This window comes from Rosa chinensis, chromosome 2, assembly GCF_002994745.2.
Source record: "Rosa chinensis cultivar Old Blush chromosome 2, RchiOBHm-V2, whole genome shotgun sequence".
Lineage (NCBI taxonomy): Eukaryota > Viridiplantae > Streptophyta > Magnoliopsida > Rosales > Rosaceae > Rosa > Rosa chinensis.
In genome coordinates, this window is record NC_037089.1 from 57,667,883 (window position 1) to 57,739,971 (window position 72,089).

The 72,089-nt window shown below is 36.9% G+C and overlaps 3 protein-coding genes and 4 long non-coding RNA genes across 20 annotated transcripts in view; 1 reads left to right on the forward strand and 6 right to left on the reverse strand.

Annotated features, from left to right (window-relative positions):
• Window positions 1-509, forward strand: part of LOC121051889 — an 870-nt gene extending 361 nt beyond the window's left edge. The window contains exons 1-2 of the long non-coding RNA XR_005807383.1: window positions 1-33; window positions 204-509. The exon at window positions 1-33 is cut by the window's left edge and continues 361 nt beyond it. This is a non-coding gene — a long non-coding RNA (uncharacterized LOC121051889). The remainder of the gene's footprint in view (window positions 34-203) is intronic.
• Window positions 510-8,482: 7,973 nt separating this feature from the next.
• On the reverse strand, window positions 8,483-10,666 carry LOC112184611 (ATP-dependent DNA helicase PIF1-like). The gene has a single exon (XM_024322867.2). The coding sequence runs from the start codon at window positions 10,664-10,666 to the stop codon at window positions 8,483-8,485; it is 2,184 nt and encodes a 727-aa protein (XP_024178635.2).
• Window positions 10,667-10,884: 218 nt separating this feature from the next.
• On the reverse strand, window positions 10,885-13,414 carry LOC121051982. Its single transcript, XR_005807698.1, has 3 exons — window positions 13,209-13,414; window positions 11,644-12,031; window positions 10,885-11,546 (listed from the first exon to the last, which is right to left on the reverse strand). It is a non-coding gene; the product is annotated as an uncharacterized LOC121051982 (long non-coding RNA).
• A 15,078-nt stretch (window positions 13,415-28,492) lies between these two features.
• Window positions 28,493-29,014, reverse strand: LOC112190438. The gene is made up of 3 exons (XR_002932406.2): window positions 28,941-29,014; window positions 28,724-28,855; window positions 28,493-28,632 (listed from the first exon to the last, which is right to left on the reverse strand). It is a non-coding gene; the product is annotated as an uncharacterized LOC112190438 (long non-coding RNA).
• Window positions 29,015-29,942: 928 nt separating this feature from the next.
• On the reverse strand, window positions 29,943-31,393 carry LOC112190437. 3 transcript variants are annotated; one of them, XR_002932402.1, is made up of 5 exons: window positions 31,127-31,393; window positions 30,560-30,681; window positions 30,349-30,388; window positions 30,183-30,236; window positions 29,943-30,077 (listed from the first exon to the last, which is right to left on the reverse strand). It is a non-coding gene; the product is annotated as an uncharacterized LOC112190437 (long non-coding RNA). The 3 variants fall into 3 exon arrangements; XR_002932404.1 differs by having other exon boundaries at window positions 30,560-30,761; XR_005805696.1 differs by lacking the exon at window positions 31,127-31,393 and having other exon boundaries at window positions 30,560-31,097.
• Window positions 31,394-65,263: 33,870 nt separating this feature from the next.
• Window positions 65,264-67,783, reverse strand: LOC112189728 (protein SRG1). Its single transcript, XM_024329078.2, has 3 exons — window positions 67,089-67,783; window positions 66,636-66,993; window positions 65,264-65,927 (listed from the first exon to the last, which is right to left on the reverse strand). Exons 1-3 carry the CDS (start codon window positions 67,634-67,636, stop codon window positions 65,706-65,708), a joined length of 1,128 nt encoding a protein of 375 aa, XP_024184846.1. The 5' UTR covers window positions 67,637-67,783; the 3' UTR covers window positions 65,264-65,705.
• Window positions 67,784-69,518: 1,735 nt separating this feature from the next.
• The window catches only part of LOC112190820, a 4,317-nt gene continuing 1,746 nt past the window's right edge, over window positions 69,519-72,089 (reverse strand). For 4 of the 12 annotated variants that reach the window (XR_005805590.1, XR_005805591.1, XR_005805589.1 and 1 more), the window contains 4 exons: window positions 71,900-72,089; window positions 71,128-71,348; window positions 70,902-70,974; window positions 70,691-70,758 (listed from right to left, as the gene is read on the reverse strand). The exon at window positions 71,900-72,089 is cut by the window's right edge. Coding sequence is in view for 2 of the 12 variants with exons in the window: in XM_040513703.1 (XP_040369637.1) it covers window positions 70,660-70,758; window positions 70,902-70,974; window positions 71,257-71,348; window positions 71,900-72,007 (372 nt within the window). In the remaining 10 variants the exon portion in view is untranslated. Of the gene's footprint in view, window positions 70,759-70,901; window positions 70,975-71,127; window positions 71,349-71,899 lie in introns of all 12 variants that reach the window. The other 8 variants (XM_040513703.1, XM_040513704.1, XR_005805593.1 and 5 more) reach the window with 6 other exon arrangements.

Genomic DNA, 72,089 nt, shown 5'->3' on the forward strand with positions numbered 1-72,089 from the left:
TTTCAGCACACGAAAAAATTGAAACACGTATAGGTAAGGAAACTCTGATCTTAGTTCTTTTGGGATTATAATTATTAGCGTTCAGGCTTTTTTTTTGGAGTAAGTTTTGGGATGAGTTCTATCAGTTTATGATTAGTGATATGAGTTTTTTTATGTTCTATGCTATTGTGATAGATGCTTGATTAGTTACTCTCCGTTTGAAGTTTTGCTTCTTATTTCATCTAAGCTTAGAAGGAGCGAGCCAAGAGGACAAGTATTGATGTGTGGACTTGCTTTGATTATCAGCCTCAGCAAAAGAGCGTTGAATGTTGGTTTTCCAGAGAGTACAACTTCGAAAAGAAAGGAGCAAAACAAAATAGTAGCAGCTACATTTTTCTTTTCTTATTGTGTTGCTGTATTATGTTTTTTGTTCTTCCCTTGTAAATATTTACTGGGAGAGGTATTGGCGTTCATCCTCCGCTCCCTCCCTGTATCATTATTTCTCGAATAAATTGGATATTTTGATGATTTCTGGGTATCTTGAATTACTATTATTGTTTTAATTTTCAGATAAATGTTTTTTTTAAAAAATATTGTAACAAAAGAAAAGAAAAAGAAATGTTTATAATTTTCGCCTCAACTCACACTGATATTTTTAGTTGATTTGATTGATATGAAGCAGCTGATAGCTGGGTGGGTCCCACTCAAAACTTCACACAGACTTTTTTTTTCCGTACCGAGAGACTAACACCCACCCACCCACCCAAATGCCACAGACAACGAATCTGTGAATGTAGGGTAGGTAATGGCGTACGCATGCAGATTTCAGTGTGTATAGAGCGTTATACACACTCATTGCAATCAGTGTGTAATAGTTTTTTTTTTTTTATAATAATAAGGGATTAGGCGATATTAGTTCCTCGGAGGCAGACAATGTAGGGAACAAGTCCCACCCTCAATCCCGAAGGAGAAGGGTCTGCCACACTCTGGGAACCCACCCCCCATCCCCCTATTTTATTAAAATAGAAAAAGACCAATACAAATCCGTTGGGGGGACCATGCCAAAACCCAACCTATAAAAACAAGGAAGAGACAAGTCCTCTTTCCCTGTGCATAGAAAAACAAACGCCAAAAGAAATAGACAAAATAACAGAATTACAAAACCCATCAACGAAACCTATAGTTAATCATAGAGGACAAATCCTGCCCATAAGGCCTAGCTATAAAGGTAGGCACATCATCCCACCAACTGTAACCCTCGTTTAGCGCACCATGATTAGCAAGAGCATCAGCCACGGTGTTCCCTTCCCGAAAAGTGTGAGAGACCCTAAAATGAATCATACGAGTGAGATACAAAGCAGTTATACCATGCAATCCGCAGCCTCCAGGGGATCAAATTTGGATTCTTAAAATACTGAACAACAAGAATAGAATCTGTTTCAAGCCAGATGTGAGTCCAACTCTTAGCCCAGGCAATCCTCATAGCCTCAATAACTGCCAACACTTCTGCATCAATTGCACACGGAGCTTCCACTTTTTGGGCAAAAGCGCCTCTAAAATGACCCTCATGATCTCTGAAAATCCCCCCAAATCCTGCCATCTCAATGCTGCGAAAAGAACCATCAGTGTTAACCTTCAACCACTGAATTGGGGGAGGAATCCATTGCACTGGAATGTACTTTGGGGCCTTTACAGTAAGGGAAGAAAGGCCAAGAACAGCAAACAAGCCTTGCATGGAGGAAGCATTAGAACATGGCATAAAATGAATGGATGCAGACTCTTTCAAAGAAGTAAGAAACCAATGCTTGAACCTTGCTAAATTAAAAGTAGCCTCTTGGAACCTGATTTGATTCCTCTCTGTCCAAATACACCAAAGAGCATTGCAAAAAGCAAAGTTCCATAGAATTTTTGAAGAACTAGCCAGCCCAATTAACATGTCAGGAGAAATAAGATCAACTAAAGATGCACCTGGCAACAGGCGGATTCCGAAGAAAGAGGCAAGCCAAACCCAAAATTCATGAACTAAGTTGAGATGATGTAAAGACTCACCTTGAGACCGGCAGATAGAACACTGAGAGCAAAGATAGATTCCCCTTCTTACTAACCAATCATCTGTTAAAATCCGCTTATTTAAAACCTTCCAAGCCACCAAGCTTTTTCGTGGTTGCAAAGGTTTATTCCAAATCAACTTGCACCAGTTTACCTTCGGCTTAGGGGGTGAAATAAAATCCAAAGCTACATTTGAAGTTAAAACCCCAGCAACATTATGTGGCCAAATAACCTGGTCCACCCCATTCTCCAGAGGCAATACCACTTTAGAAATTCTTGAAGCAAGGTCTGGGAAGAAAAAATTAAAGGTAGAAGAAATTGCCCATTGCTTGTCCCTAATGAAATCACTGACCTTGACAGGCATAAGGGACCGCACCACTGGCGTGATTCGATGCATGGATGAGATTGGAGTACCCAACCAATTGTCTGAACAAAAAGAAATTCTACTACCATCTCCAACCAACCATTGAACAGATGCATAGAAGGAATCCCATAATTTCTTAAAGCCTGGCCAAACAGAGGAACGCTGATAATACTGCAAAAGACGCAGGTCGGAGGAAAAGAATCGCTCCCTCAGAAAGGCTGCTGAAGGGGAAGAGGAATTGACAATGTTCCAACAATTCTTTAGGAGCAGAGCACGGTTGAAATGAAATAAATTCTTTAATGGTGAAGTGGTAATAATTGGAGTTGAATTTGAATCTGTGCCGGCTGTTTGTAGTAAGTGTGGGATTGTAGGCCATGTTGCTTCCTCTTGTCAGGTTATTCAGGAGGCTAGTATTGATATACCAAATCTCCAAGGACGGTCAGTGGAGCGAACTACTCGTAGGCGCCGTAAAGCTAGATCATGTAAGAGTAAATAGCGTGACTCTGGCCAAGCCCCTATATGTTCGCAATCGGCGCAACCATCTGAGTCAAGGAAAAATATTGCAGTTGATTCTGCTGCAGTCCCAATATATACATCAACGCAGGTTGTAATCCCAAGCTTTGAATCCCTACCCTCTATGCCGGATGCGGGCACCATTGCCCATGTTTCTCAGCACAATGCCTTACAGCAGACTGAACAGATTATTGAGCCGTCTGAGAACCCATTAGGGCTCAGGCAGTAGACGCGCAAGTGCAAAGAGTAGAGGAAGTGTAGGCCTCCTCCTTGCTAAGTGTGCCTCCAGGTTTTCAAAGAGTTTTGCCGGGAACATCACAAGAGTTGGTTCCCTTGGATGAAGTGATTTCTGCCTGTGTCCATGTCGTGGAAGTGGAAGAGGGAGAGTTCACTCCAGTCATCTCCAAGAAAAACAAAAAATTGAAGAAATATGAGGCAGTCTTGAAGCCTAAGGCAGGTAAAGCAACGTCAGTATGTCCTCTCTACAAGGGGGCAAAGCAAAAGCTTTATAAATGAATGTTGTTTTCTGGAATGTCCGGGGCTTCGTAAATGAAGACACGCAGCGGGTATTAAATAATCAGGTACGTAGCTATAAGCCTAAATTAGTTTTTGTTTCGGAACCTTTTGTTGTTCCTGAAGTTCTTCCCAGCTCTCTCTGGAAAATGTTGAATCTTAGTTTATGTGCTACTAATGATCGGGGGTCACAAACCCCAAATATGTGGTTGTTATGTCCTATTGATGTCAGGGCAACTATTCTCTCTGCAACTGACCAGCAGATAACAATTTCTTGCTCTCTAGATGGTATTAATTGTACCATTACAGCAGTTTATGCCAGAACTACAATTCAGGGTCGACGTCATCTATGGCATGATTTGTCGGTTATTCATCAAAATGGAATTCAGGGGCCGTGGTTGATGCTTGGTGATTTTAATTGTGTTCTTGGTGCACATGAAAAACGGGGAGGAAATGTGCCTAATGCTATAGCTTGTCGTGATTTCCAGCAAATGTGTACTTCTTGTGGCATGCTAGATATTGACACCAAAGGAGTTTTCTATACTTGGTCGAATGGCAGAACTGATGTTAGGCTTGATAGAGCTTTTGGAAATTCAGACTGGTTTGAAGCGTGGGCCACCATTGAGTGTTGTGCCCTTACCAAGGCATCTTCTGATCATCACCCTATCATGGTTTCTTGTTCTCGGCTGAATTTTATTCCCCATGCTCCATTCCGATTTCAAGGTATGTGGCTGCAGCATCCGGGTTTTCTTGCTATGGTGAGGGATTTTGGACTAGTCTTGCAATTTATGGTTGCCCAATGTATATTCTAGCAACTAAACTTCGCGCTTTGAAAGCTATGCTAAAGGCCTGGAACATTAATTCCTTTGGTGATATTAATCAAAGAGTTAAAGCTTCTAGGGATACTTTGGATAGTGTGCAGCAAGAAATTTCAGATTTGGGACCTACATAGGACATAATTAGGTGTGAAGAGATGGCCACTCTGAGTTACCAAACAGACTTATCAATGCAGGAATCTTTCCTAAGAAGCAAAGCACGTGTTCGTTGGTTAATTGAAGGGGATAGAAATACGGCTTTCCTGCATACTCTGGTGAAGATACGTCGCGTTCATAAATCTCTAACATCAATCAAAGTTGGTTCTCAAGTCTTTCATGGCCAGGATCAGATTTCTCAACAAGTGGTACACCATTTTAAGGCTTTGTTCAGAAGGGACTCTACTATTACTGACACAGGGTTAGTTAATCGCACAATTCATGCCCTAGTAAATTTGAGTCTAACAACTAGACCCACAGTGGAGGAGATTCATGAGGCGGTTTTGAATTTGGATGGTTCTAGTGCACCAGGTCCTGATGGTTTCGGGGGTATCTTTTTTCAGCAGTGTTGGGAAGTGGTTGCTTTGGATGTAATTGCTGCGGTAAATAGTTTTTTTTGTTAATGGCTTCATTCTTCCACATTTCAATTCCAGCCTCATTATCCTTGTTCCCAAGAAGGACGAGGCTGATAGTATCTCAGATTATCGTCCCATTGCAATAGCAAATTTCACCTTCAAGGTGATGACAAAAATTTTGGCTGACAGGCTCGGTTTGGTTGCTTCTAGAATTGTATCCTCCAATCAAAGTGGCTTTATAAAGGGTCGCTCTATTGCTGATCCTAATATCCTTACTTCTGAATGTGTGAACCTTCTTGACAGGAAAAGTAAATGGGGTAATCTTGCAATCAAATTAGACATCAGCAAGGCTTTTGATATGTTAGATTGGGCTTTTTTACTTCCTGTTCTTCAAGCTTTTGGCTTTGCTCCAACTTTTATTTCTTGGATTCACAGAATTCTTCAGTCTGCTTGGTTGTCAGTTCAAATCAACGGTAACTCATGTGGGTTTTTTCAATGCTCACGGGGAGTTCGCCATGGTGATCCCCTTTCTCCTCTACTTTTTTGTTTAGCAGAAGAGGTATTAAGTCGAGGTTTGTCTAAGATGGTCTCAAAGGGTAAAATCTATCCCATTGCAGCCCCTCGACGAGTTAACCCTCCCTTCCATGTCCTTTTTGCTGATGATGTAATGGTGTTTATGCAAGGTAACCCTCGTAGTCTTCGTGCTCTTATGAAATTTTTGGAAGAATATGCCATTAACTCAGGTCAGGTAGTGAGTAAGAATAAGTCATCTATTTTTTTGGGAAAATATGCTCAGCGCCGCAAAGTTTTTATTCAGCATGTTTCGGGCATCAGAGAAGGATCGTTGCCTTTTACTTATCTGGGGGTCCCTATTTTTAAGGGATGCGCTAACCCGTCCTACTTCAGAGCCATTGCAGACAAAGTACGATGCAACCTTTCTTCTTGGAAGGGTAAGCAACTCTCACAGGCTGCCAGACTTCAATTAATTTCTTCTGTTACTCAGAGTCAGCTCTTGCATAGCTTTCAAGTATATTCTTGGCCGCGGCCTCTTCTTTTGAAGGTGCAACAATGGACACGGAATTTTTTCTGGTCTGGGGATCCTTTAAAGAAAGGTTTAGCGCTTATTGCATGGGATACTTGTAATAGGTTATTTGCTAGTAGTGCATCTTGGAGATTACTTAGGTAAGAATGCTTTAGGTGAATATAATGAGTGTTTCCTAGTAGTTATATATGGATATTAATCAGTGAGTTGTTGCTGGTGTTTTGGTGTTGGAAAAGTACTGCAGACAATATGCTAGTTCTGATATATATATATATTTTTTTGTTTATGTACGTGATTTTGAGCGTGCTGAACTCATGCCTAATTTTTTTTTGGCACAGGTAATTCATAAGAGTTCTGCAGCGGGAATTAAATGCCGTTGAGAAGGACAAGGATGCACTCGTTGAGGACTTTTCTAAGGTGAGTTTCTTCCTCTTTTTCTCTGGGCATTTGATATGTTATTACAGTTCTATGCATTCATGAAATTTTGATTCTTTGCAATTAAAATATGTTCAAGACGACTACAATGACATGGTGGATGGAAGGCAAAACTGGTTAATTAGGACCAACTCTGGAGAGCATAAGTAGGGGGCCTCTTCATTGCCAAGAATAAATGGTTATGATACCTCAAGTTTTGCATCTGCAAATGCAATATTGTACTCGAGTTAGATATGCATTTCAGATAAACATTATATTAAGATGCTGGTGTGTTGTGCTTTAGATGGTTTTATCTTAAACTATGTCGCTATCCTATTAGTATTTGAACTTTTTCCATCTATAATAATGGAAATTGGTACCCAAATTCCGTATTTGCCTGTTTTATCATCCCTTATTCGTCTGGTAGGCACCACTAAATTTGAAAATAATATAAAATTTGAAAATAAAAGGAGACAGAATGAGTTTCGTCCCTTATTTATTTGGTTGGCACCATTTATAGTTAATTTTCCCGCCAACCTGAATGAAAATGGGGGATGAAATATTGTTGAATAGGTGACAGTTTAAATTTCTTCTCCAAATGCATTAGGAGACGGAATTTATCAACCGTCACCTTTAATAATTAGGGACGAGCATTAGGAGACGACTTTAGCTAAAAAATGATTTTGTCCCTAACTTTTTTTTGGGACTAATTCTTAGCTTTTAGAGACAAACTGATTTCGTCCCTGAATGGGTTTTCTCTAGTAGTGGGTGCTACTTTGCCATCAGGTTAATATTATCATCCCTGCTGGGCATGATGCATTGTAATTCTGTAATTGTTTTCATTATTTGTTTAACTGGTATCTGATTAATCTATGTAAAATGATAATTGGTATATTGATAATCATTACAATTCAGAATAGGGTGCGACTATTTCCACCCTACTAAATGCTTTGTTCACCCTACAATCAAATTTTTTCTTTAAAAACCCAAAATTGTCCTTAAATACAATTATTAACAGAAAAAATAATTGTAGTTAAGCACAATTTTATGGATAAATAAAATTTTACCCAACAGACATCCTAATTATCATCTCAGCTTCTATACCAAAAAAAAATATTATCATCTCAGCTTCTTCATTGTCAGTCTACCAAACAATTAGTTAGATGAAATTTTCAAGCTATAGCTGCAAGTGAAAAGAATTGTTGGTTAGCATTATTTTGTTCTATTTCATGTGACTTGTGTTTGATTCTACGTCACAGTAGCTGATGAAGGGAGAAGATAGAGAAGAGGAAAAAAAATAAAAAAGTAAAAAAAAAAAAAATAGAAGGCATGGGGTTGCACCACCATGGTGTGCTTATTTTCTTTTTCTTTTTCTTTTCTAGTTTTACATTTTCAATAGTGATATCTTGTTTTTTCTTTTCTAAATTATTTGAGGGTGAAATTGGAAGTTTCAAGGTAAAAGTTTAATTGTAGGGTGAACAAAGCATTTGGTATGGTGGAAATAGCCTCACCCTTCAGAATATTACAAGATATATAGGAAATCAATTTACCATCTATGATATGGAATAATCTAGATCCTAAGTATTATTACAAAAATAAATTACAGCGATTGACAAAATGTGAAAGGAAACAATTAGCATTTGCACCTAAATCTTTCCATATCACTAGCCTTCCTGCAAGCGCGATGCGCGTGCGGAAGGGCCGCGCTCGCGCGTGCGTATTTTCCTTCCTCTCTTGCTACACATGTTTGAAATGTAACTCATGAGTGCAATATAATTTCTATGTTGCATATTACCTAACTCCTATTTTTCGTGTACATATATTATAAAATATTGTATATGTCTTTAGCAAACCATTAGTAACAAACATAAAACATGCACCGATATATACAAATCTTTACAATCGAAAAGTACGTTTTAAAAAGAAACTTCCACAAAGTGCCTATATATATACATATTTGTTCGATAAAGTAAAGTCCAGATGCTCCAATCAACTCCATCTCAGCCACCCATTTGTCTTCAGTCGTTGCCCAAACTACAAATTTAGAGTACGAAGAACAGAAAATTAATTATTTAAAAAAAATAGAAAAAAAATAACAAAACATAAGATAGTGTGTTTGGTTTTTTACTACAAAGTGAAATTGATCTACTAAGTGAAGTACATACCATGAAGTTAGATAATTCCCTTACTGCAACACATTTGCTCCAATTATTGGATGACGTTAACTTGAAGGAAGCAAAATCTCTTTATAAACAACATTTGTTGTGAACACCCCTTCCTCACCTTCAAATGAGCCTTTTTTGACTAACACTTTGGTGGTAGCCTCTGAAATTCCTCGTGATAAAGCGACATATAACTGCCCATGACTGAATACATGATCTGGAACGTAGATGCCAACATTCGGTATCGTTTGCCCTTGTGATTTATTTATAGTAAGTGCAAAACTCAACTTTACAGGGAATTGTTTTCTTGTCATCTCAAAAGCGAGTCCAGAACTCTCGGCACTCTTTAGAGATATTCTTGGTAAGAATACTCTAGTTCCAGCAAATTGACCAGTTAAAATCTCTGCGTCAATAAGGTTGTTATATGATCCACGGCAAGTCAATCGTGTACCATTGCACAATCCCATCGTAGGGTCAATATTTCTCAAAAGCATAATGGGAGCACCTTTTTTTATAGTTAACTGATGTGGGGGCATACCAGAAGGTGAAATTGAATTTAAGAATTCTTGTTGGTACATATTTATGGTGTCATCCTCAACTGAGTCGAAAGAGTACAGGATCCATTCAGGCCCTGGAAATTGGTTTATAATCATCTCATTAAGCACGTCAACATCATCATTCTTTGGAGTGATTATTGCCCTTTCAACCATGTAGGCTGCATCATTTACATGAGATTCCAAATTAGGAAAAACTTCATTAACTAATCGGTTGATTGACTCTTCACCCTCCCATGGCATGGCCATACACGACGGTAATCGTATCATGTCTTCAACCACATGTGGTTGTTCTCCATTACCAACATTAAGTAAAAACTTTGAGAACTCTGGATCATTGATAGATCTCATATTTTGCCGCAAACGAATAATCCTCACATCTTTCCAAAATGAAGAGTTAACCAGACTGGCTTGGACCATCTGAGACCTTGTACCCTTATGGACAACGGGCAGAACTTGTCGGAAATCTCCCCCAAAAATAATCACTTTGCCCCCAAATGGCAAATCAACACCTATTATGTCTTTAAAAGTCCGATCAAGTGCTTCAAATGAAAATCTATGCATCATTGGTGCCTCATCACAAATAATCGCTGATGATCTTCGTATCAACTCTGCTAAATTAGATTGTTTACTAATAGAGCATGTAGAAGATGCATCAAGATTGAGTGGAATTTTAAACCTGGAGTGTGCCGTTCTCCCACCAGGCATTATTGTTGCTGCAATTCCAGAAGTTGCTGCTGCCAATACAATATGATCATTGCTTCTCAAGGTTGCTAAAAGTGCACGATATAAGTATGTTTTCCCAGTCCCTCCAGGACCATCAACGAAAAATATGGCATTGTCATTGCACTCAATAGCAGATATTATTGCGTTGTATGCAAATGTCTGATCCTCATTCAAGTGTTGAACTGCTTCGCAGTCTTCTTGAGGAATGATAATTGAAACTTCATCCTGTATTAGCCTAGGCATTGACGAATCTTCACCATAATCTTCAGCCATTTCAGGCAAATCATAATCACAAACAGATTTACTATGTTCCACCAGCAATCCGTTTAAGTCTCGTAAAAGTCTGTTTGTGATACGTGCACTGACTGCAGTGCTTGAAGAAGCATAATCTTCAATCATAAATTGGTAAAATTCATCCCATAAACTTCGTACCCCATGAGGTTCGCAATAAACCAAGATAGTGACAAACAATCTCCTTAAAGATGGAGGCATATGTATGCTTGAAGCCTCATGTAAACATTGTCTGATACTATCATCGTCTTCTAACAGACCTCGTTGTTCAGCTGCTTTCTTAAATGTTGGTTGCAAGATGCCATCTACTGTCCTTAAATCCTCGTATGATGTAGGCCCTCTAACATGGTTCAACAGAACACGTAAGTAAAACTTTTCTCCTTCTGAAGGAGATACCGTATATATTCTACCAATTACTTTTTGGTTAGTCCGTCTTTCCTCCCATGTCTTATGTTTGCCAATCCATCTGAATCTTTCAGGAAACTCTCGATATAAGTATTGGCGTGCACCTTCATAATACATGTTCATAGTAAAAAACTCTTTGAGCATCGTCATTGAGTTTCTATCATTTGCGAGAACATCTGTTACCCTTTCATTGGCATTAAAGAAAACACTTTGTCTATATGGAAGATGAATTCGCAATCGTTCCACTGAAGGATACATACGATTCATTACAAATTTGAATATTCTCCACAAAGCCTCTGGTGCACAAACCCATCTTGCATCAACAAAATTCCTTATTTCATCTTCATTACATGCGGGTCGAACTTCAAATGTTACTCTATCTGGACCTTTGTAGACATATTTGTACAAATACTTAACACTCTTAATGCTGCAACAGACTACGATATTGATATGACAATCATATTTTGTGAGTAGCCAAGGGTTGTACGGAATAACCAACTGTTATCTACTTGTCTGCTTTGATTGAAATCAGATTCCGCATTTGGGTGAACATCTCGCCTACGGTAAATGGGATAAGAGTCATTCCCTTGAAATGTGTTGGCTGAAAAGGGCTTAGGATAACCTCGTTTACAACTCCCACGCTTCATACATGGGGCATTACGCTTATGTACTCCACATGGACCATGTATCATGTGCCTCAATACGGCATTGTACAACTCCGGTTCTTTATCTTGACTTGGTATTTCAGCTCGAACAATTTTGTCATAATCATCCGGGTTATTCAACTTATCATCGTCATTTAACATCAGAAGCATATGAACATGTGGGAGACCACGTTTTTGAAATTCGATGACATAAACATGTGCAACAACAGTACGTAAGACCCCTTTTTTGATAACGTCTTCCTTCAGCTCTTCAAATTTGGCACGAAAAATCCGGGTACATAAATCTGGGCGATCTTGTGCCACTTGACCCGGTAATAACTCTGCCTTTATTTCTTCCCAATTCGGGTTGCATGTCATTGTGAGAAAAATATCTGGCTTCCCGTATTTTTGGACCAAAGCCATTGCATCTTGGTATCTCTGGTGCATATCAAGTGGACTACCGATAAATGAGGAAGGTAAAATAGTTCTGCGACCAATGTTACCTGTTTTGGTATTGTAAGTGGGGTTAAACACCTGTTTTTAAGCAAACTAAAGTCAATATAAAAGTTTATAGTTATATAATAATAATAAAGTTCATACCTGCATTATTTTCACCGGCATTTAGCGAGTCTTGGAGTCCATTATAAAGTTCACGTCGTAGGGTATCTTGATTACTGCGAATCCATCTAAGCTTTGTGTCTCAATTTTCACATAATTATCGACAACATATTGTTGTAACAGGCGGCCTCCTTGAAGTAAAATTGATTCATTATGTGGACGAATTTGAAATGATAAAATTTACCAATTAACATGATGTTTAAATTAACGTTAATTTATTCACAATAAGAGGATGAAGAATGGTTTATTAACCTGTAAAATATATGCGTAATAGTCACGACACGTCAATTTTGTACCATTATTATTCCGACTATTCACATCCCATCCATATGTGCCATTGGTACGCCTGAATTAAGCGCACAAAATTACCCTGCAAAAGACAATTGTTAGTATAGGATAAGCAGGGGTCGTTCAGTCCGGGGATTGAGGGTACTTTCACAAATTGCACTAATTGAACAAAACTATCAAAAACTAAAGAAAGAAAAGGAAAATAAAGTTGACACAAAAACTAAATGAAAGGGGGGTTTAGGTTTTGAAAATGCAAGCAATAATAAAGGAAAGAAAATATTGCAATTTTTTAGGGATTCTAAATCAGATGTATGGATGTTAAGAACTTCGTAATCCACCACTAGTTATGATCAGAGAAAGACAATTTAACCTAATCTTCAATTACAAAGGCATGTGAATGAAACCAATCAAGAACTTTAGGATCGCCGCTAAAGCCTTATTTTTCCCAAAATTACTTAGAACCGTGAACGCACTGCATCCTAAGCTTGCTTAGAGCTACTCCAACAGATTCCCTATATTTTGATTTTTCTCTAATTTAGGGAAAAATAAGCCTCTTTTGCTCCAACAGATTCCCTATAACTATCTCTATTTTAGGGAAAGTGAGGAGAGAGAAAATCAAATTCCCTATATTTACAGCAAACTCTAAAATTTTAAAGAAGAATATAGAGATTTTATATATTACTGTAAACTAGGGAATCTGTTGGAGTTGGATTTAAGAAAATATGCTAAAGGTTTGACTTTTGCTTCTCTATAATATAAAAATTATAGGGAAGCTGTTGGAGTTGCTCTTATATGCAATCAAGGTGTAGAACGCTACCCTATCAAATTAACTCATTAAACACACATAAACACATTAAGCTCTTTGGAAAGATTGATTTTAGAGTACCAAACTAGTGAGGAACGCCATCCTAGCATGTATTCTATTTGTTTGATTACCTAACATGTAGGCATTACTACTTTAGTGTTTTAAGATCGTGAACGCACTGCACCTTAAAACTAGCTCCATTTACATGCTCATATTTTAGATGATCAATCTAAGACAAACATATAAAAGAATTTATAAAACAACACCAAACAAAGCATTCACAAAACCTTGTAATCGAAAAAGAGATTCAAAAGCTAAATATCCATCACATAACTAGGGTTTCATACTAGTTCTCAAAAAGAAAATTACTCACTTATAGTTTGGAAATCCAAAAACATATACATATTGAAATTGAAAAGTACAAAAGGAATAAACCGTAGAGGGACGATCTCACTTTGATTATTCTTCAAGAAAGCTTGAGGAGTCTTCAAAGCAGGAGTACGACAGGATGATGGAAGATGATTTGATGGAAGAGATGTGTGAGAGAATGAGAGGAGAGGAAATGGTGAGACAAGGAGATGAAATGGGTGAAGGAATGTGTGTAGGAAAATGGAAAGGAAATGGAGAGACAAAGAAGATGGAATGGATGAAGGAATGTGTGTAGGAAAATGGAAAGGAAATGGAGAGACAAAGAAGATGGAATGGATGAAGGAATGTGTCTTAGAATGAGAGGAGAAGGTGTTTATATAGGGAAGAAAAAGAAGAGTGAAATGATGAGTGGATCGAAGAAAAATAATGAAAGTGGATCTAAGTTCACTTGTAAAATATGGAAAAGATAGAGAAATGATGAAATGAAAGCAAAGCATGGAGGTGCAGCAATATGGAAGCGATGATCTATTAAAGAGATTGTAGAAGAAAAATATATCCAAGGAAAAAGAGAAAAGCATCTAGCTTTCTTCATGTGGGTAGGAAACATGAACATGTGAATATTGAGCTGTTTTTAGGTCAGTTTCTGCCCCTTTATTCCTTCAATTATTTCTCCAATAAGACTTCATTATATACCTTCGACTTCTTCATATGAAATGTTCCACTATGAGTGTAGATCATCCTGACAAATTTTCAGATTTTTATTCCATGCGGTTGGGCTTAAAATGCTGCTGGACCTCTTACAGGTCCAGTTTTCCAGTTTTGCTTCTGTAGAAAATTGGACTGATTGTTTGAAGGCCTTCCAATCATAGTTTACTCTGGCACTCTTCATAAGAAATGATCCTTGGGATTTCTAGAATGAATCTGGAAAGTTTCAACTCATTTGGAGTTCGGATGGTTAGTCGGCCACTCCTCATTTCTTGTCTAGCTCGCTTTCTCATTGGCTCAATTTCTCCAAAACACGCTTTGTCAGGCCAAAATGCTCATTTTGGGGCCAAACAGCTCATTTCATCATCATCTACTCCAATGTACCTAAAAATAGAAATTGAGTTAAAAATCGATTCGTTAAGGAATTAACTAAGCAAAATGTGAGGAATTAACTATTAAAATACCACATTAAAATGCTCCTATCAAATTACCCCACACTTAGCTTTTGCTAGTCCCTTAGCAAAACAAAAATACAAAACAGAACAAAGGCTTGACAAAACAAGTAAATGACTCTACTGCTCCTAACTGTTGTCTCAGAGATATCAAACTCATGGCTTTCAGGTTAAACACTTAATCAAAATCACATAGATAATTCCAAGGTTAATAAACATGTGACACTCATATGACTAAGTAAGATATGGAGAACTTAAGTTATACAGTGAATAATAGCATGTTTCGACAAGTCCAATCCAAACTCACAAGGCATACTCTCGATTTTTCTCTCAGAAATGGCTATGCTTAAAAGCTTCACACTCAAGCATATGCAAGAGAACAAATTGTAAGGTAACAAACAGCTTGCATATTTCATCAATAAAAGCATTTTGTGAAGAATTTTTAAAGACCACATGAAATGACTAAGTGCACAAATGGACCTAAACCATAAGCTCGACTGCGTAACTGACTCCACTAACCAAAGGCTGCCCATCTCAAGGATCAAGTCAGCACTTAAAACAGGTTGTAATGGGGCTAAGCTAGGGTTTTTGAAATGAAGATTAAGGATACAAAAATCCTAAGGACCTAGCAGAGCATATATGGACCACCTTATGTTACCATTTTTCTGGGCAAATTATCATTGTTTTGGGCCCAACTTTCACTCTAACAAATATGGAAATGGACAAAGGCCTAATTTTCAACTTTGAGCCTTCTACAAATTTGAAAGTCCAAAACCACACTTCAACAACTTCCCAAAAGTTTTCATTTCAATTTTTCTTTTTGATTTTTTTTTTCTTGGGCTTTTCCCCACCCCACACTTGTCTTTCATCGTCACCCCTACATACTATGTCATGCTCTACTAAGTCCCTAAGACAAGGGTAGAGATATCCTGTACTAAGCTCATGGTAGGGTAGTGAGGGTGATGAAACAAAGGTTTTCAACGTAGGCTCAAAGGGGTTCATTCTAAGGAGTCCCACGACGGGCACAATTGGGGACACATGCTTGTTTGGCTATGGTGGTTACCCTAATGCCTTCTATCCTATCCAGGATCAGTGCACATTATGGCATACAAGTTTTGACAGTCACAACAGCCGAGTTCTAGTACTCTCTAGTCCATTAGAATCTATGGCACATGATCATTGGATTTCCAAAGAATGATGAGGTTTTGCAAATACAACCACGAAATTCTAGAATTATCAATAAGCACTCGAAAAGAAAGTATTTTAGCTCAACAGCTCACTTAGGGTCAAATGAATCAGAGCATGCTTAATGAACCAAGTTACAATCCTATCTCAAATCTTCATACAAGCATCACAATGTTGATTAACCACATAAATCAATTAAGTCCTATTTCGATTGTGAAAACCTTCAGCCATGAATTCAGAGACATGTTCATCCTAGACGTTAAGAGCATCCTAAGACTCAAACAAACAAAAACACTCTAAAACCAACATTTTTTTTTTTACAATTTAATTTAATTTCAACACTTAGGTACGGGAACTGGGAGTCTCGATGTGCAATGGGACTGAAACAGCTACCATTTTTCAAGACTATGTTTAATCCAATATACCTTAGTGTATCACAACATTTTCTTTTGTTATAAACATTTTTTTTTTTTAAATACTAACTACTAAAAACACAATAAAGCAATAATCCGTCCCCCATACTTAATTCATGCATTGTCCTCAATGTATAAACAAATATAAAGCATGCAAAGCATAAATCAAGCATAGAAGAGAAAGTTAACACAACGAAACCTAAAACAACTTAAAATTCATGAAAATAAAATAGAAGGAAGAGTTCAAGAAAGCAAATCTGCGTTTGATGGTTCCACCACAGCTACAGTTGAAATGGGTTGCCTCCCATGCAGCGCTTAATGTTTTAAGTCTTTCAGCCTAGACTTGTACCTCCATTTACTCCTTTGGAGGAGCGGTGTGCGGGCGAGTGGCAGCCCTCTTGCTAGTTTCAGCCTCCTGAGGAGGGTTCTCATGGTGTGATGCAGTAGCGTCCTTGCGAGGAAACCCAGGAGGATAACTCTGCAAGTTATTGACTTCCTGAGCAAGCTTGTTTATTGCAGTGTGACAGCGGATCAAAGAGAAGTTCATCTCAGAGATGTAATCGATCATGCATGTGACTCTCCAATCTGTCACCATAATACCATCGCGGAGAGAGGAGCGCAAATCATCAATCGAATCCGACAAGCTTTCCAGGGTGGCCACAGGCCGAGGAGCACGAGCAGCTGGTGAGGAAGAAGACTCTCCGGGATGCAGTCTGGGAGAGCAACGAGGCAGAGGAGGGGGACTGCGGGTACGCTCACGGATAGGACGATAGTACCCTGGACGAGTAAGCCCAGCTCTAGTGGCCGCTTGACGACCTTCTTCCTCCAAAGAGAGAACATGGCGTTGATTGACGCCCCTGAGAGGGGTAACCTTGGTTCGAGCCATGAGGAAGTAGAAGGAATTTGAAACTGCACAGGCACACGGTTTAAACAAAGCTTCTCCGGGAAGGAGAAGAGTTATGACAGTTCACAGCCCAAGAAACACGTATGCAAATGAAAAAAAACTCCCCCACGTGTAAATATTCCTTTCTTTTCCGTAATTTACCGTAATTAGATCTGCTTTCGGCTGTAGCTTGTCTGTCACAGCTCCTCGAGATTCGTTTGGTTCCCCCACGTGTCCTTTCTTTTCCTGGATTTATGGCAATTAGACCTGCTTTCGGCTGTAGCTTGTCTGTCACAGCTCTTCGAGATTCGTTTGGATCCCCCACGTGTCCTCCACGCGCCAACAGCTTTTCCGTGTTTTCTGGTGACTTTAATCCAACGCGTAGATTTAATCTCAGAGATCGTCCATCCAACGGTGGAGATCTGCTCACTCGTTCTATAAATAGGTGCATTCTGAGGGAGCGACTGTTCACTCCAAAAGAAAATTCTTCCGAGTTCCAGCCTTTCTCTCTCAACCCTTCAGCCTTTCTTTCGAAACTCAAATCCTTTCTTCATCAATTTCAATTCTTCTCCTCCCGATCTTCTCTTCTATCAGGAAGATTCAATCTCTTCATTCATTCGAAAAATTAGATCACCAACACAACTTCCTCAACTCATCAACATGGAACCACGAACTCTGCAACTAATGGAGTTACAAGCCCAGCAACCAACCGAGGAGGGAGGAAACATCCAAGCAGCCGGGAGTAGTGCCAACACGCCTATCAGGCCGACCAATAACTGGTGGACTCCCACACCAGATCAACTAAGAATCCTCCAGGAGCTTTACTATGACAAGGTCCTTAAATGCCCTACTCCAGAGCAGATTCAAGAGATCTGCCTTAATCTGCAACAATATGGGCAGATCGAGGACAAGAACGTCTTCTTTTGGTTCTAGAACCTCAAGGCTCGTGAGAGGCAGAAGTTGAGGGAATTTCGGAACGTTCGGGTTGGTGGATCTCTCGATCTCAATTTTGGATCCACTAGTTCTACTGATGATGGTAGGTCCATTGATCTAAACTTTGGTTCCACTGGTTCAATTAGTACTGACAGATCCATTGATCTAAATTTTGGGTCACGTGTCGGCTATGGTGTTGATAGATCGATCATAGAACAACGAGGAGAATATCACCAGGAGATTGAAACCCTTCCACTGTTCCCCATGCACGGTGAGAACGTCCTTGGTAACCCGAAGACTACTTCCGAGGAAGGTAGCGCATATGGTTGGTACTCCGGTGGCTGGGACGACAACAATGGTGGTTCTTGCATTTCTCTTGAGCTTAGTCTCAACTCCTCCGGAGCTGCTGACATGGCTTAGTATAGTGCATTATTAAATTTTTTTTTTTAATTTTTAATTTTTAATTTTTAATTTTTTTAATTTATAGGACTCAAAAATGAAAGACAAAAAATATTTATAGGACTCAAAAATGAAAGACAAAAAAATATTTATAGGACTCAAAATGAAAGACAAAAATATAAATCCTAAAATAAAAACAAGGGAAAAGCTGAAAAATAAAAAGAATTAGGGAAAGAGAAAGCAAATCTGATTATATTCTGAATTGGGTTGCCTCCCAAGTAGCGCTTGTATTTTACGTCTTGCAGCCATACGGTACCTACATTAAATAAAGTTAGTAACTATAATTAACAAAGAAATACAAAATAAAAACAAGTATAACTATTAATTACAAACTACAAGTATAATTAACAAGTATATTGTACATAAGACACAAGTTAAGTACACAAGTGAGTATAAAACGTGAAAAGTATTTTTACAAGTTTAAAGTGTGAAACAACAAAATAATTTACACGTATAGTCGCCTAGACACAAACTCTCTTTCAAATCGTTTGGGCAACCTTACTGAAATGGCCAGGTGGGGGAGGACGAACACAAGAGGAAAAATCCATTTTGGCATGAGCTACTTCCACATAGTGGTTTAGGCCCATTTGCAAGCACTTCTGGATTCAAAAACCCGTCATGAACGTTGTCCCCTTCCTAGACACCATTCCACATAGGCTATACTTAATAAGATGAAAAAGTTCATAAGTGTGAAGACAGTTTAACAAGTGTTAATAAAGGCCGCCCTCAACCTTAAGGGACCTGAGCTAGGTACCAATAAGGGGTTTAGGCCAATATTAATAAAAGAGACTTCACCTATTCCTCTCAATTTACAACCTACAATTAAAATTCGGGTTCAATAATATAAATAATATTTAAACTAAGTTTTAAACAATTTATATACAACAAATATATACAATAAATGATACAATTTAGCAAGTGATTTTTCAATCCCCAGCAACGGCACCAAAAATTGGTACGCCTGAATTAAGCGCACAAAATTACCCTGCAAAAGACAATTGTTAGTATAGGATAAGCAGGGATCGTTCAGTCCGGGGATTGAGAGTACTTTCACAAATTGTACTAATTGAACAAAACTATCAAAAACTAAAGAAAGAAAAGGAAAATAAAGTTGACACAAAAACTAAATGAAAGGGGGGTTTAGGTTTTGAAAATGCAAGCAATAATAAAGGAAAGAAAATATTGCAATTTTTTAGGGATTCTAAATCAGATGTATGGATGTTGAGAACTTCGTAATCCACCACTAGTTATGATCAGAGAAAGACAATTTAACCTAATCTTCAATTACAAAGGCATGTGAATGAAACCAATCTAGAACTTTAGGATCGCCGCTAAAGCCTTATTTTTCCCAAAATTACTTAGAACCGTGAACGCACTGCATCCTAAGCTTGCTTATATGCAATCAAGGTGTAGAACGCTACCCTATCAAATTAACTCATTAAGCACACATAAACACATTAAGCTCTTTGGAAATATTGATTTTAGAGTACCAAACTAGTGAGGAACGCCATCCTAGCATGTATTCTATTTCTTTGATTTCACCTAACATGTAGGCATTACTACTTTAGTGTTTTAAGATCGTGAACGCACTGTACCTTAAAACTAGCTCCATTTACATGCTCATATTTTAGATGATCAATCTAAGACATAAACATATAAAAGAATTTATAAAACAAAACCAAACAAAGCATTCACAAAACCTTGTAATCGAAAAAGAGATTCAAAAGCTAAATATCCATCACATAATTAGGGTTTCATACTAGTTCTCAACAAGAAAATTACTCACTTATAGTTTGGAAATCCAAAAACATATACATATTGAAATTGAAAAGTACAAAAGGAATAAACCGTAGAGGGACGATCTCACTTTGATTATTCTTCAAGAAAGCTTGAGGAGTCTTCAAAGCAGGAGTACGACAGGATGATGGAAGATGATTTGATGGAAGAGATGTGTGAGAGAATGAGAGGAGAGGAAATGTGAGACAAGGAGATGAAATGGGTGAAGGAATGTGTGTAGGAAAATGGAAAGGAAATGGAGAGACAAAGAAGATGGAATGGATGAAGGAATGTGTGTAGGAAAATGGAAAGGAAATGGAGAGACAAAGAAGATGGAATGGATGAAGGAATGTGTCTTAGAATGAGAGGAGAAGGTGTTTATATAGGGAAGAAAAAGAAGAGTGAAATGATGAGTGGAAGAAAAATAATGAAAGTGGATCTAAGTTCACTTGTAAAATATGGAAAAGATAGAGAAATGATGAAATGAAAGCAAAGCATGAAGGTGCAGCAACATGGAAGTGATGATGATCTATTAAAGAGATTGTAGAAGAAAAATATATCCAAGGAAAAAGAGAAAAGCATCTAGCTTTCTTCATGTGGGTAGGAAACATGAACATGTGAATATTGAGCTGTTTTTAGATCAGTTTCTGCCCCTTTATTCCTTCAATTATTTCTCCAATAAGACTTCATTATATACCTTCGACTTCTTCATATGAAATGTTCCACTATGAGTGTAGATCATCCTGACAAATTTTCAGATTTTTATTCCATGCGGTTGGGCCGAAAATGCTGCTGGACCTCTTACAGGTCCAGTTTTCCAGTTTTGCTTCTGTAGAAAATTGGACTGATTGTTTGAAGGCATTCCACTCATAGTTTGCTCTGGCACTCTTCATAAGAAATGATCCTTGGGATTTCTAGAATGAATCTGGAAAGTTTCAACTCATTTGGAGTTCGGATGGTTAGTCGGCCACTCCTCATTTCTTGTCTAGCTCGCTTTCTCATTGGCTCAATTTCTCCAAGACACGCTTTGTCAGGCCAAAATGCTCATTTTGGGGCCAAACAGCTCATTTCATCATCATCTACTCCAATGTACCTAAAAAATAGAAATTGAGTTAAAAATCGATTCGTTAAGGAATTAACTAAGCAAAATGTGAGGAATTAACTATTAAAATACCACATTAAAATGCTCCTATCAGCCATAAGGTAAAAGCAATGGATATTGTAAAGGATCATAGTAGTCCGCACAGTCTTGGACATTTAAAAGTTGACCCTCTCTTGTCTGTACTACAATATCACGACCTCTCAGATTTTCTGCATCATCTGCACCCACTATTACTGCAGCAACCTGAGACTTTGTAGGCAAACTATACTGACGTTGGTTTGCAGGTTGCTCTCTAATGATGAGTCTGCAAGTTTCCAAATCTTCGCGTTGTGGTAGGTGATGAAGTGTTCGCACAAATGGATTATGCCGATTCAAGATTTCTTGTAGAGTTTCAACCACATCTCTATGCAATGATTCATTCTCTAACATACGATTTTGTAGTTCATGGTCTGTATCATATATATACAGTTGCAGAAATCTTGGTCTATTATCCTCATTTGGTAGAAGAGTTCCTATCTTATGATATATGGATCCTTGAGCACGAAAAGTAAATGTACCACCACTAGTCGCTAGATTTTGGTCGACATGCACGCCCATTGATGTGAATGAAAATACATGATTATAAGCACGGATATTCTGCCTAAAATGGGCGCCTCTCGGAGTTTCTGCAGAAAATAGCTCGGCCATTTCTGGAGGAGTTTCCCATTCAAGCAACACATATCTTTGCTTTCGTGATAGAACTGGCGGGCATGCCAATGTGGACATATTTTTGGTGCAGGTTGTTAGAAATTACACAAAATGAGTACTATAAACTATCTCAGAATAAGCACATGTAAACACATATACTGCAGATTGCAGATTAGGATTGCTGTTGTAGTCGCATCCTAATTTAGGACTGCAAACCTATATCTATCCTAATGTCTGAAAATTAACATGAACATAAGATCAACTATGACAAATATAGGATTGATATGTTGCTCTGATCCTAAGTTAGGATGCGTGAGATATTGCAATCCTATGAAACAGTAAGTACATATATATATCGCACCAAGCAATATAAATTGAAATCAAAGATAAAGAGATTATAGAAATACTAACTAGATCCATATATATTGCAGTGAAATAATGTGAGTTTAAATCCAGCAGATTGAAAGGGGTATAGGAAACTGACAAAGTCGATTGCCTCCATCCATTGTTCTTTTCCTAGATTCACCCTTGATCTCAGATTGTTAATGGGACAATTGATTGAGGTGTGGTGCTCTAGCAGGGATCAATGAAAGCGTTCTAATCCACTTTATATCAGAAAAACAGTTAAGGCAGTTCCTTCCATCAAGGAACTGTCTTATAACTTCCTCGTCTTTATCTGATGGATTATTCTAAATAACCATACTATTTGAATTCAAATTCAAAACAGATTGCATTAATAAAACTATTTTCGATTACAAGTTTTATTTAATACTCTGATGTTACAAACTGAACTCTAATACTCCTCACAATGTCAGCTCAAGTGAAAATGCTGATGTCTAGTTCCATAAGGTCTTACAATCTCCCACTGAACTAGATATCATGCAAAATCAACTTATATTGTTGAGTTGTATTCTTAAGTGTGCACAAGAGTTCATGAACATCATCTGTTTTTCAAAGTCCTGTCATTTTTGCTAAACTGCATTGAACTACAGAAAATTATAATGAATTGGAAAATCATTAGTTTTCTGTGATCACAATGCAGCAAGTAAAATTACATGAAACTACCTCAAGTATGATTTTATACATGTTTAATTTATTTACAGTAATCGATTTGTAAAACATGTTTGATCCAAAATTATTTTCAACTAGATGAAGAGCTGTATTATCTTACTGATTTGGCATATCAGTATCAGGTTCTTCTGCATATGTACGTACATATTCACTGCTCTAGTATATCAGTATCAAGTTCCTTATATGTACATGGTTCTGCATATGTACATGTTCTACCTATACAGCAACTAAATGTTGAAAACTAATTTTATTCAAATGACAAAAGCCAGATGATAAATTCACAAATGACTGATTAACTAAAATAGACACATTACCAAATAATACTAAACACACAATATGTTCGTACAAATGTATCACATATTGACATAATCTATTCACATCAACATCCAATGATGAATTGGAATAAATGAAAGGATGAGATATTTAAACAACATTATACAAACGATCTGTCACATCCATGCTCTCATGCCTATAGTTGCTAAGTTCTGAAATCTTGTCTCAAAATACTTAAACTTGACTGTAATAAAGTATTGATGCATAACTTGATAGTTTAAGACCAATTTATGATGCATCACATTTGTTTGTTCTGAATAACCATATCTTCTTGGTATGATATAGTAAAGGGAAGCAATAAGCTTGCTATGAGTTTAGAATACTACAGAATGCACAATTTAATTCATGATCGAGACATATGGCATCATTGAAGAAAATAGATCTATAAGAGAGAATTACAGCTATACTATGGAAGCAGAGCATCATAAAAGTCATAAATTGTTATGCCTAAATCAATCTGAAGGGTCACTGAATATAACATATAATCACAGCATATATAAACAAAAATAAACAACAAGATATAGATAAGGTACAAAAGGAGAGCAATATTGTTTCAATCCTAATATACGAGTGCAGCATTATTTGAATCCTAATATACCAGCAAAATCAGAATCACTGATAAACAAATGAAAATAACCAAAAAACTTGAGATTTCAACCTTAGGCCAAAGGTGTCACTATTGCATGCTATCAACTGCCTACGCAGTTTAGCAACCAGTCATTTCTTTTATGGTGACTAAACTATCCACAAAAAATGTATGTCCCAAATGTTAGTTCAGTTTTGAACAACATCATAATAAATGCACATATTCAGATCAACTAACTATGATATTTTCAAGAAACTGGTATCATTTGTGATACACTTATCTCTGATATCATCTGAATGTTTATTGATGTATACATGCAAACTCAAATAGCCAAATGTTTGATCACTGACGTCTTTGGAAATCAGAGTCAAATTAAATTTTAAGCTAATTTGAGTTATAGTTTTCTGTTAACAAATGAATCAATTCATGCATTTACACAACAACCACTTTGATGGCAGGAAGTATAAGATGCATGAAATAATCAAGAAAACACCTTTAGTTTGCATATAACTTTGCATACACGGCTACTTTGGCAGCATAATGTAATACAATGTAAATGCAGCAGTTTCTGGTCTTACACTTAAGATTGACCAATTGTAAGATAGTCCAAGTCACAAACACGTATACTTTGGTAGCATAATGTAATACAGTAATATACACTCTATAGATATATGTTATGAATGAACATAATGATCCAAATGCTATTAAGATATAATCAAAACTCAAAACTTTGATCATCCATAATGTATCATGCATTCGTAAATCACACAAATATAATTTGCAGCAAAAAGTGTAAACTGAATTCACCAATATAAGACTCAAAAGTTACTAAGAGAATAAGTAATTCACCAATAACTTACTCCCACTATTCCTCACTTTATCTTTTCTGATACAATATGAGAAGCAGATTTTAAGAGAACTCTATAAATATACAATTTGGGACAATCAAAATCAAGTAGAAGAAGAAAATAACTATGATAATAAAAACACATATACATGTATATTTCCCCCCTGTTTTTATTAATTATTGAACAAGAATTTAAAATGATGACCCATAGATGAGAGTAGTCTAAACTATATCTCACATGAAAAACAAATATAAACAATATCAATACTAAGACATTGAAGTCTACTGTATTGCTCTCCTATATGTGCATTACCAATTGTCAGAAATTACACTGTTCTACTGCTATAAATCTATCTTAGCATGAACACATGAAACAAAGATTTCTATGTAAAAATATGTAGGAGTGCAGCAGTGATTGTAATTAGCATTTAGGATTGTAATATCATATATATCCTATGTATGCATATTGTATAAACTTTATGATATATAAATCAATATAAATGAAATCACGTGCATCATCAGATTATGTATTCAGGCTTGGGATTGAAGTCACTATATCAATCCTGTATCTGCAGAATACATAAATAACAGAATACAAACACAACAGACGTATATACGTGAACTATATATATTTAGGATTGCAGTAGTAAACGCATAGTATATTAGGATTGCAAAAACATATCTATCCTAATATTTGAAAAAACTATTTAGGACTGATATACTAGTCGTATCCTAATGTAGGACTAAAACATCATATCCATCCTGATATCGGCAATGTATATAAACTGTACATATGTGAAGGAGTCTTACATGATGCACTTGAACCATTCATCTTAGTCTTATACTCTCAAGTTCAACTCAATGTCGCTTTACCATTTTCCGAAATTTGAGTCATTCTGTAGTGCAACTTGATTGATGCTCAAAGGAAAATGCACAGGTGTTTATGAAGTTGATCAATAAAATCATTCTAGTTCACCACAATACTAGAATTATCTGTATATCCCAAATAAAATGAAAATGTTCATGATTTGAACATTCATTTCACACCAAATGCATATGTTCAGAAAATAGAACTCAACCATTTTCAAGATTTTGACATCCTTTGGGGTGTACTCATCTTTAATGGTATCTGAATGTTCAATTTTCATCATATACAAAATCAAGAACCAAATGTTTGATACCAGATTTCTTTTAAGTTGCTTGATTTTATTGTTGAAAACCAAACAAGACAATTAATCTCCTTTACACTAAGCCATTTTGACAGCATTTAGAATTTAAGAAGATTTAATTGACTTTATATCAACAATGTGATCATGACCTATCTGAAAGCCATTTACTGAAATATGTATGTATATATGCAGAAAATGAACTCTTTTATTTTCGAGATTTGTGGAGTACTATTCTCTAATAGTTCTGAATGTTCATTCACCTGATATATACAAGATTATGAAACCAAATGTTTGATGCAAAATTTCTTTGAAAATTAGGATCAAATTTAATTTTAAGTTTCATAATCTCTTTTCTGATGAAATTGAAGACAGTTTCATTGCTATCTATTTAAAACTATCTTGATAGCATTTTTCATATGCAAAATGCAACTGACTTCATTCTACACATTTCATCAGTGTATCTGATCCTTTAGAATCTTCATATATGAGACCACTTTGGCAGCACACCACATATGAAGTTTTCAAAATTAATATCAGAAACTTTAAACATGCATATCCATCATTTAGCATTTCAAAGTAATATGAAATACATAAATATGCACTTAGATGAATGTAATGTAATCTTCATATGAAATAGAGATCCTGTATTGAATCAATTAAGGGTGCTATAAGAGTTACGTACCTTTGACTAAACTTAATAAGCTGATATCAGAAAATTTCTGTGACTGACTCCTGAACTTGGAAATTCATAACTAATCCTAGAAAATTCCGTTTTGGGTGATTCCAGCTCCCAATGGCTCTTTAAGATGTCTACTAAAACTCTTTAGAAGAAACCAACCTCAAATTCTCAGTGGATCTGTACAGTTTTGCAAAAGTAAGTGACTGGGTTGAAATTCCAGAAAATCTGAAAGTGGCTAAAATCTCTTTCTTTGGCCAAAAACCTTTTCATCACTCAATTTTCTAACCAACAAAAGTATTGTGATTTCTAAGCAATGTTCTAAGGCTATTGCTCAGATCGAAAGTACATCAATGAACCATGATACAATGCTCAATATGTAATGTAGAAATGTCAAAGCCATTATTGATCTTGTTGCTGACCATTAAGTCAACAGTTATCTCTAACCATATAAACACTTGGACATATATAGCAACTAAGACAATTAAAAAGGCAACAGCATTTGTCAAGATCTATCATGCAAATCATGGAAATATAATTGACTATGAATTTTGGTTAATTCTGAGTATGACATTATACAGATCAACACCTGCTAGATAATTAAGATGACTATGCCAAATATAAGATTGTAAATCAACAACAACATGATTCAAAGCCAAAATATAATCTGCAGCAAATTAAATATTAAAGCCAAAACTGATAAGATCGAGTATGTGATACCAATACCAACATGATGCAGTTTCAAAATCCATTGATGCTTCTCCAAGATCCACTCATCAGTTATAATCCAAGTAATACATAAACACATACGAACTAAACTAGCCACACAACAACAATGTAAGTAGCATACATTAATATCAAATAACCAAATAAAATTATAGTTTCACTATAATGTCTCAAGGGAACTCACCAAATTGAAGACTGATAATTTGGATACATATCTTATCTGCTCATAAAGTAAGGCCTGGATCGACATGCACCAACTTGATAGAAGGCATTATTTAGTGATCAACAGAAGTGATAGAAGTCGGTGATTGCCTTAATTGCTCTCTCATTTTCTCCTCCTCTCAAAGAATGAAGGTAATGGATAATAAATTTGGGAGAACCCAATTTCACTTGCATCAATCCAGAGCAAATTGGATTTGCAAATGTGAGAGTGTACGTGCATATGTGGATAAATGCATCAGATATGCAATATATATATAGATAACTGCATGCGGATTATATGAACATGAAATCCCCAGAAATCGGTTGTAAAGTAAGTTTAATTGAATATCAGTAACATGTAACTCATCTGAAGATAGTGAGCTCTGATACCAATTGTTAGAAATTACACAAAATGAGTACTATAAACTATCTCAGAATAAGCACATGTAAACACATATACTGCAGATTGCAGATTAGGATTGCTGTTGTAGTCGCATCCTAATTTAGGACTGCAAACCTATATCTATCCTAATGTCTAAAAATTAACATGAACATAAGATCAACTATGACAAATATAGGATTGATATGTTGCTCTGATCCTAAGTTAGGATGCGTGAGATATTGCAATCCTATGAAACAGTAAGTACATAGATATATCGCACCAAGCAATATAAATTGAAATCAAAGATAAAGAGATTATAGAAATACTAACTAGATCCATATATATTGCAGTGAAATAATGTGAGTTTAAATCCAGCAGATTGAAAGGGGTATAGGAAACTGACAAAGTCGATTGCCTCCATCCATTGTTCTTTTCCTAGATTCACCCTTGATCTCAGATTGTTAATGGGACAATTGATTGAGGTGTGGTGCTCTAGCAGGGATCAATGAAAGCGTTCTAATCCACTTTATATCAGAAAAACAGTTAAGGCAGTTCCTTCCATCAAGGAACTGTCTTATAACTTCCTCGTCTTTATCTGATGGATTATTCTAAATAACCATACTATTTGAATTCAAATTCAAAACAGATTGCATTAATAAAACTATTTTCGATTACAAGTTTTATTTAATACTCTGATGTTACAAACTGAACTCTAATACTCCTCACAATGTCAGCTCAAGTGAAAATGCTGATGTCTAGTTCCATAAGGTCTTACACAGGTAAATGATATTTTGTGATTCCAATGTTCTCATGAAAATTCCGAGCACAATTATGAGATCTGCGACCTCTAGCTCTAAGACGTACTTGGACAACACTGTTATTATAGGTCATGCTATTTTGAGGAATGACATTTTCAGAGGTTCCTATTAAAAAAAAAAATCGATGTCAATAATTGTGCTAGTTACTAAAACAATATATTTATCAACAATATATTTAATATACTAAATTTGTTACCTTCATTGAGTACTATGTGATCTTCATTATTCCCAGCATTTTGGTTAACTCCACTATTAGGCATTTGCGACCTATTTGACCGTGCTAGTTGCCTTATATGACTCAAGCGCATTCTTAAATTTTCAGAGGTTCCTATTATGGAAAAAAAAAACATCAATAATTGCAGTTTCATTACTGAAACAATACTGAAAATACATTGATGTTTGTCATTTCTTACCTTCATTGACCGCTATGTGATCACCATTGTTCGTATCATTTTGATTAGCTCCATTACCAGGCACTTGGGATCCATTTGACCGCGCTAATTGCCTCATATGGCTTAAGCGTATTCTATTTGGAACGTGGGTATTATCCTCATGATTTGATGTTTGCCCACGATGACAATGATAATTGGCTCGTCGTCGTGCTAAATACTCATCACGTTGTATTGAACTCATTGAAGCCCGCCAAATGCTCTGACTTGTTCGCCATCTCGCTCTTTGATTCTCTCTTTCAAAATGTGGTGTACTTTGGTGATCAGCATGATTTTGTTGTTCAACACCTATGATTTTCATGTACTAAATTATTTGAACATTAATAAAACATTGGTCCGTAAAAAGTGAGAGAAATTAATGGATGTGAATTTCTCACATTTCTTTTCCATTTTAATATGGCATTTATGCATACACATTTACTCAGTTGGAGTCCACCTTTTGCTAATGCAATTTTCCTTTTAAGTAGTTATGATTTCAATTCTTCCCTTTTTGGGGAAGTTTGGTGACAAATTCTCAATGTTCTAAAATTCTTCTTTAAAGTATTACAAAAAAAAAAACCTCTTCCTGGAAAAAAAAAAAAAACAATATTTCTATCAAAACTGTTAATTTTTCCAACCAACATATATAGAATAATATTTTTGTTCATGAAAGTAGAAAGAAAATTGTGCAAAACACGTATACAATACGTTGAAGATGTTTGTGTTTCAGAACATGCACTCAGTAAGTTACCGGCCATTGCTTCCACTTGATTTGATACACTTGTGGCCTCCATTTGCTGTTGTCTTTGATAATTGGCACGTCTTTGGGCTAAACTTTCCTCTTGTTGCGAAGAACTCAATAATCATCGTCTCTCTCTTTGACGATTATTTCTACGCTGCCTTTCAGCCTCCAATGCATGAAGCTGAGCGTGTCCCTACACCGTACACCGCATTAATATAAAAAAGACAACAAATTCAATTTATAAAGTTTTCCTGGTCTTCGTTGGGTGGGGAAGATTGTGATAAAACAAATTGTGAAGAACTCATTGATTGTCTCGTATCTCCCTGGGGATTATTTCTACTCTGCATTTCTGCCTCTTGTACATGAATACGGTTAGGTCCCTATATGGTAAACCACATTAAGTCACAAAAATTATTTGAAAAAATGGTTCCTATCAATTATTAGACTTTTATCTAACAAAGGAAGCAAGTATAATACTAAGCTACCTGGTCATCATCAGGTGTGTGAGAGCGTGATGAAGGAACCTGGCCCATAATAATCTGTAAAGATGAAAACCATAATTAACCAAGCCAAAAGAGAATCAGCCAAAAAAAAAAAAAGAAAAAAAAAAGAGGTAAACGACCATAAGAAAATAACAAAAAAGGATTGTACCTTGACCTTCTAGTGCAACAATTGATTCAATAACCAAATTCTGCAGTTCCAAGAACAGTAGTACAAAATATTAAAAAATGTAGACTTATTTATTCAACTGAAAAAGTGGTAGTACGATCAAAGTCACAAAACCAAATTTAGCTTCAAAAGACATGGAAGATCATGCATGACTTCCATTTATACAAAGAAGCCAAATAAAACAAAATATCACCTGCAACTGTGGGGCTTCCAGCAATACTTACTATCTTCTTTTACTTCTTGAAATATATATATATGCTGACCAGTAACCAATATATTCTCCTTTGCTTCTTCCCTCCATGGTGGTTGATCTTACTAAATCCAACATAAGTAACTCATAGTCAGGAACAAAAGCCGAAGAACCTAAACATACTACAATCTCACCGGCTCTGCACCTAAATTGAACAAAGAAAAAGAAGATATAGGGATAAAACTAAAACAAAGCATGAGAAATATTGAGACATGTACTGTATATAGCACCATAAACAGATTTAATACAGCTGAACAAAAACATTTTAGGGACCAAAAGATTTCAAGGCATTCTCAATAGACATATCTAATGCAAATATGTTGATATATAAGAATAAAAGAACAGAGAGGGGGAAGGAGATGAGTATCTATATCTCATTCCCATGTAGATATGTATGATAGCTGGTAATGGTATTGGTGCATGAAGGTGAACGTATGTTCAAATCTCATCAAACAAAAAACTACAATTAATTTCAATGAACACAGATGTTAATTAGATAGAGACCCTCACAGTATTTTTTGAGTCCACTCATGTAGCATTCAAAAAGGGGCCACAGTGAGATTCCAAAGTATATCACAACTACTACTGATTATTCCCTGATTGAGGAATATGATCTTAGTTGTCCTGCACCAAAAGAAAATCCCGAAAAAGACAAAGAAATAAAAAAACACAGGGGATTCAACCGGTTTTATATGAAAATCATATTGAAAGTCTGACCTCAAGTGAAATAAATATAATTCAAAATCTGGAAACAACTGCATTTTCTAACCTCAAAATCTGTAATATGATAATTGGTATATTGATAATCATTACAATTCAGAATAGGGTGCGACTATTTCCACCCTACTAAATGCTTTGTTCACCCTACAATCAAATTTTTTCTTTAAAAACCCAAAATTGTCCTTAAATACAATTATTAACAGAAAAAATAATTGTAGTTAAGCACAATTTTATGGATAAATAAAATTTTACCCAACAGACATCCTAATTATCATCTCAGCTTCTATACCAAAAAAAAAAAATTATCATCTCAGCTTCTTCATTGTCAGTCTACCAAACAATTAGTTAGATGAAATTTTCAAGCTATAGCTGCAAGTGAAAAGAATTGTTGGTTAGCATTATTTTGTTCTATTTCATGTGACTTGTGTTTGATTCTACGTCACAGTAGCTGATGAAGGGAGAAGATAGAGAAGAGGAAAAAAAAATTAAAAAGTAAAAAAAGAAATAGAAGGCATGGGGTTGCACCACCATGGTGTGCTTATTTTCTTTTTCTTTTTTCTTTTCTAGTTTTACATTTTCAATAGTGATATCTTTTTTTTTCTTTTCTAAATTATTTGAGGGTGAAATTGGAAGTTTCAAGGTAAAAGTTTAATTGTAGGGTGAACAAAGCATTTGGTATGGTGGAAATAGCCTCACCCTTCAGAATATTACAAATATATAGGAAATCAATTTACCATCTATGATATGGAATAATCTAGATCCTAAGTATTATTACAAAAATAAATTACAACGATTGACAAAATGTGAAAGGAAACAATTAGCATTTGCACCTAAATCTTTCCATATCATGAGAGATTCTCAACATTTCCCCTCAAGTTAGAGAGTGAATGTCATGAAGTCCCAACTTGGAAATTAAAGATTAGAAATTATCTCTTCCCAAGGCTTTTGTGAAAATGTTTGCAATTTGTGGAGAAGAAAGAACATATCTAGTAGAAATCAATCCGGCTTGTAGCTTCTCCCGAACAACATGACAATCAATCTCTATATGTTTTGTTCTTTCATGAAAAACCGGGTTGGCGGCAATATGTAATGCAGCTTGGTTGTCACAATACAAAGAAGTAGGCTTATCATGAATAACCAGAAAATCTTGTAAAATGTACCTCAATCAAGTTAATTCTTGACATGTCATAGCCATAGCACAATACTCAGCTTCTGCTGATGAAAACACGTCACATTACTTTGCTTCTTAGATTTCCAAGAAATCAATGAATTACCAAGAAAAAAAATATTCAGTTGTTGACTTTCTTATTGTTGGACAACTTGTCCAATCTGAGTCACAATAAGCTTTTAAAGCCAAATCATTTTCTGATGGAAAGAAAATGCCTCTACCCGGATTTTCCTTAATAAAATGCAATACTCTCATGGCAGCTTCCATATGAGGTTCCTTGGCTGATTCATGAATTGGCTAAGAATCTGAATAGAATACACAATATCTGGTCTTGTCGCAGTGAGATAAATGAGTTTCCCAATCAATTTCTGATAACGTGTGGGATCTTTAAGAATTTCCCATTTGTAGGTGTAAGCTTTAAATTTTATTCCATAGGAAAATGACATAGACATGCTTCTGTAATACCGGCATCAAGTAGAATATCTAATGCATATTTTTGTGGAGAAACGAAATTCCTTTCTTAGACCATGAGACTTCAATGCTCAAGAAATATTTAAGATTGCCAAGATCCTTTATGCGAAATTCCTTATGAAGAAATGTCTTTGATGATTCAATGGCTTTAGGTTCATTTCCAGTGAGCACAATATCATCAACATAAATGACCACAGTAGTGAAAGAATTACCAACTACACGTGTAAATAATGAATAATCAACCTTGGATTGCTTGTAACCAGCCTTTTGAATAACATTGGAAAATTTGGAGAACCAATTTTGGGAAGCTTGTTTGAGACCATACAATAACTTATTTAGTCAACATACCAGATTCTCCCATTGTCGACTGAATCCGGGTGGAGGAAGCATATAAACCTCTTCATGAAGGTCACCATGAAGGAATGCATTTTGTATGTCCATTTGATAAAGACTCCAATTTCGTGAGGCAGCAATAGCAAGGAGACACCTAAATATGGTGAGCTTGACAGTTGGTGAGAAAGTCTCACAATAATCCATCCCTTCAACTTGGCTATAACCCTTGGCAACGAGGCGGGCCTTGTAACGTTCAATGGTGCCATCTGAATTATATTTGATCTTGTACATCCATTTGTAGCCAATGGATTCCTTGACGGGAGAGAGAGGAGTAAAGCTCTAGGTGTTGTTAGCCTCCGAAGCTTGAACTTCAGATGTCATTGCTTCTTGCCATTGATGATTTTTCATGGCCTCTGCAAAACTGTTAGGTTCCACATTTCGAGTAATATTTGAAATAAAAGAACGGTGAGATGAAGAAAAGCGGTGATAGGAAATGTAATTAGAAAGTGGATGAAGCATACCTTGATTAGGAATTGGGCACAAAGACGATGAATCCTCTTGGGTAGGCAATACAACATAAGAACAAACATAATCTTTTAGTTTGACATTTTGTTTTGTAAAGCGTTATGAGCAGCGAAGTACAGGGACAATATACTCATTAGATATCGGAGGAGAAGAAGGAGGTGAAGATGGTGATGAAGGTGAAGAGTTGTCAAGTGAAGGGGATGAATGAGGTGAAGATGGTGATGGAGTGGTCTGATCATTGGGATGAGTCTTAAGATACAACCAGGTACATCTACTAAAGTCATCCACAATTGTCAAAAAATACCTTGCACCAAAATGAGATGCAATTTTGTGAGGACCCCAAATATCACAGTGAATGAGAGTAAATGGTTTTGTTGTAGAAATAGTACTCAAATTGAATGGGAGATGTGTTTACTTGGCTAATGGACATGTATCACATGCTTTATCTACATTACAAGAAATACCGGGAATTGTTTTGGCTAACAATTGCAAGCGATTTGGAGAAGGATGAACAAGACGTCTATGCCACAAGGTGGAAAGAAATGACTGCATGATTGGCAGAAGAAATATGTGAAGGTTTAGTGGCTAAATTTGGAGTGAGGTAATAGAGACCGTTATGCTAGCTCCCTACCCAAACCAATTATCTTCTTCGTAACCAAGTCCTGCAAAAGACACATGTCAGGGAAAATAGTGATGAAACATTTAAGAGATTTTGTAAGCTTGCTTACTGAGATAAGATTAACCTTAAAACTTGGAGCATAAAGCACGCCATTTAGACGAATATTAGAATTGAAAGAAAAATCTCCAATTGAATGAATGGGAACATGTTCACCGTTAGGTAATTTTACAGGAGGAAACAAAGATGTAGGAACAAGATTTGATAAAGAGTTAGGAAAGGATGGAATATGGTCTGTTGCCCCGCTATCTATGATCCAACTTTTAAGAAAAGAAGAGGAATGTGGTAAACATGTACCATTTACTCTTTACCAGTGCCATAATTTGTAGGCACTATTCAATGGTAAGATTGAGAGCAATTACTTAAAGTTTATGGATGGTCAAATGAGCGGCAGCCATGATAAACAAAAGGAGAAGTTAAAAGCTTCTCAAAGAAATTCCAACATTAGTTGGAAAATTTTTGATAATTTAGGTCCAAGAGCTTTTTGCTCTGATACCATGTAAAAATGATAATTGGTATATTGATAATCATTACAATTTAGAATATTACAAGATATATAGGAAATCAATTTACCATCTATGGTATGGAATATTCTAGATCCTAAGTATTATTATAAAAATAAATTACAACGATTGACAAAATGTAAAAGGAAACAATTAGCATTTACACCTAAATATTTCCATATCATGAGAGATTCTCTAGTCTATTTAGTTGTATGTTAGGTTATATTTATAATCGAGTTTTCAGAAACTTAATGTAAGTGTCATATATAAGCACTTAAGCAGCATCTTGACAATTCTTGTAAGGTTGAAATATTTAGTACCTTCACATGACAACTTAAAAATAAACCTAATCTGTACCTTCACCTCATTTACTATAGGACAAAATACTGTTTACTCCCTATACTTATAGGGAGTCGACGTTTCAGTCTCGAACATTTTAATTTCACCTAAAAACTCCCTAAACTCTCCAATTTCACCCAATTGGTCCTTGCAGTTAATTTTCCGTTAAAAGCTCTGTTATTTTGCTGATGTGACATTCCGTACACTACCAAAATATCTATTTTACCCTGCCCTCATAGATTTTTTTTTCTCTTTTCTCTTCCCCCCCCCCCTTTTCTTTGCTTCTTCTTCTTCCAGCTCTCTCTCCTCTGTTTATTTTTTTTTAATCTTGCAGGGAGCTTTAAATGATCATTGATAGCTCCAATTCAGATTTCAGAAGGCTCCCACTTTGGGTTCCTATCCTTGTCTGACAGTATAGCTCTGCAGCCTTCTCTGAAATCCTTGCTGACTTCTCCTCACAAAAATGCAAACCATTCTACACCACCACCAGCACAAAATGCTCTTCCTTACCCCTTACGAATCACCAACTTGACATTAGCATCCTTTTCATATGAAAGGAAAAGTTTCAATAGTCGAGAAATCATTTCAAAGTTAGGGGCATTCAGTTGTCGAGGACTGTTCAATGTCAATCACCATTTCAATAATGTCATCCTTAAACAAACATCCAAAAAGCTAAGGAAAACAGGAAAATACTCATAATATCTAATTATCCAACTTGTCAACAGCTCAATCATACAATTTGATCAAGGCAGCAACTGAAAGTTGTACATTCATTATTTGAACCAAGAGCAAGGCATCAACTTACTTACCAAGCTTGAAGATTTTTAAATCAAACCAAGAGTAAGACCAGTTGACCACGAGCTCGAGACTTCAATTGAAAACCCAGAAATTCATGACAGAGTAAGAGACAGATCGATTTTGGCATCAACTGAAAACCCAGACATTAAGGGAAAGTCGTTTTCAAGGAGAATCACAGTTCAACCTCTGAGGAACTTTCCACTTTCATTTAACCAAATCTCACCTTCTAACCATGTCAGACCCAAAACCCAGACTAGTCTGTTGCATCGGCGATGTCCACGGCTTCCACACTAAGCTCCAAAATCTCTGGTCCAATCTCGAAATCTCCATCCCCTCTCCAGGCTTCGCCACCGCCCTCCGCGACTACTGAGGCCGCGGCTCAGACACCCACCGCCCTCGTCCTTGACTTCTTCATCGCTCTCCTCTCCAGATACCCACTTCAAAAAGACGTCTTCATCGCCAGAAACCACGACTTCGCCTTCGTCCTTGACTTCTTCATCGCTCTCCTCTCCAGATACCCACGTCAAAAAGACGTCTTCATCGCCAGAAACCACGACTTTGCCTTCGTCCCCTTCTTGAGAGTCCTGCCTCCTCCGCCGGACGGGTCCGAGTTCAGCGAGGGGTGGAAGGAGTTTGAGGACAATAAGGTGAGAGAAAAAGTTTTGGAGACAGAGGGCAAGAAGACGTAAAAAGAAAAAGAGAGAAAAGAAAAAAAAGAGAAAAAAAAAAAGAAGGAAAAAAAATATGTGAGGGTAAAATAGACATATTGGTCGTGTACGGAAGGCCACATCAGCAAGATAACAGATCTTTTGACGGAAAATTAACGACAAGGACCAATTGGGTAAAATTGGAGAGTTTAGGGAGTTTAGGTGAAATTGAAATGTCAGGGACTGAAACGTTGACTCCCTATAAGTATAGGGAGTAAACAGTATTTTGTCCTTTACTATATACTGAAGCTTCTATATTGTTATATACTGAAGCTTCTATATTGTTATATACTGAAGCTCCTATTCAAGTATTCATAAACACTATTCATTATCGTTCATATGAGAGGGAAATGACGTTTTTGCTCTTGAGTTTTATGCAGAAAGAAAAGGCCCGAGTTTTTTATTATTTTCGGGAAACCTCCATCGAGTGCAGCCATCAAGCTCACAGATACAAGGGTAGCATCAGTCGCAGGTATCAAGCACATCAATCAAGCTCTTAGATATAAAGGTTGAGCTGAAAATGAATAGAAGAGGTTTGGCTTTCAAAGCTTATTTGCCAGATTTGATATCAAATTTGGTATTTTAAATTTTTGATTTGATGTAACATTTTCGATTTTGATCATAGGCCGCTAGGGTAGGAAAAAGAAGAGGAGAGATCTAAGATTAACTCAGTTCATGTAGAGGGGGCAGGGTTATTGGGTTTTGTTCTAATGGAGAGGAAGAAGAATTTGCGTAAGTGGTTTAAGATTTCTGTTTTTGCTTTTTCTTTTTTACTAATAGATTGGAATCTAATTGATTGTCTTTAGATACTATAATCATTTTTCTAGTTTCTTGCTTTGTGTGGGTGAAAGTTTTTGTTGTGATTTTGGTTTTTAAACTTGAAACTTTTTGATTGAATTGTTCATAGGCTAAATTTGGTTTTTATTTTTATTTTTGTAGTCTGCCCTTAATCTAGAGGTTGTACATATTGAAGGGGCGGGGATTTGGACTGGAGTCAAAGAAAAAAGGTTTGGTTGTTAAGAATAATAAGCAGCTATTTCTTTCCTGATTTCCAAGTTCAGAGGTTTGAAGCTAGCTTTGAGCCAATTTTTCCATACCAATATGTTTGTAATTAACTATCACCATTGGCCATTGGATTAACGTTTGAAATTTATCAAAGGTCTCTTGCTGTTATTGGCTGAGTTGATTGAATAAGTTGCCAAAAAAAAGATTGGTAGAATAAGAATAATGCCTCTGTCTTATTTCAATGAGGTCAACTAACATATTCTCCACCAAAAACAAAGTCACAAAACCTGATTGAAATGGACCTATCTTATTTCAATAAGGTCAGCATGCCAATTGTCTTCTTTTCTATCTTGATTTTCAAGTTATCTCTAGAATGAAGGAATGGACCTTTTTTTTTTTTTTTTTCTAAGTTCACAAGTACATAACCTGCAGCTTGTGGTGGTGTATTTCGTGAGACCCATGGTCATTACATTGGCAGTTACTGTCAAGAATTGGGACACAAATCTGCCTTCTACACAGAGCTGATGTGTATGATCATTGAGATTGAATATGCCTTCCATTATGGTTGGCGATGCCTCTGGCTTGAATGTGATTCGACTAGTGTAATTGCATGCATCAAATCCTCATCTTTTGTTCCACCTTGGCCGCTTCGAATTGCATGGCTTACTTGCTTAGCACATATTAGATAAATAACCTTTCATTGTTCCCATATTCTTCGGGAAGGAAATACGATGCCTGATAGAATGACAAACATGGGCTTACTTTCTCCATCCCTGGTTTGGTATGTTTCTCCTCCGCCTAATATATCTCCCTATCTTCGTATGGATGATATGAGATTCCCTTAGCTTTGCCATGTTTAACTCTCTTTCTTGCATGAGTTGGTGTTGGGCTTGTTTTAACAGTTGGCAGTTGGGAAAATTTGAGCTTTTGCCTCAATTTTTTCACTTCCTTTTGTCTTTCTTTCTAGCTTTTGGGGTAAGGTTTATGGTTGGCGATGCCTCTGGCTTGAATGTGATTCGACTAGTGTAATTGCATGCATCAAATCCTCATCTTTTGTTCCACCTTGGCCGCTTCGAATTGCATGGCTTACTTGCTTAGCACGTATTAGAGAAATAACCTTCATTGTTCCCATATTCTTCGGGAAGGAAATACGATGCCTGATAGAATGACAAACATGGGCTTACTTTCTCCATCCCTGGTTTGGCATGTTTCTCCTCCGCCTAATATATCTCCTTATCTTCGTATGGATGATATGAGATTCCCTTAACTTTGCCATGTTTAACTCTCTTTCTTGCATGAGTTGGTGTTGGGCTTTTTTTAACAGTTGGCAGTTGGGAAAATTTGAGCTTTTGCCTCAATTTTTTCACTTCCTTTTGTCTTTCTTTCTAGCTTTTGGGGTAAGGTTTATGCCCCCCCCCCCCCCCCCCCAATCTCTAGGTTGTATTTTCTTTTTATGTTATTAATAAAATAAAAATAGGGGGACGGGTGGTGGGTTCCCAGAGTGTGGCAAACCCCTCTCCTTCGGGATAGAGGTTGGAACTTGTTCCCGACATAGTTTGCCTCCGAGGAGCTAATATAGCCTAATTCCTTATTCAATTTTTTTTTTAAGTACAGAAATAAGACAATTTGGGCTCATCACTAAAATATATAATGGAAATTTACAGTGCATGTAAGAGGCAATATATTGGTCCCAAAAAGTTTATAGATTTCAAGAAGAACACATCAAAACTTTAATAATTACAAATTTGTTTAAAGGGAAAACTATTGTTTAGTCCCTGAAGTATGACCTCGTCATCGTTTCAGTCTCTGCCTTTCTAATTTAATCTCAAAAGTCCTTGAACTCAAAATTTTCAGTCCAACTGATCCATTCCCTTTATTTCATCCGGTTGCCTATTGACATGTCAGTTTTCGACTTGCCAGCTCAGCGCCACGTAAGAGACTGATTTTGTAAAGTGACGAAAATGTCCCTACTTCAATTTCTTCCAAAATTTCCTTCAAAACGGTGAAGTCTCCTGAGCAAACTCAAGGAGAGAGAAAATAGATCTAGATTTCTCTCTCTCCTCTATCAGTGAATATCTCGGCACCACCGTGCCTCACCTCCACCACCACGGTGTCCACCAGTCTCCGACGACTCAAACCCAGCCCCAACATAGTCTGGAGATGCCGGAAAATGACTCACCCACCAACGAAGCAATACTCGAAACTGCTTTGGACACCCAAACCTTTCTGGTTGTATAGCTTCTCTCTCTTCTGGCGCACCTAGCGAACCCAAATCGCCACCAACGACATTCCTTTTCTCCAAGTTGTCACCACCACCTCCCATTACCGTGAATTTCTTCAACCTGCAAATTTCATGGTATTGGGTTTATAGAGGAGAGAGAGAATGGGAGAGAAAGAAATCAGGAACAAGAACAAGAACAAGAACAAGAAATTCAATAAACCTTGTGGATCACCCATACGTTGAATGAGGGAGAAGAATCGAAGCCAGAAAGTTTTGGGTACTTTGGCAATGGTTCTGCAACTTTCGGCAAACGTCGAGGTTGTATGAGGTGTACCAAAATTGATCCTTTCTTTGTGCTCCACACACTGGTATAATTAATTTTCAGTGTTGATTTGAGTTTTGATGGACTGGTGGTTTGGGTGTTTTTGCCATTGTCAGGGTTAGCATGCACGGCAGTGCTTCTGGAGTTTTGGTTTCGTTTCTGACATCCTGGAACATGAATTGATGTGTAGCAGAGCTTGGTATGCGGAGTTGGATAAATTGGTGAATCCAGGTAGAGATCGCCACCGTAATGCTACTGTTTGTGGTGGCCGTTTGAACTCCTTATGTTTTTTATTTTATTTTAATTCATACATGTTGTTGGTTGTTGAAGAAAATTGCTCTCGATCGGTTCTTTGCTGCACTTCAAACTGAAGGAGAGAATTGGGATGTTCTCTGCTCTACTCGACTTTCGCAGTGGCTGCAAGTTTATGCTTGCTCAAGATTTCTATTAGCTCAGATTGAGCTCCTATGATTGTTGAAGTGCACCCACGATAGATTTGCTCCTTTTCTTTGCTTTTGATTGTTTACAATTTGTGTTCATGATTTGCTATGGTAGTCGAACTTACCATTTTGGAGGAAATTTTGGAAGTAACTGAAGTAGGGACATTTTCGTCACTTTACAAAATTAGTCTCTTACGTGGCGCTGAGCTGGCAAGTCGAAAACTGACATGTCAGCAGGCAACCTGATGAAATAGAGGGAATGGATTAGTTGGACTGAAAATTTTGAGTTCAAGGACTTTTGAGATTAAATTAGAAAGGCAGGGACTGAAACGAGGACGAGGTCATACTTCAAGGACTAAACAGTAGTTTGCCCTTGTTTAAAATATTTGTGGTTTCTGAAAACCGTTTTTTCGGTTTATATCAATCCCATACTTTAAGTCAATCAAAGCCAATGTGACTCCCTTTCAATATTTCGTTTCAAATGATCCTTTATAATACTCACCTAATGAGCAAAAGAGCCCTGTAACTAATAGTAGATTTCAAATATGTATTTGACATCTTTAGCTCCAATATGCATCATCACATAAACATATTACAGTTGAAGTTGCTCATAGACACATAAATTGGCTAGCACTTGCAGTTGGGATCGGATTTGTTTGTTGGGACTGACTTTGACACTTTTACAGATACAGAAATATACCAACATGATAAACCGTAATCTCTAGCAATAAAACCTTATGATTGTTATAGGTACGTATATTCTATTCATTTTGTTGTTTATAATTACTAATCACTGCACAAAAATTTTGGAAACAAATGATCGATAGACCTATAGAGATATGACTATTTTGGAAGCAAAACCATAACATTATTGAGAACATGCCATTTGAGCAAAATAGGGATTATGTTTAGATCTTCAAGGACCATCTATTTTAATGGTTTTGTTCACTTTAGTTTTCAACAGCTTTAGTTGTCGAAGCTTATATCATTTTGAATTTGATTGATCTGAATGCACGATTTAGTTGGGATTGCAGTGACTTAGTGTTCTTTGTTTACAAGTTCAAATCACATGTATTGTAGATGACCTGCTCTTTGGTATTGAAATTTTATAGTGATGCTTTCTGATGTTTCAAATTATATAGTGCATATTGTTTCTGTTTCGTAATTGCTAATTGATTAGATGGAATAAGAACCTATAGACTATTTAGTGTTGATATCAAGAGAAAAGTCTCTGATTCCACTGTCAATATTGACATTAAGAAGATAAACATTTGTTTGGGATATTAATTCATGACATTTGTGTTTTGGTTTCTACTTAAAAAGGGTGAGCCCAACTTAAAGCTTAGTTTAGTTGCATTCATAGTTTGATATTGGTCTTTCTGGAAGAGGGTGAGCCCAACTTAAAGCTTGATTTACAATAAAACATAACGACACCCACCATTCAGTCTCTAGACCTTACAGCTCTGCAACATTCATTATTAATTGTAGTGCAGGAATACTATATAGCATATGATGTTTGTCACATGGTAGAAAAATAGAGTATGTCATTTAGGTTGAGCATTGTGCTATAGTTGTTAGGAAGTTAGCATCAGATTGCAACTTTATAATATGTGTCCTATACGACAAAGTTCACATATATTTCCTGCCCTTTTTTTTTTAAGGCAATCTAAGATCTTCCTATGCTCAATTGAAAATATTAAAACTAATAAAAGAGTATAAACATTGTGCATATACAAATTATTTTAAAAAAAAATTTCTTTTGTATAATCTGCCTGTCCATCTTTTAAAAATCAGAAAAGAGGATTGAATATCACAGATGTTAAGAGTTACTACTTATTTCAAACAACAGTTCGATCAATAAACATTATGTGATTTTAATCTTGAGTCCTGTTATTAATGAAAGGCCAAGAGAATCAATGTTAACATTCTGAGCTCAAAAAAGGGCAAAAGAAACCATTATTTATTTGAAGTTAATGAGTGTATGGCTGGACTTGTAGGTAATTCCATAGTATGTATAAAACCTGATAATTTATGCTCACTCCATTTATTAAGTTGTAGTAAGAATTGGCAAATCTCCAAAATCCTGTAGTAAAATAAAACCTAAAATCACATGCCTGAAAAGTTATTTACTCAAACAGACAAAAGGAAAGGGGAATGTACTTACTTTTGGATTTCATAACGCACTGTAATAATTATATATCCATTGTGTCTATATGCAGGGCAAACATTACCCATATAACTATACAACTACGTTCATCATTTTGGCTGGAAGGTTGAAAGGCAAGAGGGGTTGTATTTTGGAAGTGGATTTCATCTGGCTTACTTTTGATCGCGCGGTGAGTTTTGTCGATATGTGAAAGTAAGGTAGTTCTTTGCTTTAGTTATTGGTAACCACCTCTTTCCTAATGTTGGCAACAATGGTTAAGATTCAATGTTGTTTTGTGTAATGACATTAGTTTATGTTGTATTTTTGTCAGCTACAACGTGATTGGTTGTGATAAATTGCAGACTATGTTAAACAAGGAATTTAGCATACACAGTGTAGGTGTGTGAAAGTTCAATTTGATTTGGTATTGCATTTCTTTTTTTTTTAAGTATTGCATTTTATTTTCCAACATAGTTAATCAATTTTCATCTTTTAGTATTGCATTTCAATTTTTTATTTGCTAATTTGGTAATAATAAACCACTATGCCCCAAAAAAGCTATCAGACGACAGAAGGTTGATTTTCTATCGTCTGAGTTTTTCAGACGACAGATAAATTAAATGTGTTGTCTGAATATACAGAAAAACCATACTTTGAACTTTTTGAAAATATAGTTAGATTCAGACAACAGTTACATGTTGTTGTGAAATAAGGAGATTTTCTACATTGAACCCTAGCAAAAATTTTAGAATTCCCCCCAATAAATTTAGGTCTTTCCCTCTCAAGTTCCCAAACTCTGTAGCTGACTAGTTAATGAGGTGATATTCAAACGACACAATTGTGTTGTCAGAATATGGTGAGTTTGACTTTAATTGTTTCAAGGCTCTTTGGACATAACACACTAGCACGTGCCCACACTCTATGTGTGTGGATGTTTTTTTTTTTGGTAAGGAAATTGACAGTTTCTTAACCAAAGCAGTTTTCTACAACAATAACTACTATTTATTTTATTTTAAATTAAATTCCTTTTTAGTTTTTTAAATTAACATTATTATCCTTGTTGGTTATTTCAGTTTCTAAAGTTTTTTAATATTAGAGGGTTATATTCATCAAATTTTTTAGTGTTGGATCTATTCTCTTGATAATAGTATAGAAAACCCCCAATATCACGGTCTGAAACTCAACCCCTCAAAAAATATATCTAGAACTCTATCGTCTCTCTCAGCAACCAAAGACTCAACCGAATCGCAATCTCAATCTCAATCTCAGCCATCTCAATCTCTCAAACTTGATAATACTTACCCAAACCTAGTCTCTCCTTCAACCCCGAGAATCCTATGCATTGGATTCAATTGATTGGATTCAGTCTTCGATTTTATGGTTTCGATTGGCCTCACGTCTTACTGTTCCCGTAAGTATATTTAGTACCCGCTTGGGGATATCTTTTGGGGGTATCCTTTAGATCTACATCCCTCACTTGTAAAAGCTAAAGGAAACTCTGTCAGAATTTGTAAAAGAGTCAATTGGGGCGCATATCCTAAACGACATCGGCAAGTCTGATATCGGGGTGCTCTAGCTGGCTGGAGATAGAAGTTAAAATGGGTTTTAATTTGGAATTCTTGGTCGGCATCTTTGGAGTTTTAATTCCCTCTCATGCCGCTTTCTCTAGATAACCTAAGCGGAAACAAGCTTCATTTTTTCGACGAGGAAGAATCACTCATCATTTCAATGGCTCTAGGTAACTTGATAATCTCTTAAAGCTTTGATCTTTGATTTTGAATTGGGTTCATGGACGCGGTTTTTGGAGCTGGAGGAGCTTTGTGGAATTTTGTTGGATTTATGAGTTTAAGTTTGAATTTTGTTGACACCCTTTTGTTAGTTTAATCAAAAGTTTATGAATTTGGAGGTTTTGCATTCTGGGTAGTGATTAATGGTCAGATATGGATTGATATGTAATGTTCTGGACCAAATTTGAGCTCGAATCATTTGGTTATGGTGGGAATGAAATAAAATACGAGTTTTTGGAGTTTGACTTTGAAGAGTTTGATTCCTACAAAAGAAGTGAAAGTTCGATTTGACCAAGTAATGGTATTTGTTGCAGATTTTGCTTTAAGGAGGAATGTACTGATATTATGGAGTGAATGTACAGATTTTGCAGATGTTGCACAAATCTTTATGGAGTGAATGTACTGATATTACAGCATCATTTGGAAGTATGAGTAGAAAATCATTTGTTGATCTAGCACTGTTACACCGGCACTTGCCGGATGAGTTACTCTTTGAGGTACTAATTAGCTGCTTTTTAACAGACATTTATGGCTATAGTGAACTTGCAATGCTCACTTACACTCTTAATCCTTTATCTCATGTGTGGTTGCTATTAAAATGTTAGAAAAAGGAATGAACAAAAGACGTGGAAATTTTAATAATCTCTTAGAATGAACTAAAGGAAGTGTTCAATTTATCTTGATCATTCTTATAGGTCTAAATTTCACAAAAGAATTCCCCCCTAAGCCATGGGCGTCATATTTCCTTTTTTATATTTTTGCAAGTATGTATTCCTGATTTTGGAGCATTAGGAGAGCTCTTGTGATAACCAGGAAGAGCTCAATTCTCTTTATATATAAAAAGAGCTCAATTCTCTATAAACATATTTCTACTTGCAGTTTTCACTACAACAAAAAGTCTTTAGCGACCAACTTTTTGCGAGGAATTGATTTTCCTCACTAAATGTCACATTTCAAGAGGAATAATTAAGTTCCTCACTAAATGTCATTAGGTTTTTTACGAGAAACATATTTTCCTCCCTATATATCACTTTCTACGACGAATATTTCAGTTTATCACTATAGGTACTACAATTTGGTCTCTCAAATCGTCATGTTATTAGCGAGGAAATATGAGACTTCAGTGACAAATTTTTTCATCGCAAAAACAACATTCAACGAGGAAATAATGATTTCGTCGTTATTTGTTTGGCGGCAAATTGTTTAGGACCCGCCAAATTTGATGGCGACAAAACTATGGTTTCCTCGCTGAAAATCTATTTTCTACGAGAAACCATTTCCTCGTTAAAAGAAACAATTAGTGAGGAAATAACACTTTCCTCGTTATTAGTTTGGCGGATAATTGAGTAAGGCCCGCCTGATTCATTAGCGACAAAACTATGGTTTTCTCGCTTAAAGTCTATGTTCTACGAGGAACCATTTCCTCGTTAAAAGAAACAATTAGCGAGGAAATAACACTTTCCTCGTTATTAGTTTGGCGGATAATTGAGTAAAACCCGCCAAATTCATTAGTGACAAAACTATGTTTCCTCACTAAAAGTCTATGTTCTACGAGGAATCATTTCCTCACCAAAAGAAGCAATTAATGAGGAAATAACGCTTTCCTCGTTATTAGTTTGGTAGAAAATTGTGTTAACTTAGCTTAAGGAACGAATTTTCATATTTCGACCACTTTTCAATGGCATATTCACATCTTAACCGTTCAATTTTTAGGTACATATTCATATATATATATATATATAATTATTGTCACACCTCAATTCCTTCCCTCTGATCTTCTGCTCACTACACACACACCATATACACAGTCCTTCTTGGCTAAGGACATCCTTACCTAAGCTTAGGTACGGATTTCCAGTTTTTAGCCATTTTCCGATCATATAATTACATTTTCACTGTTCAATTTTTAGGTCCTAATGTATAGATCATCTCTGCAAAATTTCAACCAAATTGATAATCGTTAAGGCATTCAAAACTGCAAATTACAACAATATACACGAACGGTTCAGGTTCGACAGATTTGGTTCGTTCGTGTAAATTGCAGTTTTGGATGCTTTAACGATCATCAATTTGGCTAAAATTTTGCAGAGATGATCCATACATTAGGAACTAAGAACTAAACGGTTAAGATGTGAATATGTTAGGCCTGGGATCGGGTCGGTTCTAGTTAAAAAGGGGTGGAACCGAAAAAAAAAACTAACTCTTAAAATCGGTTCGGTTACGATAACAATATTTGCAGAACCGTTTTGGAACCGAACCGAATCTAAACGGTTCGGTTTCTGCCTTTTTCCGGTTCCTTAAGAATTGTTCTAGTCTGCCTGGAATGAACACAAATAGTCAAATACTGGCTGCATAAAAACTTTCAAAGTTCAAGGTCATATCAGAAATACAAATTTGTTCAAAGTCAGGTCTACATTTCAAACATCAAAGTTCAAACATAACAAATTGAAAACTTAACAAATAACATAGAAAAGACATTAAGTTCAATTCATGATTAAAATCTTGAAGTAGGAAGCTGGGCATCAAGGAAGCAAGCAGGTCTCCAAGGCAGCAAGCATATGTCCAACGTCGATCAATATTTCCTGGCCAAGAAGACAAGCAGTATCATTATGAATAACTATAGTTTGAACAGAAATTATGATATCATCAACAAGCACAATATAACAATAACAAAAGAAAGAAGATGGATTTGGATTTGGATTTGGATTTGGCTAGGATAGCATCTGTGCAAAACCTCACTTAGACACTTATGAAAAACATCTTGACAGAAACCTGCATTCAATATTCATCGAAAAAAATATAGCAATTGCAACTGCATTCATACACATACATTTCACTAATCACTACATTCATACACATAAGACTTCATAGTTTCACATAAATTTCATTGCATTCGTACACACATACATTTCACTGCATTCATAGTTATTAACTAATGACATTAACAACATGAATATACACTTTATACTTACAGTTTGATCATTTTTTGGCTGCTTTTGATGCATCAGACTTCTTCTGCAGTTTTGGGGCCTTTGCTGCAGCACGCTTCTCTCTTTTTTCTTGTTCTTCTTTCTCTTGTTCTACACAACCGTTTCCTTTCCATCAATGGTCTCAATGATGGGATGATCTTCCTTGGTGAAATGCTGCCAGACCTTGGACCTCTCTCTTGTCACAGCAGCTCTGCCTTTTCTCTTCCTCTTCATTGCAGCAGACTTTGCCTTTTTCGAAGTAGGAACTTCCTTTGCGTTCTTTGGACAGTCGCTTGATTCTTCACTTCTACTTCCACTTCCACTTCCACTTCCAATTACAGGGACAATATCAACAGCCATTGTTGAATCCATGTCAGCCTGAAACGCAAAAATTAAAACCCAAGAGAATGAGAGACTAAACTACAAGTTTTTAGAATCCAAAAATGCATTCGGCAGAGGTACTTCAAAAACAAATTTGCAAAACCAAAATAATAAAAGCATATATGATATCAAGTTTAGAGTTTATATATAACCTAAAACTAGTCTTCTTCTTTCCTGCACACTGATCTTTTTTTTCCTGTTGTTAGTATTCCTCAATAATCATGCAAAAATATTGACTCTTTCCAATGAAATGATTCAGATTAGTTAATGAATTCTCTCTCGGTTAGAAAATTTTGTGAAGAGATTGAAAAAGACATTAGCAAACCCCCATTTTTTCTTAAGAGATCGGGGAAGAGAGGAAATTGCAGACATGTGAATCCTTATTCTTATTCAACCAATCATATCTCTCAATCTCAGTTTTGATATGCTATGTCGTAGGATAATTAAAATGTCTCCAATTAAGTCTAAATACCAAGCTGTCAACCAGATTTGACAATGACCCGATCAAATTAAGAACTTTGATCAATCCTTCATCCTCTTTCTTCACAACTCCTCTGTTTACAAAAAACAATATTGTAAAACAATACCGAACGGCCCCTTACTTTCTTACCAGTTCTGGGTTCAAGCCTTCAAGGATGCAACACTTCAACCTCCTGAGATTCTTCTCTTATCTACAAAATTGAAACGAAAAGAAAACTTGATTAAATATAAACCTCTATTATAGACTGAAACGCAGAAATTAAAGCCCAAGTGAAAAATCAAAAATTAAAAACCAAAACAGGAAGTACCTGCCGGACGAGCGCCGATTGAAGAGCAAACCGGAGATGAGAGACTCCATTTTAAGAGGGTTGAAAGTGAATCGAGTGATTGGGTGGGTTGGAGGACGACTGTCGATTGAAGAATTGAAGAACAAAACGGAGATGAGAGGGTTACTGGGTTTGAATGGATTGAATGGATTCGTGGGTTACTGGGTTTCAGAGATGGTTTCCAGTCTGAAAGACGAGAGGAGGACGAGTGGCTTCGCCGCTTTGGGGTTTTCATCGAAGCCTCGAAGGGAAATGCCGAAATGCCGAAATGAATTAGGGTTATACAACAACCATGATCCCATGCGGACTAGCCTATTTTAGGCATATAAACTCGGAAAAATACCCAATTATACAATGACACATGTACTTCGGTTCCGCATAGGTTAAAAAAACTCACACCGAAACCGAACCGTAAACTCTACTTGAAGAACCGAACCGAAACATACATAAGTTAATATTGTAAGGAACCGAACCGAACCGGATTTTTCGGTGCGGTTCGGTGCGGTTTTCCCGGTTTTACGGTTCTAAGTCCCAGGCCTAGAATATGTGATCGAAAAGTTGGCAAAAACTGGAAATTCGTTCCTAAGGCTAAGGTAAGGACATCCTTAGCCAAAAAAATTTGACCATTTACATATATATATATATATATATATATATATAGGAATTTTCTCAGGTGCGGACGTCCGTACCGAATTTTCGGTACGGATTTCCTGTTTTCGACCACTTTCCGGCCACATTTTTACATCTTAACCGTTCAGTTTTTAGGTTCTAGTGTATAGATCACCTCTACAAAATTTCAGCCAATTTGGTGATCGTTAAGGCATCCAAAACTGCATTTTACACGAACGGACCGAATCTGTCGAACCGGAACCGTTCGTATTTATAATGGTAAATTGCAGTTTTGGATGCCTTAACGATCACCAAATTGGCTGAAATTTTGCAGAGGTGATCTATACACTAGGACCTAAAAACTGAACGGTTAAGATGTAAAAATGTGGCTGGAAAGTGGTCGAAAACAGGAAATCCGTACAGTCCGCTCGGTACGGACGTCTGCACCTGAGATGGACTGTATATATATATATATATATATATATTTATTTAAATAACTTATTCTCACTCCTCAATTCGTTCCCCCTGATCTTCTGCTCACTTTGCATACTTGACGTTTCCACTAAGAGATTTTCTTTATGCATATTACTATTTTACATGTGACACTATGTAATTCCAATTGAAATGCTCTAGTTTTATAACCCTCTTTTAAGATGTAGAACTTAGGAGAAAAGTAGACGATCACACTATGTTCAATATGACCATCATGATAATTCATGATAATTAATAACTAAATGGTACTCAATTTAGCTAAAGGTTTACAAAAATGATCTAGGAGTGATGTCCTAAGGAATTATTTAGATCATCGAAATAAAATTCTGTAGAAGATCTCGCACCAAACACTAGATTATTGATACTATGCAAAGTTGCAAATTAATTTATTTTGACATGTTCAAGATTTGGGTCTCTATTGTATAATACAAGACCTTTTTCAAATTGAAAATCATTTAGTTAGCCATTATCATGACTTAAGCCATGAACCCCTAAACCCTATACCCCAAACCCTGAAGTAAAGCGGGCTTTCAAAACACAAACGAAATTAAAAGCAAAACATTTAAAAGTTCTAAGCGGCAATAAAAACAGAAATGCGCTTGCCAAAATGAAAAGTCAAATAAAAAGATAGACACTACCAAAAAACCCCAATTCTCTCTCTCTCTCTCTCTCTCTCTCTCTCTCTCTCTCTCTCTCTCTCTCTCTCTCTCTCTCTCTCTCTCACTGTCGCCTCTGTCTTTGGAAGCTTTGGGAATTGGACTCCCTAATTAAAGATGATCTGCCTACTTCCTATCGTGAATAAAGGCTCTGCACTGCTGGAAGGTCGACCTGCCTTCAATTTTGGTGAGATCCAAGCACAGCATTTGAACGAGAAGCTCCAACTAGGTGGAGGCCTTGGGCCCTGATGGGTATCCTTCGATTCCCACTTCTTCAAAAGTGCTTTGGACCCTTTAGAAATTGGGTCGTGCAATCAAATTAGGGCTTGAATTCTATACTCTGCTTGTTGTGAATTTCATACTTTAGGGTCTTGGGACAAGGTAAATTCTTATAATTCACCTTCCTCTCATCAATTTCTTCTGGGTAAATTAGGGTTTTGCTTTGATGAAGACTCCGTAGAAATTAACCCACAACGGATTACTTTGAATTTTAGATCAGTCAAGATCTGATGAGTTTTGTCTCATAGGTTTTAATTTTCCCCAATTGAAATTAATTGTTAATTGATGATGGTTCTATTTTGATTTTGTTCCAGCGGGTGCAAGTCCAAGACCAGGAGTTGTTGAGAGCAAATTTGTTCTCATGATTATTTTATTCTCTGTTTTATTATTTGATTTTATGCATTACGACAAAATAGAGATAGGTTATTAATTCTTGAAACTACAGCTGTTAAGTATCTGGGTGGGTTCTGACCCTAGATCCAACCGGATTGTGGTCAACCTTGAAACATCTAGGAAATAACATACAAATTTGTTTTGTTTCAACTAATTTCATTTAAGCATACTTATAAATAGGTTACCATATATCTTGCCCAGGCCTGTAGAAGTCCTTGGATAATGGAACTATAATATATTTGCTGTTTGTTTTCAAATTTATTGCTTCTTTCTTTCTTACATAAAATATTGAACTTTCTTTTACATAAATTATAGAATTTTCTGGTGGAGACTAGTTAGAAAGTTGTCACATTCTTGCCAAAGCTTCTAGAAAGTGGAAGCAAGAACTGTATTAGTTCCTACGTGCTTGTAAAAGTCAGTTTTAGCTGCCTTTTTTACATCTTTAATTAGTCAGCTCTTATCTTTCTATGGATATGTATGTGTAATTATATGTATTGGGCCAGGGGAAGTCTAGAAAGGGTGCAATAATCTATGGATTCAGGTATATATTTTAGAAATTACTCCTTTCGATTAATTATTTAGCTTCAATAAGTGTTATGCAGTTACATGTGTATCCTTATTAAGGTTTCAAATATGTATGTATGACTTGGCCTTCATTAAATAAGTTATTATATACAAGGGTCAATCAATTGCAATCCAGACATAGTCTAAAGTCTAAACTAGTAACTCCCCACCGTGCGATGCTGCGGATTTGGTTTTTTCTTTTTTTTTCCCACGATGATGATGTCGTTTTGCCCATTTTTCTGGGGAAGAAGAGAAAGGAGACTAGGGATCATCCCATTCTTCTTGACCCAACTCACGCCACTTCGGCGTCTTCACCTATTCGTTGTTGGCAAATAATTCCCCCCTAAGCCATGGGTGTCATATTTCATTTTTTATATTTTGCAAGTATGTATTCCTGATTTTGGAACATTAGGAGAGTGTTTGAGAATTAATATTATGTCGATTTTGGATCATTAGCACTGGGAATTGGAATATGAGAATCACTGTGTCTTTCACTGCAAAGATAACAAGTGCAAGCATTCACCTTTATAGAGTTAGCATATGAGAATATATAAATGCCTATGATAGAGAGGTGTTATTAATTGTCATGCAGGTCTTTGCATGAATGACTCCATATGACATGGATCTTTTGTTTGCTCCAGTTAAATGTTGCTGCATGTAACATTGGATATTAATATTGTATTCCCATTTCTTAAGCTTTCTGGAGTGCTTAAAAATTATAAGATTTTACAATCAAAACATGAGATTCATGAGAAAAATGTGCTTCTAAGACCAAGGGTCCGCACTGATGTTAAACTTAATTTTTTTGCCTAGTTTTTTCTTTTGGCTTATTTTGATTTTCATCTATGTCTGGACCTGGTATGCTTGATACTTCTCTCAATATGTGAACCCCCTCCCCCCCTTTATAAATTTTTTAATTCTTTTATGTTTTTCACATCTCAGGTTTGTATGTGAGTATGAATACTTATATTCGCACTGGAGTTGCATAATGGAAGGTCTCTAACCCAGTTCACTTGGTAAGAACATAGTATATACAAGTACTCTGGGATTCTTCATTTCCTATTACTGGAGAATGAGGATGTTTTTATTTTTATTCAAGTAGACTCATATGAGTCATATCTCTCAACATCATTAGCAAGGCAGAATGATGTTGTTGCAAGTTAGAAACTAAGAAGAGTGAGAATGCTTATAGAAAAATGCGGTTGAGAGCATAACATCATTAGCAACTCATATCTTAAGCTTTCTGCGCTTTAATAGACATTTGTAGCTATAATGAACTTGCAAAATTCACTTACATTCTTAACAACTCTATGGATTGTTAACAGATTGCTTCAGAAGGACTCAAGCACAGAGTCTTTGACACATCACTTGCTGCCTTCAGGGAGATGAGGAGCATGCTTACAGAAAAATGCGGTTGATAGCTTAAAATATCCAAGGGAGGATTATTTTTGCTTGCTATGGATTTTTCTCTGGTTAGTTCTATTTTTCAGAGACTATAATAATTTTAACGAGTTAATTGATTAAAGTTTATTCATTTTCAGGCATACTTGGATAAGATTTACCTGGGAAGTGCATTTTTCCTCTATACTCTACTTTCTATGATTTTTTTTAACAGATTGGAGAAAGATAAGACTTCTTTGATGATTTTTTCTTTGGTACTTATTTTACTGCCTTATGTTTTTCTTCTTAGTTGGAAGTTTTAAGTAAAGGTTAACGTCAATTTCTGCAGGACTTGCATCTTAATTGACGAGAGAATTAGCTAGTCAGTTTCTCAGATTTCGGTGACTTAGAGGTGTTCATGTGTTGTAGGTTTTGGTGTTGATTTTGTTCAGGGTTTGATGCTGTGAAATGTTTTTTGTGACAGATATATAAGGAAGCTGAGAAGTTTGCTTATCAAAATGGAGCAAAGGTGGCTGTTGTTTATGGTGAAGCGCCGATGGGTCAGCAGGTTTGTGTCTCTACAGGCTCACTGGCCATTTCCTTAAAATCATATTATGGAGGTAAGAAAATGTTGTTATGGTTGTTGGCTTGTTGTAGTGATATTATTGTCTTCTTGTCCTACCTGCTGTTATAATCCACTAGTACAGTTCTTCATAAAATTGAGTTAAATAAGCCTTGCAACTTCAAGTAATGTGATAGTTATCTAGACATAAATGTACTAAAAGCACTAGCAAATATAACTTCATTCTACGTGCATATCAACTGCAGGGTTATGCATATATACTGACGCACCCTGAATACCTTCCGTTTTCTATGACCACTTCTATGATTCAGGTGATTCCATTCATGATCAGATTGTGAAACTGGTACATTAGTGCAGCTAGCTAGTTCCTTTATTAACTTGTGTCTAGTAGAAATTCTTCATTCATTAAACATTTAGATTTGTCTGCAACTCCAGATTAGTAGATATTGGTCATTTTGAACTGATGTTCATGATTAGGTTTGTGTACATGAGACAATGGTGGATTAATGGAAATGGCAATGAATGATTTTGAATGTGGATTTTATGGTTTCATACTTTCATGAATGGGCAATTTTAATTTCCAGAATGCATGCATACCAATTGTAACAGGGGACTACTAGTATGTGTCATCTCAAATTGCAAGCTACAACAAAAGCACACCAAAATGTGTGGTTGCAGCTGCACAAAAACCAATTTGAAGTCTATTGTTCTTTGGCGTTGATACAACAGAAAATTGTAGTCTAAATGACAAAACAACAACAGAAGTTAGATGAAAATGTTGGTTAAAGTGTATAACAACAACAAATAAGTGTGGATGGATTTAACCAAAGACAAGATAAAAGACCTATAATTTGTGGTCACTTTTATATTCAGACCACAAATATTTGTTTGTTATGTTAATAACCTCAAATGGCAGAAATCTGTCTTGCAAATATGCTTCGATTCACACTAGAATTTATATTAGAATGTAGTTGTTTTGTTTCTCATACAATACAAAAACAGTGGTATTATTACGTTTAAAGATACAGATCACATTGGTCCTAAAATGTAGAACTCATCAAACGACACATGACTTTTATTTGTTTCTGTCGTCTGATGCCCCTAAGACACGACACCGTAATAGACGACAGATTTCGGTTCCTTCAGACGACAAAACTATTCTATCGTCTGATGGACTTTTTGGCATAGTGAACTAGGTTGTTTCTCTTCTACCAGTACTTAAATTGTTTACTTTTTTTTTTTTGATCAAAGATAAACTTCATTAAGAATGAATAGATTACAATAATTTGTGGAACAAAAGACTGCTAGAGCACCAATGAGGTTACTTTTGTAAATCAATTGACCCAACTAGACTTCGCAAGGGAAATCCATACTGACAGACTGTTGAAGTCAAACAGGCCCCGACTCCAAACAAAGTAAAGGCTGACTAATTTTTAAAGCCTCTTTTGCCAAACGGTGAGCAACTTTGTTAGCTTCCCGTTTCACAAAATGGCAACTACAATAAGGAAAAGACTGAATTAAAAACTTAACTTCATCAATTAAATGACCTTCAAAACTCAAATCCTCCGAACTGTCATGCAGACTATTGATAATTGAGAGGGCATCTCCTTCCACTTCAATATGAGAGAAACCGACATAAGCTGCAAATCTAAGTCCATGTAGTAACGCCAACGCTTCAACCGATCTAGGCGGGAGATAGCCAACCTGTGGGACTGCAATTGCACCCTTCATGATCCCATTATAATCTCTAAAGATCACGCCCAAGCCTCTAATTACATTCTTCAAGTCACATGCCCCGTCAAAGTTTAGTTTAATATGGCCCATTAATGGAGGTGACCAACCAATCTGGTTGGAAGCAGTGACACTCTGTCCCCTAGACCTACGTTCACCATCTTTAGAGACCTCACCCATATTATGTTGCCTCAGCCACTCATGATCAGCATTTACCACTACTATAGGTTCAAACGTCTTTTCCCCGTGTATGTGAAGGTTCCTGTTCTTCCAAAGCCACCAAGCAATTGAGCAAAAGCAGTCAAACTCAGTTCCTACTGCAGAAGAAAGAACATGAAGTGCAAGGTTGAAGAGAGACATTTCCTTCCATGCTTTATAAACCCTATTCAAGAAAGTCTTCTTCCATACCTGCTTTGCTTTTGGGTATTCCCATATTATATGCAGCACAGATTCCTTTTGGTCTCCACATTGCCAACAACAAGAGTCATCCACAATTCGTCTTTGTTTCAAGTTCGTTGCACATGGTAAAAAACCATGCAGCGCTCTCCAGATAAAAACTCAAATTTTACGTGGTACATCAATGCTCCATATTCTCCCCCACAACCCCTTACTTTTGTTTGAACTTGAACTAGCAACAGACCCTTTATTTCGGTCTTGTAAGTCCTTTGCCACCCAATAGCCAGACTTCACAGTATACACCCCATGCTTAGTGTAATGCCAAACGAGTTTGTCAGGTATGCTTCTCAGCCCTAACGGCATGCTAAGTATTAGCTCAGCTTCGTGAGGCAAAAAAATATCTTTAATCAAAGGAAAGTTCCATGCACCGGACACTGTGAATAGAGTTTCCACTGTTTGCTGCTCCGACATTTGAAGCGGACTCACTGTTTTGAAACTTACCGGGTAAGGAAGCCATCGGTCAGAACAAATTCTTACTCACTTCCCATCCCCAATCCTCCACCTTGTGCCACCATCAATTACTTGTTTTCCCCATATCAACCCTCTCCAGATAGCAGACGGTGTACTACCCAAAGTGGCATTCAAAAAACAAGTTTCTGAAAAATATTTAGCTTGGAGGAGAGAACTAACCAACGAATTCCTACCCCAGAATATCCTCCAGATAGTCTTTGCTAACATGGCTTGATTAAAAGCTTGCAGGTCCCTAAAACCAAGTCCCCCTTCTTCTTTTCTCTTACATAACCTATCCCAGCTACACCAGTGGATACCTCTATGGCCACCATCTTTTCCCCACCAAAATCGACGTACCTTTGATTGGAATTTTTTGCACACTCCAATAGGCAATTGGAAAACACTCATAGAATAAGTGGGAATAGCTTGAGCAACAGCTTGGACTAGCACAAGCTTACCCGCTTTGGAGAGAAACTTCCCTTGCCAACCTTGGAGATGTACGTCCAATCTTTCATTCAACTTTTTGAACACATCCTTTTTATTTCGCCCAATCGTCGTCGGTAATCCCAGATACTTCTCATGGAAATCCACAATCGGTACATCTAATAAAGCTCGCATTTCATTCTTCGCATTTTCAGTAACATTGGGACCAAATGATAGAGCAGACTTTCGAAAATTAATGCATTGACCTGCTGCACTTTCATAAAGAATAAGGCATTGTTTTAGAGCGACACACTCTGGAACTGTTGCATTCACAAATAGGAGGCTATCATCTGCAAATAATAGGTGAGAAATGGAAGGTGTGCATGGTGCCATCCTAACGCCATTAATCAACCCCATACCATCATCGTGGTGTAAAAGGCCCGATAGCCCTTCAGAAATAAAGAGAAATAGATAAGGGGACAACGTATCCCCTTGTCGTATTCCTCTCGTTGGCTTGAAAGAACCCACCGGCTGCCTTTTCCATAAAACTGAGAATGAGACTGAACTAACACACTTCATGATCAGATTCACCCAATCCGCTGCAAACCCTAGCTTCAACATGACAACTTTCAGAAACCCCCACTCCACTCTGTCATATGCTTTACTTATGTCCAATTTGAGGACCATCTTAGGAGAGGTCGTATGCTTATCAACTCTAATGCTATGAACGGTTTGAAAGGCAGCAATTACATTGTCTTGGATATTCCAACCCGGGACAAAAGCACTTTGAGTACATGAGATGATTTCAGGTAAAAATTTCTTCAGCCTATTAGCAATTGTCTTCTAGATCAGCTTATACACTATTGAGCATAGGCTTATTGGTCTAAACTCAGATGCCAACTTGGGGTTTGGACATTTCGGTATAAGAGAGAGTAGCGTATGGTTGAACTCACCGAGAGCCTTCCCATCATTTAAGACACCAAGACAAAATTCACACACCAAATCTCCCACAGTAGGCCAATATGATTTAAAAAATAGAGCTGACATCCTATCAAAGCCTGGGGATTTATGTGCTGCCATATGCTTCAAGGAGTGCTCAATCTCCCATCTTTCGAATTTTCTCACCAGTTTAGTATTAACTTCATCAGACACTCGTCGAGGAATCTTGTCGAGTACCAAGTCAAGATTAGCACAGCCTTCTGAAGTGTATAAATTTGAAAAGAAAGAGATGAAAGCCGATTGCACCTCATTTATCTCCTCACACCAGTTACCATTCTCATCTGTGATGCCTACCACCTTGTTCTGCTTCCCTTGCCCTTTTGCATATGCATGGAAAAACTTGGTATTTTTATCCCCTTCCTGTAACCAATCTATTCTGGATTTTTGCTTCCACATAGTTTCTTCCATCTCTGCAAACTTATCCAACTCCGATTTGATCAGATTCCTCTGTTGTCGATCCTCATCCCTTTGAACATCGATCGGATACCGATGTAGTGAAGCCTTTAACTCTACAATTTTTTGGGGAATGTGCCCAATCACCGTTCTATTCCAATGATCCAACTCCTCTGCACACTTTTTTAACCTTGTTAAAAGAGTAGGGTTCGGCAATGACTGATCCTCCTAGACCTCTTTTACTATTTCCCCACACTTTTGTGCTTTAATCCAGAAGTGTTCAAAAAGAAAACGGCCCCTCCCCATCTTTTTCTTTGGAAGACCAGCCCCTACAAAATCAAACACTAATGGCAAGTGATCACTCGCCCCCACCTCCATATGGAATTCATGGACCTTAGGGAAAAAAGTAGTTGTTGCATTATTCATAAGACCCCTATCCAACCTTTCGTGTACTGTACAATTGCTCCATGTGAACATTGGACCCGAGAACTCCACCTCCTGTAAACAACAATCATTTATGACCTGATTGAACCTTTCCATCTGGTAGAAAGGTCGCTCTTGTCCCCCCTCTTCTCGTTATTATTGGTGATCTCATTAAAATCTCCAAATACAAACCATGCAACATGGGGATAAAGATGTGAGAGACGTCGGAGGACTTCCCATGAGTGCTGTCTCTCAGCCGTTTCCGGATTGCCATAAAAGCCTGTTAATCGAACCTGTTTTCCTTCGATAGACACCAATAAGTCAATAAAACCCGTAGACTCATCAATCACTGAAACATGAATATTTTCCTTCCAACAGAAAGCCAATCCTCCTCCTTGTTTTCCGGTACGTTCCACCACTTCGTACTGACTATACCCTAGTTTACCACACAGCCTTTCCATTACTAATTTCTTTTTCTTTATTTCCATTAAGAAAACAAAGTCAAGATCTTGAGCTCTTAAAAGCTTCTTAAGAGTATTGAATGTGGACGGGTTCCCAAGCCCGCGAACATTCCAGCTTAGGAGACTCATTGTTCATGGTGGGCCCTGGTTTCGGGTCCCACCACTTTACTACCCTTCCTAGAGTTGAAACCTGTTACATTGCCATCCTTCTTCCTCAACTGTGTGCTCGGAGCACCAAAAACAAACAGCTTGCGTGGAGAGCAAGTTAAGGCAAACCCCTTGCTTTTCTGTCCTTTACCCGGAGAAGCACGCACCTGTGTTAAGTCTCCCTTCAACCTACTACTAGCTTCCACACTTTGCTTTCCCTTCCCACGTCCCTTCTTCTTTGGTGACTCGCCCCTTTCCTTCTCTACTTCCTTGGTCCTTTTGATTCTTTGAGTTCCCATTTCATAATCATCCTCCCTAGACAAGAGTTCTACTCCACTTTCACAAGTTACGATGGGCACATTGAATAACATAGGGGAATCAGCGGCTAGCGGATTCTTCGACCCCACCTCCTCACTACTCTTGCCACCTGCATCTGACTCAGAAACAGCCAACAATATTTCCGGGTTTGGCTTCTCCCATTCCAGTCTGCGCCTCTTTGAAAAATTGCCCCACTCGAAATTCCCCTGCCTTCCAGTCTCCCTTACACCATCTATGTCGTCCAATTGAGTCAACTCTTCACGTTCCCTAACCACTCCACACAAATTCAATTCAGGAGCCTTGACAAACCACAGTTTCTTACTCGGGGGTAATCCATATGATTTGCCTTGCAGTTGACTGTACAAATCAATAGAGTAAACATCTTTCGACAATGTCTTCCGTCGTCCATATTTTTCCTCCGTAACCACTCCATCAATGCGTGCCTGGCAATGAATCCCCACATGATCTAAACGACCACAAAATAGACAAAAGTGAGGCAGATGCTCATACTCGAACACCACCTTATTCAACTGAGCGTCTTGTGGATCAAACTGCAATCTCAGACCTTTCCTCAAAGGTTCCGCAAGAGTTAACTCGGTTCTCAGGCTGAGGAAACTGCCACTTCCATCTCCGAACACGGTTGGATCTGTCCTCACAAATCGACCAATGCTACTCCCAATTTTCCTTCCCATTTTATCAGTTAGAAGTGCTGGTGGTAGTCCTTTCACTCTAATCCAAAACTCCTCGTGAGTAAGAGGGATCGCCCCCAGATCGATCAATCCATCTGTAGGAACCAATACCAGCAAGGAATTATCAAACGACCATGGACTCCCCTGCAACACTCGCATTCTATCTCCATCCATCTTGAAGGAGAAGACGAACCGCTCCGAGTTTTCCCATTCTAAAATGGAAAAATCCTCCTTCGTTAACCAGCTCTTTCTAATGATACGCCTGAAAGACTCCACATTAACTTTCTTCTCTGTGAGAACCTTCCCCACTAGCCAGAATCTCTCTACAATCAAAGACGTTGGATCATCAACAGTAATGACCTCTAGGTCGTCATCATCCTGGATTGCCAGACGACGGGAGAACTCTCCAACAACTTCCTCCATGCTACTCAAAACTCTCTCGATCACCAACCACACCTTCAACACGAAGCGAACAGGACCCCACATGCACAGCAGGAAGGGATAAAATTCTGTTATGAAGATGCGGCGGTACTCATCTGCCAAACTGCAGCAGAAACCCTAACCCACTCAAACCCTAACTCCGAGAGAGAAGGGGACTCAGTAAAGTGATAGCAGTTACCATTCATTTAATTTCTTAAATTGTTTACTTTAATTTCAAATTTTTTAATAGTTATCTTATGCTACACGCTTGATTGGTAAGTTCAGTAAACTTCATTGTTACTTGCTTAATGTGAGAATTTCCAGTAAAAGAGGCAAATGAGAAAAGTTCACATAAGTCCATTACATTAAGGCATAAATCCTAAATTCACAACCTCAGTAGAAAGTTTCTGAATATATTAGTTTAGGGATATATGAAAGTTCAAATTTTTTTAAATTTTTTTTTATAAAACAAGGGATTAGGCGATATTCGGATGCAGACAATGTAGGGAACAAGTCCCACCCTCAATCCTAAAGGAGAAGGGTCTGCCACACTCTGAGAACCCACCCCCATCCCCCTATTTTTATTTTATTTAAAAGAAAGTGCAAAATTACATAATTGGGGGGACCAAACCAAAACCCAACAAGTACAGACATAGAAGAGACAGAACCCTCTTCATATACAAAAAACTAGAAAAAACAACAACAAAAAACCAACCAAGTAAATGCAACCCAAACCAATCTAAAGACCCAAGACATTAATGAAATCTATAAGAAAGAGCAGACGATAAATCTTTTTCATAGTGTTTGAACCCAAAATAAAAAAATTTCCCGATAAGGGGGACTCGAGATAAACCGGACCAATATCCGTGGCCCAAGCTATATATTCTCGATAAGTTCGGAATATATTGTCTAGAGGCTAAATAAAGCCTACTTGGAGATTAAGAAATCTCGAAGTAAATCTAGATTTTCTTGATTTACTATTAATTATCAAATATTTGATAATTAAAGAGTTGGTTTGCCTGCAAAGATTGTGCAAGGGAGGAAGATTTTTGATGTGCGGCCACGTTATCAGTAATGTCATCATATATTGAAGTTGAGTAATTAAGGAAGGAAACAATTATCCTTCGTTGTCCTTCAGTGCCAATATACATGCAAATAGTTAATTCTCATGCAATTAATGGCATGGTGGACGTGTAGAAGGAACATGCAGTGGCAATCATCAAGGAAAGTGTATATATATATATATATATATATATATATAGTTGCCCATGCAATTAAGGAAGGTCTTTGGTGGTGCTTCTCTACCTATATTCAAGAGTGGTCGTGCAAATAGATCATATGGTGGCCCCATGTCATCCAAGCAATCAAGTTTATGCAAATAAGGATTCATGGACGTGGTACAATTCAGGAAGCATGCAATCACTGTTAATTGCGATTATCCTCTCTGATTGCATACCGCGAGTTACGAAGTCTCCGCGAAGGCAATTGAGATGTGCATACCCTACCGCATCCAAGAGGAGGATTACATCCAGGACTCCAAAAAGTAATTAACCTTACCTAGAAGATTGCTACGACAGAGTCAATCTCTTATCGCTTACGATAATATCAAAACTATTAAGAGTTTCGATTTGATTCAAGGCCAATAACTGTGGCCTAAAATAAAGCATTCCATTCATATTAGGAAAGTGAATCTACAGTAGCCTATATATAGAGGCTAAAGGCGATACAGAAAGGTACCTCTCTCGAATTAATCAATCCCAGCGATTACAAAGCCTCCCCGGAGCAAACCCTCAACCTTGTTGAAACCCGGTGACCGCCCGCTAGTCTTAGTCTCCTCGCGAGCCGACTGTCAGCCTCACCAGATTAACCTGGCGACCGTACTTCCAGTCCCAGTCTCCCCAGGAGCCGACTGCGAGGACAACCGCCACTGTTACTTCCAGCGAAGCAAGGGTAACGCCCTCGCAACCCAGCGAAGCTAAAGTCACGCTTTAGCAAACCCGTGCTTCTCTCAACTTCCTAGTGATTGCTCTGCTCAACCTACAACGTTGAGTATCGATTCGGTGAACGCAAAGAGATCACAACTAAAGCCCTTACCCGCGTAAGGCAAAAAGTTCTTTCCTCAAAGGCAAGAAAAGAACCCTGTGATGAGGTTGGTGCTCTCCTCGTCCACAGCGCTTGAAGAAGAAGTCAGGTCACGGGACTACCCCAACGACTGCACCCTGCGGTGCTGGCACGCCTGCGCAACCACTCGCCCAAAAGAGACTGTTTGCACACCAGCTGGTTTTGGAGCCAAACACATAGTATCCAGCAATGAAGGTAGGTAAAGAGTCCCACCATCTAGCACCAACATTAGTAGCACCATAATTAGCAAGCGCATTACATATATGTTGTTTCCTCATGTATATCAGATTTGACTGGAGGTTAGATGTATCTACTACTGTACTTCAAATATCAAGCAACCAATATATATCTAGATTAAGTTTTCTTTTCTGTTTAAGCACACATTTGTTTAATAATCAGCCCAGCTTCTTGGCAAATCAAACTAGGGTTTCTTTCTTTGCCATTATTGTTAAACTACAAAATGTCTCCGGAGATTGGGATCCATATTAGTAACCATTCTGATAAAGTTGTGTACATAGAAAATTATTTGATTGTAACCAAGTGAAAAAGTTAGAGTAGGGTATGAATGTGTAGAGAACAAGTCAACAAGTGTTCCAAACTTCCAGCCAAAATGCCTTGGCTACTCTACTCTTTATAGATTGAAACATCCATATCAACAACCACTCCAGACCCTAAATTTTGATGAAGCAGTGTACATATAAAATTGTTCAATTTTGATTCTTATCTTTCAACTTTGTTTCCTGAATCACGAAAAGTTGTTCACAAAATCACAATACAGATACGACTTTTGAAATTGCTATGAATATTGCTTTTTGTTTGGCTAGGATGGTATTAAGTTATTTACGCTTGCACAATTATATATTATACACAACTTTGCAAGTTATATAAACCTCATACTTTGTCTGAATGCAAATTTTGAGTGCCAAATACTATCCATACTCAAATCGTGTATATGCATTGCATATAGAACACCATACTCATTATAATGCTCCTACATTGGTCAATGAATTATCTAACAAATATCGGGAGTTCATTGATAGATTTGTATTACAGGGGTTTGAAGAAAGGGCGTAACTTGCTAACTATCTGCATTTAACAGCAGCTTATGATCATCCAATGTTGCAAACTGTAGCTGAATAGTCTGCTGCTGATTTTGCTCCTGTTAATGCTTGGACCCGTGGGATCTAATTAACGTAAAGAATGAGAGAGAGAGAGAGAGAACGACACAAGCGAGGTATAGTGGTTCGCCTCCGCATGAGCGGGAGACTACGTCCACTTGAATGTTTAACTATGTGTGTCGAGCCTTGCGGCCTAACAAGATTACAAGAGATGTAATGGAGTTGAGATGGAATGAATGAATGGTGTTTAAGTGGGAGGAGGCATTCCTTTTATAGGTGAAGGAATGCTTCTCCTTTACATTTTCTTAGATGTGGGACAAGCAAACAACTATTCGAGTATAGAAATGCATATTATGGAGGCAACTTGGCAAGGCCGGAAAGGTGGCTTCCCGGCGACGGATTTGCGACTTCCGGATACCGTAGCGTAGCTTGAACATAGGGCTACAAGATGCAAGTAGCGGTTGGGCCTTGCCATGTCTCGTGGATGTCCCAAAGTGGGTGTTACTTATGCTTGGTGATGTAGAGAACTAGCTTGCTAGTGTAGGTATAAACAGCTCCTTTTTTCTCTCAAGGTTATTGACCCTAGAAACTGTATCAGTATAGTTCTCATTTAAGGTTTTGGGTAGAAGTTTATGAGATCGATAGCATGCAAGTTTATAACAACAAAGCTTATGAGATTGATGTACTTAATATATCTTTGTGTTGGCTAATCTGTTATCCTTATATTTACTTAAAATACAGATGGGTCAAGATTTGTTGCCAGATCATCTATTCTTTCTTTGAGAACTATCCCCAACCTTCAAAGGTTTTGATTGATATGAAAAACAAGAACTGTTTTTCTTTACCCAAAAAAAAAAATGAAACGCGCAGTATCGCGGGGATCTACCTAACTTTAGTTTAAACACTACCGGCTCAACTCCAATTTATTTCTGTAACTCGTACTTCGCTTAAAAATGCCTTGGTGTCTTTTGGGCATAAGAAATTTACTCATGAGTGCGTCCTCAACTCCGAAATACTAGACATTTTTGTGGATAATGCGTTTTTTCCTCCACGCAACTCACTCACAAGTATATTATTTTGTGGATTCAAAAAAAGTATATTATTTTGTAGTCCTAGATTATTATCATGCAACATTGTATAGTGGTAGTCAGGTCCAATAGAGGCACGACATGTTAGTGAAAGTGAACATACTGGGAAGGAAGATTAAGTTAAGTGAAACAATCAACAACTCTATGTCATGTCGATTAATTAGATTAGTCCGGATCAGGAACACATGGCGATCCGAGATTATATAATTTCTCCCCAAGCACACCACAAACCAAAACTACATATGTTATTTTAGAGACACTCTCGACTTGTTAATACATGCCTGATGAATTTTGGGCAAGCAATATCTATGATATTAACAACTCCCATATTGCCCGAGGCTGAACTGCTGAAGCATTGCTTCACTATCAAGCATCTTGCACTCGAGCTGAGCATCAAGCACACAAGTAGAATACTCTTCAGGCCAAAAACAAAAAGGTTGCAGACTTGCTTCCTGTCCAAAAACAAAAATAGTATAGCATACGCACCATTGGTAACGAAAGAAGAGAACGCTGAAATTTCAATATCATTTTAGGAATAAACATGTATAATATTCCTTATAAATCGGTCAAAACAACACATCAAAAATTTCTGTAGAAGTATACTGAAAATTGGTAGACAAGAGTTAGTAATATAGCCAATATAAATTGTTGACCGAGTAAAATTTTCTTTTCCTTGTTGCTCTGGGAGTCTGTCATGGTGCTTGGAGAGGAATAGAGAAGGGCCATTGAAATGCATTCCTCCTTCTCAGACTTAAAGATTGGCCTTCCTATCACATGCTTGTATTGGCTTCCACTCCATGCCTGACAAAGGAAAGAAAGTAAGCAAGGTCGTTCCACGTTGAGAGTGACTAATACAAATTGCCCGGCTATGTTTCAACTTCTAAACTACCTATGCACAACACAATAATGTTTGCTTATACACGCTAATGTTTCTAGGACAATGTCATACAACGTTTTCCTTCGATATTATTTGACCAGTTCAACAAAAACTTCATAGCATACAATGGTTAAACTGACATGCACTTTATAGTGTGATTGCTCAAAAGTGACACTTGTTAAAAAATAAAAAAAAAACAAAAAACTACACGCAAGTTACAAAATGTTATAAGAGTATATCTAAGAAGTGTCATTATTTCGATAAATAATAAATTCTGGATGTAATGTTAAGGAATTTCCCGAAGTCCCCAGAGTATACGTGCAAATAATGAACGTTTTGTCATGACTCATGATGCAGCTAATCCATCATCATCTGCCAATGCAGGGGGAAGAAAACGACCTTAATGGAACTTCTAGGCATGAAAACCACTCTCTATATAACTTTAAGAACACTACAATAACCCATAATTATAAGAAAGAAAGCAATGTGCCATCTTGGAGACAGAGTAATTATCATTCTGGCTTTATTATTCTCCTGGTCTCTCTAAACTTGGTCCATTAATTAGCAGATAATTAATTAAAGCTATTAATATATTGCATACAAATGTACCAGCAACAGTAAATTTGATTTACCTGCATTTGGTCCCCTGTGGTAACTACAAGAGCATCTTTATCTGGGCTAAAAGAAACCCAACCTTTCTTGGAGTAAACATGAAACTCTGAGGATCCATCACACAGATGCAGACACAAGGCATGAGAGTAATCAGTTCCTCTTATCAGCATTCTAATCACATCATATCTCAGATAGCTATCCCACTTATCAGCTAAAACATTCTGATTGTGCTTGTAAAAACAACAAACTGTCCCAAGTTCTTTTCCTTGAACCAAAGCATTTCCATTAACAGATTGTTTTTGTTTAAAGTTCAATAAGCTTTGTAGAATTCTCTCACAAATCTTCTCAATGTCTGTCATAAGGGTCTCCAATTTCTTGCTGCACAAGTCAAGCAGTTAAACTGGATATTATAAATCTTTAGTTCAATACATGTTTTATTTACCAAAAAAATTGGAGCAGCTGGTTAAAATTACCTGAAATTTGAATAATTTGAATGCCCAATTGGCCAAATTCCCTCCATTGCCAACTTCAAACCTTGTTCTCCACACCAAACGAACTCTTCACTCAATTCGGTGTCAGCTTCCTCACCGTGAACTTCCTCGAACCCATACGGCTTCTCCGGTGACCTTGTTATGTCCGCCCTCTTCTCCAGTGGCACCTGGAAAATCCCGGTGGCTTCAGCCTGCACTGACCTTACAAAATCACTTGAAATTCCATGGTTCACTAACTGAAAACACCCAATTCTTGCTATTGACTCAATCATCTTGGTAACACTAGCATCATCATAATGATTTGAACACAATGTTTCAAAATCAATTGTGGGGGGATTTTCAACTGATTTTTGTTTTGGAAAGAATTTGTCCGGCAAGATGAGGTCAGGGACATTGAGGGAGTGCTGGAGGAATTCGGTAATGACATCGTCGTTTGTGAGGGATGATCGCCGGCCAGAGGCAACTGGAGAAGGTGGCGGGGCACGAAAATCAATGGGGTTTTCGTGGACGGGTTCAGGTAAGCTTGCCATTAATGTGGACTGAAACTAGGGGTGAGCTAGTGATGGAATAAGCTCACTGGCTTGTAGTCCTGGTACTTGTGTATATGACATCGGGGATCTATCTTTATTAGTTTGTTAAATTTTGGTAAAGGAAAAGAGAAAAGGGTGAGGAGCATCATGAATGATGGCATGTCTTGGATGTTGATTACAACCCAAGAACGATCATGATCACAAGGTCTTTCACTTTGGGGCTTAGCTTTATTTCTTTCTCATTACTCTGCTTTACAGCTCCACAGTTAATCATCATCTTTGATTCTCTCTTAGGTAAGCATTTTCTTTCTTTTTCTAATCTCAGGACCCCTTTAATATCATGATTATCGTCCAATTAAAAATGGAAAATATTGAAAAGATCTGTTGAATTAATTATATTCTTTGTACAGAATGATTATTGTCATTAAGGAAAAAGGTGCATGCTAAATGTCTCAATTTTAATATCGGTTTATATAGGGTTGCACATGATTTGGTTTAGGGTTCAAACCGTTAATAGATTGAAGTGTTCGGTTTGAGTCTTTGGGCTAACCAATTACTAACTTAAACCTCACCAAACCAGCCTGGTCAGAAAACGGTTTGGTCTGATTTGTCGGTTCCAGCATATATGAAAATCATATGTATAGTTTAAAAAAAAAAAACTTTTGCACGGAGATATGATGTAACAAATAATCAAGAAAATCTAAAGTATGTGACACTGTAAAACAAGGAACGTGTCATGGGGTAGTAACTCAAACAATCCTATTATCTCTTCTTTTTCCAAATGGCAAAAATTATGGAATAGTTTTTATGTAGATTAAAGTAGTCTACACATGAGAAGTCATCTTAGAAATCCAATTGTTTTTACTCCCATCTGTGATGGGAAATCATTGCACTAATAATAATGTTTTAGTGAAGAGTAACGCTAGCTGAACCATCTTTTTGGATATTACCTGCATTCCACTTTATGTGACAGCTGACGTAGCAGAAAATGTAACCTATAACAGAATTTCATTAAATGACATGACTGTGCCACATAAGGTGTGATGCAGGTGGTACCCAAAAATATGATTCACCTAACATTATTCTTTAGTGAAATATCATGAACTCTTTGATATTAAATAATAATCAAAAGACTTCTTTTTGGCTTTAGGCTTCTGAATTTCTCTAACAAATTTTTTTTTTAATGTATAAGTAAAGGTTTGGCTCAATTACGTCGGTTTGAGTAACTGTTGAACCAAACAAACAAGGTTGATTCTAAATCAGTTTAGTATACCAAATAATTGTTTTTCACTACTAGAATTATGGCGTAAGACATCGGCCAAAAACCGATGAGAAAAAGAATTCCGACCGATGTCTTAGTGCCTGATGAGAAAGATCCGGAAAATGCAGACATCGGTTTTTAGCCGATGTCTGGTATAATTATATACATCGGTTCTTCATTATAAATCGATGTAAATACGTTTAAATGATAACAAACTTGTATGTTTATATATTGTCAAACCCTCATCTTATTGCCTTTAATGCTTAAAGAAATATATATATCCTACAGCACAACTATGTATTTTAACATCGTTATTTATTTAAAAACGATGACTGATACAGTTTCACACATCGGTTTTCTGGTCTTCATCGATGACAATACTTATACTGGACATCGATCTCTATCTAAAACACGATGTGCACTAGTTTGTGGCACATCGGTTCCAACATAGTAATTCGATCTCTTATGGTTAATGGGACATCGATTTTCATTTTGAAACTGATGTATTGGCCGTAATAGTCATCTGTTTTTATGGTTATAACTGATTTAAACTTTATGTATAAACATCATGTTCTTTAGATGAGAAAGATGTCCACAAAATATGTAGCTGCTGCTGTAAAATGCAATCCATATTTGACAAAAGTAATTTGAATATAGGAGTATTCTGTCCAAAATCATTATCCTTGACAGTACACAAAATAGGCAAAATAAAACGCCAATTAACCTACTACAAGTCTAGCCTAGCAATTTATATTGCAGTTCTGTTCACAATTGCTACAGTCACTTCATCTACCACAAAAAGTTGCGAATTAGGTGCGCTGCAAGACTGAGGAAATCATATGGATGGTTCACATTGTTTTCATATTGTCTAAAAATTCTTGAAGATCTTCCAACTTTGCACCAGAGAAGCCTGCAAAAGAGAGTATATTGTAATACAAACATGGAAAACAACAGAAGTGCCAAGGTGAAAAGGAAATTCAACAGAAGAATAAATGCAATCAAAGCTACTAATCCAATCCAGTAGAAGCGTGCCTTTGGGATATCTAATTGATTTGAATAACATTTTTATTGTATGAATAACATGAGGGAAAACATTCCACTTAATAACCACATGGTAGAATAGGTTAAACATCACAAAACCTTGTATAATAACCAGGTACTGCCTCTGAGATCTAGACCTGAAAGCCAAGCATGCTAGTGCTTGACGGAGCTAATACCTAAGTGTTCAAAATGTCCACCCACGATTTATAGTGACAGAAACATACACATGCTCGCTTATTCCCATGGAATATTAAGTAGACACTGACCTAGCACCTAACCTAATATAGATGACTGAAGCATTCCAATCTCAATGGCAGATGAAGCATAAATATTCATACTAAAACATATTGCATGCCCATTAATCTACTTCCAAGTTCACTGGTCATTCAGCAGTATACCTGATCAAGAAGACTGAGCCTCACTTTTTCTTTCATAAGATTTAAAAGCTCGCTGCTGGCAAAGTCATAAGCAGATTTTATACACTTAATATAACGATGATTTGAGCCAAAGCTCATCAATTTCGAATTTTTAGATACAGGGACCTATTCATACAATCCAGTCACTGATAGATACTAACGACACCACAAGGGAGGTGAAGGATTGTACCAAAAAAAAAAACAAGGAGAAGAAGATAATATTGTGCAAATGTACAGGATAAACCATAGTGGAACCTGAACATGGTGCCCGCATTCTCTCATGACATTTAGATATTTTCCAGTGATTAAAATTGTCCCAACAATATTTGGAAGAAAGCTAGGACTTCCATCCTTAAGGCTGTAACGTTGCCTCCAATACTTGGCTTCATAATCTTGAGGCTTTCCTGTAACACATTAAGCACAAGGCTTTTCATGGGATTGCACTCATATAGCTCCTCAATTATATATATATATATATATATATATATATATATATATATATATATAAATGCACTATAAAATTTATAATTGTAAGCGTAGACAATACCTTTTGAAGAGATTTGTTCTCAGCAATGAAAAATTCACCATAAGGGACATCAATGACTCCTTCATAGACCCACCTATAAGAAGTTTCATTTCCAAACATTGAGATCAAACAAAGTATCCTTCAAATACAGTAAAATGATAAATCCAACTCACAAGAGCTTATAGGATTGGATATATAGAAAGAAGAGATATAAATGATGCTCAAGAAAAAAGTTGCATGCACGTACCCACAAACACAATACTCTGCACATATCTAATTTGGGTCTGAAACATGTCTTCCTCTAGCACAATTGCCCATAGCCTCTATGCAAAACCTCATCAAACAAAGAATAGTAGACATTAATCTAGAAGAGTACCTCACTAATATACCCAGGTACGTATTGCTAGCACATTCAGCCATCTTTTCTAGCAATGACCTTACAACAGTATCACCAGCCATGGCCTTAGCCTGGATATTTCAAAGAGCCACATTAGTATGAAGTATAATTGAAAAAAGAAGAGAGAGAGAGAGTGTTTTTTACTTCCCAAAGAAGATATATCAACTGAGTATATCAACCACAATTTTGCTTCTTCAATAAATACAGAAGCATCAATAACAAATACAAGGAACATTTGGCAACCTAGCTATATTTTTAGGCCTACAAAATATCAGGGTAGACAACAAGACTTGGAAACAACAAAATTACAGGTAAAATTACAGGTACCCACAAACCAGCATCCTTAAGTGCTGATTTTTTCATATATGAATGGCTTAAGTACATTGAATCCATAGTACAGATGAATGGCTTATCTTCATCTCCCAATCTAGCAATCACAGGCTGAATGAAGTATGGACCAAACCCAAATCACAAAAACGAAAAACAAAATTGGGATTCATATGCCATTAACATTCATGACTGTAAAAACCCTAGTTTTTCCTCACAAAGCTAGGACACACAATACCAATCAAATTGCTCAAGCATATACATAACAGCCATCAAATTGAACCAAATTACGAACCTTTTCTCGTAGATAATAGATAATAGCTGAGACGAGTCTAGCAAAAGTCTCAGGCTTCATATCCCTCTCTTCCCTTAGCTGGTACAACTTGTGCTTAAACATAAGCCTCTGAAACCTCCACCAGTTCTTAGTTCATCATCATCATCATAAGCACTGAAACTTGAAAATTTGGAAATTGAAATTTAGGTTC

Coding starts and splice junctions, on each gene's coding strand:
- LOC112184611 (XM_024322867.2), bottom strand. CDS start 10,666: ATGAATCGTATGTATCCTTCAGTGGAACGATTGCGAATTCATCTTCCA.
- LOC112189728 (XM_024329078.2), bottom strand. CDS start 67,636: ATGGCAAGCTTACCTGAACCCGTCCACGAAAACCCCATTGATTTTCGT. Junction 66,994..67,088: donor TCAAATTATTCAAATTTCAG/GTAATTTTAACC, acceptor TGACTTGTGCAG/CAAGAAATTGGAGACCCTTA. Junction 65,928..66,635: donor CCACAGGGGACCAAATGCAG/GTAAATCAAATT, acceptor TTCCTTTGTCAG/GCATGGAGTGGAAGCCAATA.